Source organism: Brienomyrus brachyistius, chromosome 23 (genome assembly GCF_023856365.1).
Source record: "Brienomyrus brachyistius isolate T26 chromosome 23, BBRACH_0.4, whole genome shotgun sequence".
In the NCBI taxonomy this organism is placed as follows: domain Eukaryota; kingdom Metazoa; phylum Chordata; class Actinopteri; order Osteoglossiformes; family Mormyridae; genus Brienomyrus; species Brienomyrus brachyistius.
This window is the reverse complement of record NC_064555.1, coordinates 6281723-6353811: the sequence shown is the minus strand read 5'-3', so window position 1 is coordinate 6353811 and position 72089 is coordinate 6281723. Positions and strand designations below refer to the sequence as shown.

The 72089-nt window shown below is 45.5% G+C and overlaps 2 protein-coding genes across 6 annotated transcripts in view; both read left to right on the top strand.

Annotated features, from left to right (window-relative positions):
* The window catches only part of LOC125719567 (zinc finger protein ZFPM2-like), a 4801-nt gene extending 78 nt beyond the window's left edge, over window positions 1-4723 (top strand). Inside the window, exons 1-3 of the mRNA XM_048994474.1 lie at window positions 1-1178; window positions 1885-2118; window positions 2302-4723. The exon at window positions 1-1178 is cut by the window's left edge and continues 78 nt beyond it. Of these exons, the coding sequence (XP_048850431.1) occupies window positions 962-1178; window positions 1885-2118; window positions 2302-4715 (2865 nt within the window). The 5' untranslated portion in view covers window positions 1-961 and the 3' untranslated portion in view covers window positions 4716-4723. The remainder of the gene's footprint in view (window positions 1179-1884; window positions 2119-2301) is intronic.
* A 15013-nt stretch (window positions 4724-19736) lies between these two features.
* Window positions 19737-70578, top strand: oxr1b (oxidation resistance 1b). Of its 5 annotated transcripts, XM_048994149.1 has the most exons (17): window positions 19737-19874; window positions 23856-23934; window positions 41809-42017; window positions 51720-51787; window positions 56706-56813; window positions 57317-57433; window positions 58596-58748; window positions 58820-59004; window positions 59383-59924; window positions 60561-60729; window positions 61527-61689; window positions 65906-65986; window positions 67444-67569; window positions 68350-68502; window positions 68592-68687; window positions 68833-68906; window positions 69509-70578. In XM_048994149.1, the coding sequence occupies exons 2-17, from the start codon at window positions 23918-23920 to the stop codon at window positions 69642-69644; spliced, it is 2397 nt and encodes a 798-aa protein (XP_048850106.1). In that variant the 5' UTR covers window positions 19737-19874; window positions 23856-23917; the 3' UTR covers window positions 69645-70578. The 5 variants fall into 5 exon arrangements, with proteins under 5 accessions (XP_048850106.1, XP_048850107.1, XP_048850108.1 ...); XM_048994150.1 differs by lacking the exon at window positions 65906-65986; XM_048994151.1 differs by lacking the exons at window positions 19737-19874; window positions 23856-23934; window positions 41809-42017; ... (2 more) ...; window positions 57317-57433; window positions 58596-58748 and having other exon boundaries at window positions 58961-59042.
* The last annotated feature ends 1511 nt before the right edge of the window (window positions 70579-72089 follow it).

Genomic DNA, 72089 nt, shown 5'->3' with positions numbered 1-72089 from the left:
GCATTTTTACGGTGGTTTCTTAAATTTCTGTACAAGTGCGTTTTAAATAAGCATTCATCACCAATGCCAAAGGACGTAAGCTCCACTGAGGCTGTGTGATGAATTTTTTATTGTGGTAACGCAGGGAGAAGCAGCGGTGTTTAATTACCAGGGCCGTGCGCGAGGTGCCCGGGCTGATGGCTTCCTGCAAGTGCCCGGGTCCAAGCCTCCTCTTATTATTCTCCTTAATTCCTCCTTTGTTTCAGGAGCACGCCGCCATCCTCACCGCGTTTATCAGGTGCTCCACAGCTCCGTCCGCACAATGGCAGCGCCGTCCCCAAATCGCTGGCTAGCGCACAAAGGAAGCTCGGTGTGAATCCGACGCGAACAGCCGGGTGGCCGCGGCGCACGTGTGAATGCGCGGCGGCCTCGGAAATCAGGAAAGCCAAGCTCTGAAACGATAAAGAGCAACAGCGAGTGTGAACCAGGGAGTGTCCTAAAATACACCTAGAAATGGGGAAGCAGTCGCGAAATCTAGCAGCCTTTCCTTACACCCAGATGACGAGGGCGTCAAATTGAACATCCAACACTGCAGAATATTATTATTTTTATTATTATCATTATTATATTTATTACATGTCTGTGTATATATGATCACTGCTTGGCACTCTGGATAATAAACGTTTGTTTAAAGTGGGTGACCCTGCCCTTGCAATCTGCCTGGTTTTGTTTAAAATATGATAATTCGAGTCAACAATTAAAGCTTGAAACCACGGAAAACACCTCACAGTACGACACACTCAGGACGGGGTTTCAGTCTTAAGTGTGTCTCTGGAATTTTCCGTCGTCGTCGCTGATTCCGTGCGGCATTATCTCGGGCTCTTATTGACTGTTTACATGTTTATCCCTTGATAGTTTTTCCTCTGAAAGCTGCAAACAGACAGCAGAGAAAAAGGTTGTTTTTCTTTTTTCCTCCGCCCTCATGTTGCCAGGTGGACAGCTTTGGTGCACTACCACCAAGCCCGTGGTTCCGGGCGACGACATGGTGGCTTTCGCCGTGGATCTGGACTCCCAGGTCCGAGCGGTGAGCCAGGTGCCCCCAGCGGAGGGGATGTACCCGGCGCGCTTGCTGGACTCCATACAGCTCCTGCCACAGCAGGCCGCCATGGCGTCAATCCTGCCCACCGCCGTCGTCAACAGTGAGCACATTTTCTTAACCCTTTCCTCGCATCTCCGGGTCTCTCGGGACCGCATCTCGGTGCAGTGGAAAAGGCCAGAAGCTGAGGTCACCCCACTCCGGTCCCTTTTGGAACTTAAAGGACTTTCGTTACCTAGAAACAGAGCTGGATGTATGACACACGTGTCACTCAGGTGACCTGGCGTATTGCACGCGTGTCTCCAGTCCCCGCACTGCTGTACACCAGCTCCTTTTGGTCCATTTGGAAAGTATTAAAAGCAGCGCAGTGCTCCCACAGCTCCCACTACAGGCTCTACATGGTGCCACATCACAGACTGGACCTGCCTGTTAAGATACTGCCTTATTAGGATCGTCACCCAACCGTAAACTCCTCACTCTGCCAGGTCGAGTAATCTCAGAATGTAACGGCGGCCTGTTTACACGTCACCTGGGAGCTCAGTAGATGTGGAATTTGGTAAATTACTTAATAACAGCGACTCCAGGCTTTTGGTGGGGATGTGTGTGTGTGTGTGTGTGTGTGGGGGGGGGGGGGTTATGCTCAAACTGCTGGATCCTTGTAGGTTTAGGATTCACTTAATCGCAGAGAATTCTTAACCGGGCTCCAGCTTAGAAACACCTTTACGGGTCTGGCTACGTCTCTTCCTGCTTGCTAATCTGACACCGTGGCTGCGCCGTGACACTGTGCCCTTTGACCCCTGACCCCACAGAGGACATCTTCCCTTGCAAGGCGTGCGGCATCTGGTATCGGAGCGAGCGGAACCTGCAGGCTCACCTGATGTACTACTGCAGTGGCCGGCAGAGGGAGGGGGCCGGGGCAGCCGGGGAGGGAGAGGGCAGCCCGCTCCATGTGGCTAGCATGGCTAACATCTGCCCCTTCCCACAATGCAACAAGAGGTGCTCAGGGACTCAGGCCCTGGAGATGCACCTGTCCACGCACAGCGGTGAGAGACAGTCTGAAGGACGACCCTCAGACCATATAAAGCTGATTTTAGTCCTTTATATACCCTGTGTTTTTTTCCCATTTATACAGTAGTATGCGGACTATTCCATCATAAATGAAGAGCTCTTTTCTCGTATATATAATCTTGAACTGAAAAATAAACCCATCTTTCATTTGTTCACAGGTGTCAAACTGGATGAGCCTGCCCCGCTTGGCGCCACCCTAAGATGCACAATCTGTAGATACACGGCGGACTCTGCCGTCGCTCTCCAGCACCACATCCTCTCTCACCTGTCGCAGGCGGCCTTCCGCTGCTCCCACTGCCATATCAGCTTCCAGAACCACGGGGAGTTCCTGCAGCATCAGGACGCGCACCGGCTCGGCGCAGCCAAGCTTCACGGGGGGAGCGAGGGCCAGCACTCCCCCGGCTCCCGCGAGGAGAGCCAGAAGCAGGCGGGCGCCGAGCCGGCGGGCAAACACGACGCCCTCCAGAGTCCCAGGAGCGTACAGAATGAGGACGCGGGGGCCGGCGCCGAGCTGGAGAGGGCCGAGAAGAAGGCCGCGATCTCTGCCTCCAAGGGGGATGCAGGCACAGGCAGCAAGGCCAGCTTTTCCTACACCCGCATCAAGTCAGAGCCCTCAAGCCCTCGGCTGGCCTCCTCGCCGGTCCAGCCCAACATGGGGCCCACGTTCCCCATGGGGCCTTTCCTCTCCCAGTTTGCGTTTTCGCAAGATCTTTCCATGGCACCACAGGCCTCGGAGATCTTGGCAAAGATGTCGGAGCTGGTGCACCGGAGGTTACGGCATGGGAGGAACAGCTACCCGCCGATGGTCTACAGCCCCCTGATGCCTAAAGGAGCCACGTGCTTCGAGTGCAATATCACTTTCAACAATCTGGACAATTACCTGGTCCACAAAAAACATTACTGCAACAGTCGTTGGCAGCAGTTAGCAAAGTCACATGACCATTCCAGTGTCCCAGACAAGGTGGTGGAGACACTGAGCCCAAAGCTGGGCTCTGGCCACCAATCCGAATCTGACGGCCACCTGATGCAATCAGCCTGTCTGAACGCCTCCGTGTTGGACCTGATCAGTGCCGGCAGCAAAGTGCCTGAAAAGGAATTCTCAGGGCAACTGAAAAAGGCCTCCACACCCCCCGGGGCTGAAGACAGTCCGAACAGCCAGCAGACAGACTTGAGGAGTCCGAACCCCTCCCTGGTGGAGAACGAAAATGACCCTTCGAGGACGACGTGCGAGGCCTGTAAGATCACCTTCAGCCGTCATGAAACCTACATGGTCCACAAGCAGTACTACTGTGCCACTCGACACGAGCCGCCCATGAAGCGGGCTTGCGCAAGCAAGGTGCCACCCGTGCCGAGGACCATGAGGTCGCGCAAGCGGAGGAAGATGACTGAGCTCAGCCCCCCCGATCAAGACTCCAAGCATCCTGGGGCTCACACGGGTCTGTTGGGACTGCCTGCTTTGGGAAACCCCTGCACCTCCCAAGAGGTGATAGACAATCTCGGCGAGCGGTTTTACCCACGATGCAACATGTTCCCAGGAATGGTCCCAAAGCATCTGGAAGCCTCTCTCACAAAACTGGTTCTTGCATCCAAGTGCAACACAGTCAACCAACAAGAAACAGACACTCCCATAGATCTCAGCAAAAAGTGTCTGGATAAAGCAGGCAACTCCCCCAAGAGACTCTTAGACTATCACGAATGCACAGTGTGTAAGATTAGTTTTAACAAAGTAGAGAGCTACCTTGCTCACAAGCAGAATTTCTGCCCCGTCACATCTGTACAGCCTAATGACATTAGTGGGTTGGATAAGGCGATGTTTCCAGATGTGAAAAATGGAAGCAGTAGTTTTGACAATATCTTCAGCAAGAGCCCTGCGAAGTGTGATAAAAGCACAAGTGGGCGACTGCTCTCCCAAAACGGCAGCTTCTTTCACTCCAATTTAGGGACCCTGTCGGGGCTCCAGACCCCTGCTGATCTCCAGCTACTTCCCACTAAAGACGACGGCAAAAACCTATTCCTGCCCCATTGCTTCTATCCCCGAGAAACCAAGAAAGCCAACACACCGGAGAGAATCTCCCCATTTTATGGCGTTAAACCCACTGACTACATGAACGGGACTCTGGTCGGGGCGGGTGAGCCGAAAGAGCAGAAGCAGAGTCCCAACGAAGGGAGTGAGGGAGGGAAGGAGCAGCTGGCACCCAACGGCTTCGCCCACCCCGGAGAGGAGCCGCTGTCCCTGCAACCCAAGAGTCGAGACACAGCCGCAAGCGTCAACGGCAGCACGAAGCTGGAGGATGCCGCCTCACCAAATGAGGTCCAGCCCGACGACTCCCAAGCCGCGGAGAGCCGCTGCTCTCCCACTTGGACGTCCGAGACCCCCACGGACACGGAGAGCTCGCCGCCGAAGACGCGGACGGAGAAGACGTCCCCGAAAGCTCCGAACAGCACGGCGTCGGCTGGCGGTGGAGGAGGGAAGTACTGTCACCTCTGTAACATTCAGTTCAACAGCCTGTCAAACTTCATCACGCATAAGAAGTTCTACTGCTCATCACGGCCAGCAGAACACGTGAAGTAAATCATGCCCCCCCCCCCCCTCCCTTGCTCTCTCTCACACCCCCCCCCCCCCCCCCCCCAACGGGCTGCACCTCTGTCCCGTTTGCTGCTGATGGACAATCAACAGAAACCTGTCTTAAGACTTAATGCACGGCACTGGGAAAATCCTGTAACATAGATGGCACTTCTGCATTTATTTATTTAAAGGAAAACGAGTACCAATCGATGTAGTGATCCTAATTTAAAGCAGGATGGAGTTTGTATCATAACCGTTTGTAGTGTTCTTGTGCAGTTAACATTGTTTACATTGTAATATAGGTTCGATTAGGCACAGAGAATGACATGCATTTAGATGAAATTAGCACTTGTACAGACCAGTTTCCTGTTTCCCATTCCTCTTCTGATTTTTATATATGCTGAAGTAATATTTGAATTGAATTCCTATAATTTCCCCAGGCCTCTATTGATGGACAAAATCAAACACTGACCCATCTGTTACCTGTCAGCTGGCCTGTATGTATGTATGTCTGTATGTTCTGTGAATGTTTGTTTATGTCCCTGTTCATGAACTCAGAGGGGTCTGTTTTTATGCAAACAGCTACACACTTGTACAGTATGTGAATTCCTGTTAGCTACATTTTTTAGAGCCGTGCTTCAATCAAACAATAGAGACAGTATTACCTAAGCACTCGGCGGGGGCAGGAGTTGGGGGAACATTAATTTTATTCAAATTTTCACGATGCAGTGCTACGTTATGGTTCAGGGCTTGGGAGGGACTGAACGACACTGAGTCATTCCAATTCCCCAAATATGAAGGAAAATCTTTGTTGAAATATCATTGCTATGCATGTAAATGGAAGGAATAATACTTCAGAAATTGTTGGACATTTTAATTTGGTTGTGATGTCATGATTAAACTTCGGTCCTCAGGTCGACGGTGTGCTGTGTTTTCATTTTCCGGAGTCGTATATATATGTATATGTTAACACTGGGTCAACTTTACAATGAAATGTATTGGACTGTAACTTTGATGTTACGGAATGCTGTGGAGTTGTGGGTTTACGCGGTCAAAATGTTCACAGAACATCTGCAGAGGATTGAAAAGGATAAGAAGGTGTGGGGTCTCTGCGATCATCACGCCCAAGAATCCCAAATTTCAAAGTTCATATTTAGAATCAGGAATATCGAGTGAAGAAATTCGTCGTCACTAATAAAATGAACTTCAGGAAACGCTCTCTTGGTCGTCAAAAGCTGAAATGAACCTAAGGGGCGACCGCAGGGAAACTGTGTCCTTGGCAATGACATCACTGCCCCGGTTTCGGCCTAGGAGAGGGGATTATGGGATGTCATCCATGACACTGGGAATTTACAGTAGCAGGTAGAGGGAGGATGGGGAGCAGTAGGATGAATTAGCAGATAAAGGTGGCAGTGAGTCACCGTGTCCACAAGAGCGTCCACCCCATTTCAAAACCAAATTTTATTTCAGTGAAGTGAAAAGGCTCAAATTAGGGAAGTGATTAAATGAATTTAGGCTGCAGGCCTTTCTACACTCTGACTTTCCGGCTGGATTAGTTAAAGCCGACTGGCTTCTCCGTTAATTTGCTCCCAATTCTCTGAGTTGGCGGAGAGAACTTTCTCCCTGTTAACTCAAGTCACTGTCACACATTTTAGTTAATTTTATTATAACTCCAGAGTCTTAAGACCATCAAGGTCACTGATACTAACACCAGAACACACCAAAACTTATATAAGGGAATTTTTATCTCTTTCTAAGAGATGCTCTTTAAAGCTGCTTTAATCAGTTATATTTTTATTAAATTTCTGCCCTGAACATAAAAGGTTTTGGTTTTTTTGCAACAAATATGCTTATTATATTGAATACAATGTTACATCAAATATATACACATGTAAAAAAAAAAAAAATATATATATATATATATATATATAAAATAAATATTTTATTTGCTTATGCTGAGAGCTTTCGAGATCTGTGCCCGAATACATTGTATGTAGGTATTTAAAATGACTGTATGTGCTACCTATGACCACTAGGTGTCAGCCGAAGACTGTTCCCGTTTACGTATAGTAAACGATGAACACAGATTTTTAAAATCCTTCATTAAAGAAAGCAGAAATTGATAAAGGTGTTTCTGAGAAGGTGCATTATTCACATCACATTCTCTGACTGGACAGTTAATTCATGAATGACAGAGGGTTGTGTCGCGTTCCTATCAAACCCTGCTCGTATATTTAGTGCTGTCGTCAGCCGCTGCTGTGGGCGTGGCCACTACAGACGGAGATCCAGGGTTCGTCAGCGCTGCGCGGGAGCTCATTGGCCAAAGCTCTACAAACCAAGCACACTTATAGTCTTCGTGTTTTTTTCACTTACATTCAGAGTAAAGGCCTTACCAAAAACATTTGCCTTAGTCTCCGTGTTAGCGGTCCTCATTCAAAACACCGCTGTGTCGTTCTGGACAATGCTTTGAGAGACACGATTATTAAATTAATGAACCATTTTAAGCAATAAAGGTCTGGTCAAACAGATATCTTTGGTTTTGCACCGTTGATCGTCTTGCATAGTGTATCGCAGGTCTCAAAATCAAATTTAGTCACGTGTGCTTATCACACAACACAAAACTTAACAAAATTCAAAGTTTGAACCCTAGCAATGCGAGGTAGCAGTAGAACCCACTGGGCTTTTTTATTGCCCTAATACAAACTCACAGCCCCCCAAAAAGTTGCTTGAGAACGCCGGATTCGCTGATCACCAACGAGTGCTTTCATCCTCTGTCTATTGTATTAAATCTGTCTATTGTGATGTTTGCCGTGGAGAGTCATGTGACGCCGGTACATCATGCTTGAAGGTTTTGAGGTCCTTTTCTTTTGACCTGTAATTGTACTGAAGACTCACCGGCAGTGCAGCTGGGATGCCCCTTTCCTGTCACCTTCCCTCCACCTGTCAGCCGCGAGGTTCATCTGTCACACAGCGACAGCGATGAAGAAAACTGCCAAAGCCAGGTAACGAGGCCCTGTGAGGCGTTCAGCCTCCATCATCTCTCTCCACGCTCAGTGCTGAGCGCAAATCCTGTCATGCGTGTGCTTCCCAGAAGATAAACCTGCCATTAGAATTCCTTCAGAGGGCCTGGAGGGGGGATCAAAGGACTGAATGAAGAGGGGAACAGGAGCTAGAGTGAGGTGAAGAAGCACTGCAGGCCACCTACACTGGGGGAACTGGGCTACACTGGGGGAACTGGGCTACACTGGGGGAGCTGGGCTACACTGGGGGAGCTGGGCTACACGAGGAGCTCAAGGTTCAAATTCAAGCTTAATTTGTCACATATATGGTCATGCATCCATGCAGTGAAATGCGTTAAACTTCCTGGAGTGTGAGATTTGGAACAATGATCTTCTGATCATAAGCACAGCTTCCTAACCTGCTGAGCCCCACACACACACACACACACACACACACACACACACCCCAATGTGTTTTCATCTAGAACTGGATTACACATAGAGTTTCACACGTAAAAGTGAGAGTTTTATTTACACAAAAATATTGTGAGGGCAGAATTAAAAAGGATTTGTTTTAGAGAGATAGGCAACTAGAGGATATGGGACCAACCAATCAGATGTCTTGGTTCCACCTCCTCTAGTTGATTGGACCCACCTCCTCTACAATCTGACTCGTTATCACTTTGAACCAGCCATTTTTGGGTTACACATAGGTTACATGTAGATTTGGGTTATGCATAGACCTGAATTACATGTAGAGTTTTTTTTTTTTTTTTCGTTTAAAATTTGTCAGTATAACGTTAATGCCTTGAGCTTGAAAAATATAGAATATTTCTGATTGAATATTCACTGCTGGACTTGGTCTGCAAAGGTGGTAAGGATGCGTGTCTACACACCCAATGTAGTTCATGCCATTTCTAGGGAGTGCGCATTATCTGCACGCATGCTTTACTGCGGCCGAATAAGGAAACGGGAACGCCGGCAGTTTGTGCTCCTGCAGGTAAATCGTTCCTCTTCACTTTTAAGTCCCCATAAAATTCTCCCCAGAGACATGAGAAACTGATTTTGGAGGATGTAACAATTAATTTGTGGCTGAGCCAAAGCTTAATGAGATGTTCTTTGAAGTGTAAATCCCTTCAACATGAAGAGATACGCCCAGCAAGACGAGCTACCTTCAGATAAAGCTGCATCCCACGGCTGTTCCCCCCCCCAGCGTCTGCAGAAGGTACGAATCATTCTGTGTTGCTCTACATTCTGTGACACACAGCTATTGTTAAACATTGAAAATGAAACTCAATGGGTAGCATTTGTTTTTCAGTACAAAAAGACAATATTAATAAACAGCTTTAACAAGCACAAGTCATTTCTTAGAATTTTATAGTACAAATATTCTTTGCATTATGGAATGAAATTCAGAAGAAGCATTCCCCCCCCATTAGGGATTTTTAATGGCAGAACTTAAAATGTGGCTCCTTCATAAATATTACATAGGACACCACACAGCACTTAGTGAGACAGACAGTCTGCTTTACACATTCTGACTTAATAAAATTATAATTATGAATGTATTATCATTTACAGGCCTCTGAAAAATAATCTGTCAAAATAAAGCCCATCTTCCCTCTTAAAAAGCATTTTTAAAATGATTTAATGAGTGCGTATCTGAAGCTAATCTGTTTGCCATTAAAGTGTAATCACTGCGAATGTGAATTTGCTATGCTAATGGATGCGCGGCTGCGATTTGGATGTCGCCGTGTCGCACTCCACATGGTGCGGTCAGCTGTCGCTCCGCCCTGTCCTGCCCGCGCACCAGACATCGGCGCTGGGTCTGCTTCTTAGTTGCTTGTGAAGACCTAAATAACCAATAGTATCTATTACCTGCAATAGAAGGTGTGTCGGTGTACCAGTGGGGGACACTGCAGTGTAGGAATCTAATGCCTGTGCGCAGATGGGTCTCCATACTCTAGAAGAAACCAGAATAAACCGAACCGCAAGAATAGACCAGAATAAACCAAGATCCCAGCTTTCGTTGGTCAGCGGAAGACTGCATGGCACTGAAATGTAGAATGGTGGTGTTAATATTGTAATACTGTGATCGAGTCACGAATTCATCCGACAACGGGAAAAAGTAATTATGACTTCTACAACTGGCAGGGTGAGCTGTTCCCTGAGAGTCTGTGATAGCACACTTAATTATGGGGACTCTCAACCACACATGGCAGTAAATTGCCATTGCAGCCAAAGCTTCCAAGGAAAAATGGACCAGTGACCGGCCTCATAAAATGCCACCGGTCTATGAGAAGGGTTAGGATCTCCATAACGCTGCGTGTTTCAGAACACTGTTACAAATCGCACGGGTCCTGCTCTCTAACTGAGTCCTTACAGGATTCATCACAATGTGCTGGAAACATTTCAATGCGGCATGCAGCTTAAATTGTTACATCCTTCATTGTTTTTGGGACGGGCCAGTGTGCGGCTCAGTGAATGTGCATGTAATGCCTGTACATGGAAGGTTGTTGGTTCAAACCCCTGGATCAGGGGTGATTTCATCGCTGAGCCCTTAATCCCCCAATAGCTCCAGAGACTGACTAGTCCTGCTTTCTAAAAAAAAGGCATGTTGCTTTAAATAAAGCCGCCTGTTAAATAGATGTAAACATTCTTTTATACTGGCAGGGAGAATTTTAAATCGGGTGTGTATGGATTAAGTGATCATCTCCATTGTTCATTCAGTTAATAAATAATGTTTCATTTCAAATATAGAGGTCAGGGAGGTGATGTCATATTGCATCTGATCCTTTCCACACCAACTGGCAACTAATCTTTCTGGCAGAAATTCGTTATAGGACACAGATTACACTGAGACGAGGCGAAATACCACTTACGTGGTGGCATGAATTGGACAGAAATGCAGAAGTGGGTGCCTAACCCTAATTGGACCTCAGGCTGCCAGAAACATCCCCCCAGATCTGCGACAGATGTAGTTGCGCTTTTATTAATTGAGGCATTGAGATCTGTTCATAAATAATGCAATTCTTCATCTGTGAAGAATCCCATTTACACGGACCAGCCAATGGTAATGAGTGTGATTGGTATTACGTCGGATTAAGTATTTAGTAAATGTCTGTGCATGTGTTTGCGAAGGTCCTTTCATTTAATTATTCCTGCAGTCGCGGCTGTAGCCACACGGTATATTAGCGGAACCACGGCTTCCGGGTGTCTAACTCGAGATTTCTGCACTTCGTATGTTGCACGAGTGTAAGGAAACGTCTTTGCTGTCGCCTCTGCTCAGTCTTTTGTTCTCACCTGTTTCTCCACACACCTAGAACCGCATAATTAGTGTGATGTTCACCGCGAACTGGAACACCTCCCCGAGTGTTTATGGAGTCGTTTGTGGGTCTGGGTCATGTGCGTGTTTGCCGGGGTGTTGGGGCCCAGCGGTCTCTGTCATGTGACTGTAACCGTGTGTTCCACTGGGGCCAGTGATCCAGTTTTGTTCTGGATATGAACTTGTGCTTTTCGTTCCCAGTCTGACCATGAAAAAATAAATAAGGAAACATAAGTGTAGTCTGACAAAAAAAAATCCCCTGTGACACAGGTGCGGTTCCCCATGTTTCCCAGGCTTTCCTACTGACCTGCCTCCAGATGACAGCAATTATCCACAATTCTCTAGAGAAATAAGCGGTACGTCTGAACCTGACGGCGCAGCAGAACATACTCGTCTATAAGCCTCAAAGCCCACACTGATATATATATATATATATACATAACTAATAACAGGACCATTAGCGCGCGTGTGTGCAGTTCATATTATATTACAGTTTTTGTTGCCGCAACTTTGGTGTTGCAATCTTCTAACTGCTGCCATCTAGCGGTGAACAAAAAACCCTTAAAAAGGACCTAGGCCTATCATACACTTAATCCGTTTAAGCTTGCTTTTTTTCCTTGTAAATTATTTTTGAAACATTTGAAATATGGATGGATGTTTCTGAAGGGCAAAACATAATCTCAAATACAACGATTCTGGGAAACGCTTATGTATATTTCGTATTCAGGTAAACAGCTCTGATCTTAACCGCATTACATCTGCTTGAGTAAAACAGAATTTTTTTTCCACATTTTAAAAGAGATTAAATGACTACTTTATTACGCAGTTCAGTTTTTCTTGACATTGTCTAGGCAGGTCAACACTGATTTTGACATTTTCTGAGAAGGACAATTTTCTGAAAAGTTTCAAAACTAACTGCCAATCTACAGTATAGCATTTTAAACGGTAAGACGTGAGACTAGTTTGTTTTTCGTTATAAAGTTACCATTGCCCTGTGAATATTGCAGATTGACGCATCATTAGCAATGATTTATCACCATTGAGAATTTAAAATTCTTTTTTCAATGCTTCCTCCTCCCTTGTTGCAAAAACACCATTCATTATAAATATTTATGAATCTTCTGATCGCAATATAGATTTAATACAATATCCTTGTAAGCACTAAGCGGATGACACTCATGTTACCGATGCTTCTCAGTAATAAATTGTCCGTTATGCCTTTTTGACAAAAAAAAAAAAAAAAACGTATTCTGCAATTTAACTTGCTTAACAGCGATGGCGTCTCTTCTTATAATATATCACTGCAGAACGCCATCGTACCCTGAGAGAAAGACGAGCTGTTGTTGACGTCATCCATTTGGTACGTCTCGTTTATTTCCGGCAACGCTGAGGACCTTGTTCATCATCATTCCCCCAATCTTTGAACATTACTTCTTTATTCTAACTGATTCCCCATGTCTAACTTCTTAGTAATAAAATCCACCAAGCAGATAGTGTAACATCTCCAGGGAAGTGTTATAGAATCGTATTACTCCCAGTCTTTTACTAAGGAATGAAACAATCCCAACAGGAAGACAGCTGTCCCACCCCCTTGTTAGAGAAGGCAAAGAGGGTTACCTGTCACTTACTGGCAGTGCTGCTGGTTCAGCATTGAGCAGCAAAGACTAACAAGGTGGTAGGTTACCGCCCCCATTGACCACCCGCCCCCACTCAGAAACAGGGGCATTTTAATGGGACATGGCATTCAGGACATGGAATTTGGGACATATCACCTGCTTTAGTGTGTTTTACTGAAAATAAATAGAGTGATTGTATTTTTGACATGACGAAACAACGCTTTCCCATATGTAAGCAGTCAATATTGTCAATTCAAGTAAAATGCAAGAAATCTTAATGTTATAAAAAAAGATGTAACTGACAAGAAAGTAATATATCTTAATGATCTGAGTATCAGCTCATGGACAAACTTGGAGTGGAACAATATCTCAATATTTCAGTTTAGTTTCAATGCAATTGCACCAATGCTTATGAGAAACACTCTGCGATAAGAGTCGAAAGCCTCCCCTTCTCCATGCCGTCATTCTGCCGTGATCGGGAATGTGCCCCGAGCATCCCATCAGCGTCCGGAGCATGGAGTCTCCAGCGAACCTGCAGACCAGCGCCTATGCTAATCCACTACTGACATGTTGCTGCCTTTTTCATTGTCCAGTTGCAGGGTTTTCAGTAGAAACAGATTCAACGCTAACACAGTAAATGTAAAGCAGGAGAGGTTTTTGATGTGGTGGGGGGCAAACAGTTAGCAAAAGGTCTCATCTTATCCAGCCATGCGTGATTTGGGCTTATGGTTTCATACACTAAACATTTTGATTGTCACTGGTCGACATGTATACAATATTACTTTGTCTGGAGTTGCCAATCGCCCACAAATGGCCTATTGGACAATAGCAAAAACAAAAGATAGCCGTCTGTACAATGTGTTGCATGTTAGGATTTACTGAATATTGTAATGTGAGGACACATTCATAGATGCATTGCTTTATTCTAATAGACATAATTTCATATTAGGTCAAACTTTAAGTCATTATCTTTGTTGCAGTAACATAAATTAGTCTTTCAGAGATATGGGGAAATTGATATTGACGGTTGCATCTAACATAGCCTTGGTATAGAATAGAATTTATGTCTAGGAATGCAAACAAAATGCGCAAAGTCACAATTGGGACAAGTATAGACGTTTATGAATAAAATGTGATGAATACCACATGTAGGCTAATAGGAAAGTGTCCACCTACAAATGGAGATAAAGTGGGAAGGCGCTTGTGGACTCCTGCCTGCAGCAACCACATGCTGTGAGTAGTTTGTGATGGCTGACAGTTGAATGAGATCAAACATATAGGTAACCAAGCCTATTTAGGCAAGGTATTGATCAAAGTTTTGTGTTTTTTTCCCTGAAAAGTGGGGATGAGGGGGGTCAGGGTCCCTATATAACTAGGGGGGATACCCCCCCCCATCCCCCCTGCCATCTGCATCACTGGATCCAACAGCTTATTTTGATTTCAGTTATTACCACTGAATCATAAGGATGGTGCTTTAGGCCATAAAATGCATTTTGAAGGCTTTGTTTCTTTACCTTTTTGTAGGGCATGATGGGATTTATGGAGGAAGTTAAGCTTCGCTGCCTGCCATCATTGAAAGCCCTGTTAGTAATTTGCGTATTCATGCTTAAACGTTAAAGGAGTCACGCATCACCTTAGATTCACTGTTGAAGGCCCTCAGGAAAACCCACCGTACCTCTCTGAGGTTCTGGCCCGCAAATTCGCCCCACATTTTGAGATTTCCGCATTTTTGTAAGTACTTTATATGGGTCCAGTTTTCGTGCAGCTCTGTTAAGGAAGACTAATGACTGTAAAAAAGAGTGTGTCATAAAATCGATAAGGGCCAGTGTGCGCAGGAATCAAAATCAGAGTGCACTTTATTGGCCAGATACACCTACATGTACTAGAAATTTGTCTTGGCAGTGCGGGTGCATCCATTCAAAGACAACATAGAACATAAATTGCAAAAATAATAAAAGTAATAACTGGGTGTTGTCGGAATGACAGCATTCAACTTACATCTAATCCTGACTCCTCCCACATCCCCAACCTCTGTCTCTAGCCCACAAATACATTCTCCTCAGCAGTTGCTCTTTGAGACAAAATTTAAACTTAGTGACAACAAAGCACCAAGTTTCAGTTTTGGTGCAATTTGTCTCAAAATGAAATGAGGTGTAGATCCTCATCCAGTGATTTTGTGACATGATAAGAAGATCCATCAAATACTTTTGGTGTTATCACATTCACAATGTTGAATATCTTCTGCCATCATCCTTCCCTTTGATGCCACGAAGCAGCAGAGGTAGACTGGTCGCAAACCCATATGTATTCCTGGTCTAGAAAATACAATAACTAACCATTTCAGTTTTTGAGTTGGATATTTGAGGATTTCTACATCAAACACTTAGTACTCAGTAGACCAAATAAAAACACCTGTATGCAGCATCTGCATATGTATATCTTCAATTATCTGACAGATCAGTATTATTTAAGGTGACTGGTGAAATATGGTTCAATCTGTTCCATCATTAACCAATCTGCTGGCTTGTGCTCGAGGCATCAGCGAATCACATTGCAGCAGTTTGTCAGAAAATAGATTGCGAGAGTCACATAAACCACTTTCAGACACGCACTCCCACCCTGAACCTTTTTAGACATTTCCGAATCAGTTGTACCGGACATTAAATGGACTTTACCCTGCTAGTTCCCTAGTACAAACTCCAATTGACCCCCATGTGTAAATGGAGCAAGAAATTATGCAGAGAATTCACTGTGAGTGAGTCATGTGACAAAAAAGGGAACAGCCAGAAAATTCTGTCAGTTAATGCTGACACCAAAATCGTCTGACAGACTCAAGGAACGGCAAGAGAGTCAATTGTGTATGAACAAATTAAAAATTTGTTACATGATGACGGTGTAATCTGAACTAAGCTGCAGGTAAACGGCAAACATCCCCAATGTGCTGTAAACAAGACACTGTGACTCTTCTACAATGTACCTTTTGCATTGTGTCCTGCCTACTACTCAAACTCCACCCCTCATCTAAACCAACCAGAGTATTTCTAGCAGGTGTGAACACGAGACAGACAATCTCCTATTGTGTGCCACACACATGGTGATACAGTGTCATCTCCATAGACCAGAGGGTGGTGGTGGGGGGGGGGGGGGGGCGCTAAGTATTGGCTCATCAGAAACCACTCTTGGGGGGAGTGGAGTCCTCTGTCCCTAAAACACATAGATATAACATGGTGAATAACTCACAAATTCTTCGATATAGCTGCTTACATATGGGAAACAAATCTTCAAAACCCTTCTGCTTTTATGTCCTGCATTCTATATTGCTCCACTTTTGGTGTGATCTCTCTCAACATTTGACCAGTTCGAAATCTTCATCCGTACATCTGCAAAATGTGAAAAACATACGGCATGTCAAGTACTTTTCAAATTATTGCGCTAATGAGTAAGCGTCTCCGGCAGACCCAAAACCATAAATCTTCCCTTTTTGGGGAATACGGTGATTAACATGATTTAAAAATATAGATTAAAAATACAAACATACTGCAAACCAGTACAGCAGGGCTGTTCAAATCAGTGCACAAGGTCCGAGCCCTGCTGATTTTCCAACCTTCCTTTAGCTGTGAGCTGGGTGTGAAGCTTCTGTATCCAATCAGAATCAGTAATTATTAAACTGACTACCTGGAGGAACTGAAAACATGGCCTGGATTTGGAATCGAGGTCCAGATTTGAAAGGGACCTGCAGTGCAGGATGCAGTCAGTAAATCAGAATTTAAGTGCGACGCCACTCAGCAAAGTTCCAGTTCGCACATTATCAGCACGTCCAGACAAGGTCCAAGAGTGAATCCGCATGTAAAACACTGGAGGCTTCAGCCAGCAGAGACACGGCAGCTACTTCCTGTGCACTGGCTGTGAGGGAGTCGCCCTGGGGGCTCTCAGTTACATGGTGCTGAATCAGCGCATCCATGCAGCTACTCAGTGGGGCAGCTGTAATCCCTGAAAAATGTGTGCCCTTGTGGGACCATGTGAGAGGGATACTGCCCTCTGCAGCAGATCTGCTGCCTCCCTCGTTCCTCGCTCCTGTCTGCACAGTCCCTGTGTGTCTTCTGGGTGTTGGGGATGGTATGGAAAGTGCAAATGAGCCAGAAGACCCAGCAAGCACAATATATATATATATATATAACCTGACCTGGGGCGAAAATTGAACATTAAAAAACTGACCTGCACCCAGCCCAACACCCAATACTTTGTTGGGGCCCGTTGGGCTCAGGTGGGGTTGCAGTCCTCTATTCACCCCCCCACAAACTGGCCACATTGGCGTCTCACAGCCTCTTCTCATACGTTTATTGTCCCTCATAGGCAGGTGAAAAGGAGAGTGATGGTCATTTGGAAACTCATACCATTTGGATACCTCACCTCAAGATCGTTTCAGCGCCGTGGGAGCAAGGCCAAGTCGGCTGAGCAGATAGACAGATGGCAGTGAGCCCCAGGTGGAGGAATATCGAGTAAGGAACTTACCCTGAATTACTCCAGTTAAACATCCATCCATAAAAAGGTTAAGGAGCACAATGTGATGTAATCCGTCACAGTAAGTGACAGAGTTGGCCTCCGAGCCGATCATCAACATGGAGGACTTCCACGTCAACCTCAGGCTGTGCTTTATCAGCCGTACTGCTCTTTGCGTCACGTTTAGGCCGCACAGTTCTGTCCCTGGAGCTCATAATGAAGCCGCTGCAGGTGATCGATTGACGACAGCATCTGTTCATCATTCATCGCCCCGTCCTTGGAGTGTCGATCGGCAGCCCTCCCTCTCCGGGGTGGTCGAGCGTCCGGTGGCAGCTGGGATCTGCTAGCTTAGAACTTCAGGACCTGATGGGCACAAGGTGATTATGTGAAATGTAACGTGGGATTTGGTGACAGGCATGAACCCTGATGATTCAAGGTAAGGTAAGATGAGATGAGATGAGATGAGATGAGATGAGATGAGATAAGATAATGTGGGTTTTGTTGATCCCAGGAGGAAATTATTGGTTTATTTATTTATTTATTTTCAAATCTACTATGGTAATGTTCTGCAGTAATTAACCTGGAGGACAGTATTCAGAGGAACTCAGTTTAGGATAGTGGTGTTCATGTTGAAGACCCTTACAGCCCCCTCAGTGGAGCCTGTGGGTGGGCGTTCCTCCTTGCTCTGTATATATGTGTAAGGAGACAACCAACACGGAAGATCAACACTCCTTAAGAGCTTATTTTAGAAAATGAGTTTCAAAGTCCCTAAACGCCTGTTGCTTTTAACTATGTATAATATTCTTGTTAGTAAGCAGTATTACGCATTGCTAATATCATAGCAGAACAGTGGCCCACATGGGGAAGGTGACATTAAACGTGCTATTTCTGTCACAGGAGTCATTTAGGAGAATGGACCATGTATGAGAGCTTTCTGTGCATTACAGTGTGTATCAGGCTAAATGAGAATACCACGGTATGTGTGTGCGCCGGACATCATTTAAGTAAAACAGGGTATAACTCAGGGTGAAGCATGGTAGTGGCTTGTAGTTTTGAAAGATGTGTACTGTGTTTTTCTGCCCCCTAGGGTGACACTGCTCACCCTGACATTTGACACGGGTGTTCGCGGCCCCAGCCGGAATCATTCATGTGCTACACGCTGTCCCAGTAAAAGGGTCGGCCTCCACTAGCTGTCAGCGACATCTGATTTAATATCAAGGAAATTTCATTTGCTAAAGGAAGGTCATTTATTTCCATAAATTAATCTGCTCTTTGGCTAATTGCTGAACCTGATCCCTGCAGGGGCTTATAGCTGATTGGTCCTTGTTGTGGGGGGGGGGGGGGGGGGACGCTCAGTATGCGTCTAAGGTCTGAAGTCGTGTGTTTCCATGTGCCAGCGTGTACCGCGCGTGCATTTTCTCTTAATCAACTGCTCACAGTTAGAGGTGCCTGACAAATCTCAGATCTACACCCTGTGACGCTGCATCACGGTCTCGTAGCATTAAGGCTACAGGAAAGCTGCCCCCGCCAAAGATTCCGAGTGACAATGGCCCAGCAGAGACACGCGATCACAGGTGGGGGGATCTGCCGTGACGATGACGACAGAAAACAAGCCGCGGCATTTGTCTGGTGAGTGACCAGCTGCTCCAGCAGAGTGTCAGAGACCCCATGCCGGGGGGGGGGCTTTGGGAAGGGCACCGTCGGCCCTAATGCTTCCATAATCCCTCAACCTCTCCTGGCCACTCCAGGATGGATTGTCCCATCATGTCTGATAAAGCTGAAAGCAAACTTAACTTCTTGCTGCCCTTCATGCTACGAGACACTTTAGGAACAGCCCTGGGATTATTATTAAACCCTCTACATGTTGTTTTAAACTCCTGGCCCTCTCATGTTGTAGTTATCTCACCTGTTTCTGATTTTTTTCAGAACTCTGAACAATACTCACTTTAGAATGAGTTCAGTTCTTCTTCTTCGTCTTATTATTATTATTACGACAACAACAATAATCATGACATCAATCCTTTTTTTTTTTTTTTTACCAAAATAACACACGATTTTGTTTAGATAAGCATGACTTTAGAAGATCTGTAAACGCTACAGATATACTGTACATATGTAAGTTTTGTGAAATGCTATAAATAATTTAAACAATACAAAAAAAAATCACGATGCTGCATATCGTCCCGTATTTGTCCTCCTGAACTTGAGCGGTAACTCCCAGCCTGACGCCTAATCTGTATGTGGGCTAATCCGATTACCCTTGAGACGTTTTTTTTCCAAGGGAGAAAATGATAATGAGTCATATTTATCAGTGATACAGAAAAAAAAATCTTAGGAAAATTTAATAAATCTATAAAAACTAAGTCAGAATATTGATTGCGATATCGATTTGGAGAATGGATAAAAAGCTCACGGAAGTGCCGGTTCAAAAATGAATGAGCTGCATTTGCAGTAATTTATGATAGTAATAAAAGGCGCTTCATTGCCACGCCGTCACGCAGGGGGCGGCCGCAGCCCGCGACGTCTCGGCGTGGTTTGATCCGTTCCTCCCCTGCTCCCAGCCCCGCTGATGGTAGTTTCTGCTGTACCAGGAGAAGGTCAAGTGGCTCTGGCTGTCAGTCCGGGACCGAAATGATCCCGGCGGTGGCTCCGGTGCTTACCGGCGCACTTCTGTTAAGTAGGTGAGCAACCTGGGACGCGCCTTATTATGCCGTCTGATTATAAAGTAAGTAACGCTGGACGTTTATTATTATTATCATTATTGTTATTATTGTTATCATTATTATTATTATTTCTACCTTCATCGTAGGTGCTTATTTGACCGTTTTGAAGATCCCGTTTTTTCGTTCTGAAATGCTGCCATGCTTTTGCCAAACGGGATTAGACACCCCGTCATAAACGTCAGGCAGGTGAGATTGTGGCCAGGACGGTACACTTCACCCCGATATCTGTCTGTGTGACACCCCATTACTGTGTCATCTGAGGATCTGATCTATGGGATCCCTGTTTAACACACAGTTAAAGTGCGATCGCGGGTCCGCGGTCTGTGCAGATGCTACCGGATAGTAACAGCGTGTCCCGTCACCGTTTCCTCTTTTAATTAAATGTCCCATCACGTCCCGAGTGTCTTGTTTGTCTAAAACCTGCATACGATTAAGCAGCTTTGCACATCACCCTGGCAGAACGTGCAGAAATGTTTATAAGGGTCCGTTGTAAAGAGGCACCTCGGAGATCAGCTGTTCAGGCAGGGTAAATGCCATTCAGGAATAACGTGAATGAAGCCGCGATTTAATAATAAAAGCCGGCGTGTCCATGTCCGTGTAAACAGAATTAAAAGGATGGCCTCATTGTCAGCTGGCGTCCGGTATTGGGTTACCTGTCTAATCCGCTATTAATGAGATGCGGTGGCACTGAGCAAAGGGATTCCATCCATCCATGTTGTCAGGCTGGGGCCGGGATTTGCTTAAAAGGCGAGTACGGGTGACGGGACCGTGCTGACAGCTTTCTTTTTAAAATGCAAGGTAGTCTGTAATTAAGTAGAGCTTGACTTAAAGTAGACTTAAAGGATCCTGTTTCGGATAAAATGATTTTTTTCCCTCTTTGTTAAAAAATGAGAACTTTTGCAATAAGTCTCAGCTTGTATATTTCCAGTAGCTCCGTATATATGTAAGAACATATATATATGTTCATTTTTAACACAGAGGAAAAAAAAGATTTTATCTTTCTTTCCATCATGCGTGGGTAAGTCTTTGCCGACTTGCTCGTATAAGCACCGATTTAGGTGTGGTTAATTTACTTGTAGTTATCTTTAAGATTATTTTAAGAATTTTTCGTGCATAATAAAAAAGAGAAAATCTTAAACATCCGGAAAGACCTAAGCCTGCATAATTACCTAAATGAGAGTTTCAAAATTGCAGCGCAATGAGTTAAATCTTTTCTAATTTTGTTCATAAAAATGCTGCTCACAGCGCAGCCGGATGACTGGAGTACGTTTGCGTCCATATTAGGGCGCGGCGACGCGCGACCGTCACACGTGGACGGCGGCGTGTCTGTACACATTTATACAAGCATTAGTTTGCTTCTTTCTAAGAAGCAGCATCCCGCGTTCAGTGATATGAAGGTCCTGTGAAATTCCTTATAAAAGCTTATAATTCCACACATCCGAACATCGTTATGGCGTATGCCTGCGAATCATTCCGAAGTCAAATTTTACGATATCCCCGCTGAATAATGCATAATCAATAATAACTGTCAAAAATGTTTTATGGTTGAATTAAAAGAACTACTTTGTCATAAAGCTTTTAAATGTTTGTTTGAATGATTGTCCCTGCTTATCCTAGTATAGTACAAAAATAGGACCCCGGTAAGAACCCACAGTAATGAATTAAACGCGTGTTTGAAGAGATGGCTGTGTTTAGAGACTGATGCACCAACTGAATGATTTTGTTGTCAAAGATCCTAATTTATGACTGGCTCCCACAGAAGCATCGTATCAGCGACCCTGTGAACCTTTCATCCAGCCCAGGAACCTCAGTATAAACGGTGACCGCGTTTGCAAGACGGGAATGACTCCTGTTTAAAAATCATCTCACGCAGCGTGGGAGGGGGGCCCTGGTCTCCCGGAGTTTCACAACAGCCCTGCTGAGTGATGAACTGGGCCGTCCCTGAAATATAAAGAGGTCTGAAATCAGAAAACACTACGTTTCCCAGAAGACCCAGCAGAGCATTTAATAATTAAAAGCAAAGGCTCTTACAAAACTCCACATGACATCCGGTGATTGATTCACAACTTTCCGTCTGCACAGAAGGCCTCATTAAAGGTTATGGCCATCATATCACTGTTTGGTGAATGTGACATGAACCAGAGCAGTAATCAGATCAGATGTTGTGTAGACATCTTTAGCTTTTGGCTATGGGTTCGCCATGCTTCAGATCTATGTCAGGGCGTCTCCTACTTCCCGCACCCTTGGCTCTGTGGAGCAGCATCAGTTTGTCTGGCAATTAGACTCACTGGCGCTGGACACTTACTAAACAGGGCGGACCAGGTTACCTGCAGATCTGCTCCGTTAAACCGTCAAAACTCAGACTGTGTCTGCCGCCGTTTTCCCGGTGGACGCCTCCCTCTGTCTTCTACAAAATGAGATTGGCTTCAGGTAACCTTCTGTTGTCTCGTAACACACCTCGGTGTGCTAAGCACAAGGGAGACTGCGTGATGAATATTAATAGATCTTCAAAACATTTTTTCTGGGTGTCTCCACAAGCACTGTAATGAAGCAATGTAATTCAACACTTAACTCTTTTAATGTGCTGTTGGTAATCGGTGGCACAGTAAGTGATTTGAAAGAAAGACTGGTGTCAGTAATGCGCTTTTTTCCAGTCAGTCAGAAACAGCCTGCAAGTCTGCGTTTAGGCTTAGGCTTAGCGTTAAGCTTAGGCTTAGGCTTAGGCTTGTGCTTAGGGTTAGGTTCAAGCCCATAGGTTTAGATTCAACATTGATAGGGCTAGGGCTGGGCAATTAATCAAACTATAATTTCAGATTTTGGCTTCCAACGATTACCGAAACAAATCAACTGAGGTAAAATGATAATTGAGCCGCATTTCATTTTGCAATGATGGTAACAGTTTGTCTTCTGTCATAAATCTATTGCACCCCTTTGCAGCTCCTTTTACTTACGTTTCAGTTGAATTAGAGTTCAAGGAAATGCACTGTTAATACCACACTGCTTAATCGAGAAGTTCAGCAAATGCATGATATTTCCAAAGTCAATGACTATTCTTGTTAAATAAATGTGATCTCAAGATCCAATATAATAATCATTTTTTTGCCATAACTGAACAGTCTAAGGTAGGGACCAAACCAGGGGTTAGTGTTCAACTTAGTGGTCGTCTGGATCCTGCTCAAGCTTTCAGTCCTGTGCAGGGCTTCGTTCCCCTTATTAGTTTGTCAAAATATGCTCCCTTCCCATTTTTCCTGCTGGTGCAGCCTTCCCCAAAGCACCATACTGGGCGTGGGCTGCAGCTTAAATGCTTTTTATTGTGGCAGATTTTAAATGAAGACTGGTCAGACATCGTGGAAGCTGACTCAACTCATTTTGTGGTGCTGAGTGGGAAAATTATGTTATCTATCACTGTCTGACTGTACTCAGAGAAAACAGCTTTGCATGTTTCAGGAACGAATTTAATCTTCAGGGTTCAAAACTCGTCTGGGCTGTTGAATTAGTTTTTGTTTGTTATTTTCTGATTGGCTTACGCTGTTGTCCCGCTGAGAGTGTTAGGTTGTGTAGGTTGTTCTGAAGGTTCAGCTGAGTTGATGTAGGACAAAACAAAGGGCCTGTTGTCCCTTTTTTCTCATTATGGGTGAGTTTGTGAGCTGAGACTTCTGACATCGATCATTTATTCCTTTCCTGGGCAGAAATATTGTATTTACAGGTCAGTTTTCCAAACTACTTTTGATCATTCGTAACTCACTTGCATGGTATCTAAATGTGTAAGTTTCGGATGAATTTGTAATCGGAATTGTATGAGGTAAATTCTAACATAATAATCATTTACACTGTTGGATTGTTTTGTACTATAACTAAAATAATACGTGACGTTTGCTAGCTTCTTCTGACAGCCTGACGTTGCTACAAGGCAGCTCATCGTTGACCTCACTATTGACTATCATTCCATCAGCATTGTTACAGTGCGTCACCTGTGTCCTCAGGTCCTGGCTTGAACGCACCCTCAGCATCTTTGAGAATCACGCGAGGAATCACGGCGCCGAAGATGTTCAGCACCAAAAGGTCAGTGTGTGATCCTGCTTTTAAGGGGAGGGGGGTCAGCTTCAGCCACATATCACAGCAGAACAACTCAGCGTCTTACTCCTTACTCGTCAAGTCGTGTGTCATCCCTTTTATGAGTAAAGAAGTTCCAGAGACCTTTAAAACCACGTCTTCGAGCGCCCTTCCTGATTGGAGGTGGCGCCCTTCCTGATTGGAAGTGGCGCCCTTCCTGATTGGAAGTGGCTTCCTTCTTGATTGGAGGTGGCGCCCTTCCTGATTGGAGGTGGCGCCCTTCCTGATTGGAGGTGGCGCCCTTCCTGATTGGAGGTGGCGTCCTTCTTGATTGGAGGTGGCGCTCTTCCTGATTGGAGGTAGCGCCCTTCCTGAATGGAGGTGGCGTCCTTCCTGATTGGAGGTGGTGCCCTTCCTGCAAGGGTCTGTGATATTATGGACCCCTACATTTACCGCCCTGTGTGCAAGCAGCTGTCTTTCCCAGGTTACGTCAAGGGTGTAGATTTGAGTATGGACAGTGGGGACACGTCTCGCTGTGTGTGCTGATGGGGGTGGGGGGATCGGGGCTGATTCCTACCAGTGTGGAACCCAAACCTACACCATTGTATAAGACACACCACATGACTTGTTCTCCATATAAAACTCTTACAGTGCTAAAAAACCTTGGTTTACAGGAAAGTGTAAAGTGGATCTGTGACTTACCAAACCGTCAACATTACACCGATACAGAGAAAAGAAAAAAAATCAAACATACTGGATAGTGTCTTCACCCTTTCCTGGGAATCGCTTGTATTCTGTAAACAGAATCAGGATCAGAATCTTTGTGATTGTCAAGTACAAAAAGGACAAGGAATTTCTTTTGGTGCAGCTGCTGGCATCATGTAAACAATTAAATGCAATAAAACATGAAGACAAAAGGACAAAAAGCAATAAATAGAGTAAATATGAAACGGAGGTAGAAAAATATGAAAATTACAAAATGTGGATTTATGAATAAAAGGACACAATCTATAGGGTGCAGTCAGCTTGGAAGGTGCAAGTAACCTTATTGAGTCAGAAACTGTGGCAGTAGTTGATTAGATATGAAGCAGTGTGCTGGTCACAAGTCCATGCCGAGAAGGGCAATAGAAAGACGTTGTTTAGGTGGCTGATAGTCCTCGTGCTCTGAGCTCTTAGTAGTTACTATAAAACCACAAATAATTACATTAAAAGTAAAGTGACAGAATGAATTGTGCTAGGGAAGTTTATGCCACTTGTATTCTGGCGGAATGTGGATTGGAGGTCTTTTGCACGGCTTAGATACCATGTTGCAGGTTTAAAACACAAACAGACATGAGAAAAACACTTTTTATGTTTACAAAACTCAGTGAAGAACATTACTGCAACTTCGGCGTGACGGGGAGTCATGCTCCCTGAGCTCCCTCGACCTGCCTGGGTGACCCTAACAAGGACAGCCAATCAGAGTCAGCCGGGTCCCGTTACCCAGGGTGCTCGTCCAGTCATCAGCTTCACCTGCCCTTTGAAGTTCTTCTGCTTCACTGCGGCTCACTGCACCAAACGCGGCGGGGTGACATTTTACTCAGGGCTGTCTTTGTTTTCGTCCGAGTTGGTGTTCCGGGCTGAGCTAGTGACTTTTAGGGTCTTTCGTATTAGCATCAGGGTCACCGCGGCCCAGTCGCCTCTTTCACTTTCTCAGAAGAAGCCAGCATTGTGTCCAGTGTGCGACCTCCTGCCAATCTAGTGAACCGATGGCATTGTGCCACTTTCAGGCATGTTGCTGTCGCCGCTGACGCTGTCGGCATGAAAGGTGACACCTTCCGCTGCGGGGGGGTAGAGGTGTGCTGCGTGGGGGTGGAAATGTATCCCGTTGGTTCGTTCATATGTAACAGCGGGTATAGCAGCCTCAGTTTGGCTTTTAAGCACAGATGAAGCTTCTGCTCCAGATTTTGCCATGTCATGGTCACTGCGACTGTGAGGAGTTCAGGATCCATGCCAAGCACATCCTGTATCACTTGCGGCACCTTTAGGACAAATCTGGCACATGCAGGAACATCTACGAAGGTTTTCCGCGGTCAGGAGGTTCTTCCTGATAACGACCCCTGCGGAATGGCGGTGGGTAAAGGAGAGCCTCTCCCATTCCAGATCAGCAGAGCCGCTTCCGTTAGGCCCTGACAAACCGGCCGCCGGACGTATCGTTTTACGGCAGCGGAAGCGGCGAGGGCAATGGAGCATGTCAGGAAGCACGTTCTAGGGAGGGTGGGGAGAGCGACGAGGGTGGAAGGCGAGCTTTATTCCTACACGGATTTTGTGTACACTTCTGCTTTAATTATTCATTTAATTTGTCTTTATATAGCTCCCCAAGTAATCATTGTTTAAAAAGTTTGCTATATAAGTTTAGTTATACATATTTATGGTGCCAAGCAAGGGTGTAGCTGGGGATTCTGGGCCGGCTGACAAATTGTTCCCAAAAGGCCCCCTGCCCATTACATAATTTTATAATTTTACATATTCAAGGCCCCCTATAGAGTGCTGGGTCTCCTAGGAATCTGTGCCCCTACAGGTCACACTATCAAGTCACACTTTTTTGAAACCATAGTGATCTCTGCTTTAAACAGGTTTCACTGTCTATAAACAGGGAGTGGATGTTAGTCTTATGGAATAATTAGTAGTAATCAATTCTGCACATGTGGTTCAATTCAATGTATTTGCATATAGCGCCTTTCACAAGGCGAGGAGAGGAACTAAAAACTCCCAAGTAGGGAGAAAAAAACTTTTGGGGGTCCAGGGTCAACTGGCTACCCCCCCCCCCCCCCATCTATTAAAATGGGGTAAATTAGAGACAGGTCTGTAATCGCTGAGCTCCTGTGGATCCAAACCTGGTTTCTTCATTAGTGATTTGATTACTGCTACTTTAAAATCTGTCAGGTGCATAAACAAATGAGCTGTTGTCTTAAAAATGTAGGAAGGGTTACTTCTATTGCGGTCAATAAGGTTAGAGTAATAGGCTGAGCGTGCCGTATGTAGAGATTGCTTGTATGGCAACCTGAGCACCTCTGACCTCATAGATTTACATTTATGCTCTAATCTTCGGCACTCCGGTTTGTAAGCCACACAGTCTCTGCACAAACCTAAACCCATCAGCTGAGGCTTCGACAAAAGCCACAGTGTCTGTGGGTCTGAGCCAGGAGTCCGGTAATAAGCACAGGTCTGCACCAGCATCAAGCACTACGTCGTTAACAAGAACTGATTTGTTTCCTAAACAGCGGAAGTTCAGTAATGAGCATTTTATGGTGGATTTATGCTGTGGCTCATTTAATCTTATCCGTGAAAATGATATTAAGTTATCAGCACAGTGGAATATTTAGATTTAAGTTCGTCTCTAATAATGGATACTATTACTAATTAGGCTCATTCAAACATTTCAGTTGTTAGATTTAGGGTGTGCCATAGGGTCAGAGTCAGACATGAGCTAAAGGTTGGAAAATACGCCTGGGTGATGCTCTCAGTCAGGCAGGCAGACAATTTACCATGTTATGAGGTAGTATAAATGATTCCCTCCAATTAGGATGGAGAGATTCCATTTACGAAGGCCAGGCCATTCCCAAAAAAGGTCCCAATTATTAATAAAAGCTGAGTTTTGAGACACACACCAAGTCTCTAAGTGGTTCAAATGGTTCCCCCCATCCATCGTGAAGGACGTTGCGTCACGGTCTGGGCCTGCGCCCCTGGTGCTCCCCGCCATCACTCGTTCCTTCAACGCCGTTCCTTCAGCTTTACGGCTGACTGGGCAGCCCTTCACACTTCAGAGAGATAATGAGCCAACAAAACCCAACGAAGAAGGAAAGCGAAGGAAGGAAGAAGAACTCGAGCTAATGACCTCGGCCTCCAGACCAGTGCAGCAAAGCCCCGAGCCCCCGACTTCTCTGGGAGCTGCTGCAGAAGATCTAGAAGGCCATGTCAGGTGATCTCCTGCAGAAGCTTGATCAGCAAATGCCTCGTGTTTCTGAAGGTGGCATGAAGTCTGTTTAAGGGAATCTGAGATTCTCAGATGTCTTCTTCAGTGCTTTCATACACTCCTTATGTTTCGTTTTGGTTATTGTAGTGTTTTTTTTTTCTCTTTTACTAGTATTTGCAGAAAAATGTAAAACATTATGGAAACACTGAATTTCCAGCAGGTGTGCTGTAAGTGGACCAGGGACCTGAGTTGGACTTGGCGTCTTACTTGCAGTATAGCAGAAAACCAACATATTTTAATCTTTGGAGAGGAGACAAAATGATTACCGATGCCCCAAGTGAATTAGCAGTCTTAATCACTCCACGGTGAGTGTGCAGCTCCCCAGGGTGGCGGATTTGCAGTTGGATGGAATCCTCCATGGATCGCCCCGCGGGTGGGAGCTGGCAAGGGGCTGTGTGCTAACTGGGCTCCCTGGTTCCCTCTGGTGTCCCACTGGTCCCAGTTCTCAGGGGAGGAAAGCAGCCAAAGACAGGTCAGGTGCCTGGGGTGGTTTGTGACTTCACGGCTAAATTAACACCGAAAGTGTTTTCTTAAAGACCTGTCCCTCTCTTGGTGTTAAAAACAATCCCAGCGATAATTGAAGTGCGCACTTTCAGTGTGAAATCAGAGAAACTCTTCTTACTGTTAAGGAATAAAAAGCGTTGTTAAACTAACCAGTTTGTTGCTGCTGGATTACCAGAGATTACTGTGAACCAGAATGGTGCTGACTCTCCTTCCAGAATTCACCTCCTGAAATACATTGCACTTTGAATAAAATGTGAATATATTTGCCTTGTCAATAAGCTCCACCTTATACTGACTTTCAGTGTACACTGTGTGAACATTAAGGGCTGATCAGTTGAAGCTCCCCAGTGAAAGGTTTGATCTGGCCAGTGACCAGCACACCCCAGTACTGTGCCTTGTACACACCAGTACTGTTGCAAGTACACCCCAGTACTGTGCCTTGTACACACCAATACTGTTACAAGTACACACCAGTACTCTTCTTAGTATACGCTAGTACTGCTGCAAGAACACACTGGTACTATTCCTAGTACACACATTTACGAGTATACAACAGTGTTGTTCCCGGTACATACCCATTCAGAGTGTTAAAGTGCACTCTGGTACTGTTTTCAGTACTCACCGATACTATTATGAGTACACTCTGGTGCTCTTCCCAATACACACAATACTGTTACGAGTATACACTGGCATTGTTCCCAGTACTCATAACAGTATCAGTGTCTATTGGGAACAGTGTACTCACAACAGTATCACTCACAAAAGTTCTGGAATCTGGTTAGAAGTTCCTGGACTGTCTCATCTGGGGACTTTTGAGGCTCCTGGTCACTTTTGCGTGTCGCTTTTGCGACCGGTACCTTTATGCTAAATAAGTGTGGGAGACACAAAAACTTATTTCACGCTTAATTCGAAACTATACCGCCACCCCAAAATAATGGAGAATGAACAAGTTGTTTTAGCTCATTTGTTAGTAATTTGGGGGGGGGGGGGGGTGATTGCGATTAAAATAGGACACAGCCTTTCATTTATATTTTATTCATACAACCTGTAACATGTAATTAGCCCCTGACATACAGATTCAATTGACACATGGAAAGTCCAAGTCCTGTTCATCAGACCTCCAATGTACGTTCTTTCCATTTGTAGCATATGAGTGTTGTGATTGGACAGTTTATTATTGACAACATGTCATGATTCCAGTTCTTAAACCTCAGGCAATTGAATTAAGCTTTATAAATTTGGGGTAACAAATGCATGAAAATAATGACTATTTCTAACTGTTGCTTCTGAATACCAATGAAAAGTCTGCTTCCTTTCCAAACTTGTTTTTGCTTCGCCAAAAAATTAGTTCAACATCAGGCAAAAAGAATATGAATTATGAATTTAGCTAATTTGTCTCTTGATGTTTTCATTCATTCTTAGAGGGATTGTGTGACACATCATTATGTCACAATGTTACTAAGTGCTTCGAAATGCATGCTGGGAACCCAAGGAAGGTACTACATCATCATTTTGTTTACATTTTTGTCCTCATTGTTATTAGCGTCTGTGGGAGCTCAGCTCACTGGAGCAGACAGGCAGCCAGTGTAGGATCAGCTGACCCCACTGGCTTGCCGTAATCTGTGTTGGAGCAGGAAGAAAACTGTCTCCTTCTGCCTCGAAACGTTCGATCTTTCTGTAGACATTGCTGTTTTCACTTGCAGAGCTGTATTTGTTTATTTGAATTAATCTCGGCGTCATTCCTTTGTAGTTCCGTGAACTCATTTGTGATTGATGTAAAATTGCCCAAATTATCGAAGCAGTTAAATCTTGCATTTTGGAATGGATAGGGGATGGCATGATGGCGCAGTGCTTAGCACTGTCGCATCACACCTCGTGGTTCGGGTCTCCCCCTAGGACCCATGTGCGTGGAGTTTGCATGTTCTCCCCATGTCATTGTGAGGTTTCTTCTGAGTACTGTCTGAAAACATGCCGAGGTTAATTGTAGTTACCGAATTGTCCATAGGTGTGCATGTGTAAGTGGCTGGTGTGTGAGTGTGCCCTGCCATGGGTTGGTACCCCGTCCTGGGTGGTTTCCTGCCTTGTGCCTGTTGCCTCTGGGATAGACTCCAGACCCCCCGCAACCCTGAATAGGACAAGCAGTTATGGAAAATGGGTGGATGGATGGATGGAATGAACAGTCATTAGAAGAACCTTAAAATGTTAAGCAGATTTGCCCCTGCTCAGATCAGATTTTCTTTTTTGAGAAGACTGTCTATCTGATGGATATCTGATGCATATCTGATGGATGTCTGATGGATATCTGATGGATATCTCAATGCACGTGTGATCTCAGTGGTAGGAAAGGAGAGAAAGCTAGGAAGACAGAGCCTCGGGGTGCTTGCCAAGGTGACGGGATGTTTGATAGGAGGATGGGTCTTGTGCCACTGGACACACAAAGCTAAGCTAAACTAAAAGCGGCTCTTTGTTCTCCATGGGAAATGGGAGAGATGCCGTCTTGCTGGATACAGTGGTGGGCTTGTTCTTTCGTTGCCAAGCAGGGAGGGATGTTCATCATCAAGATGCATGCTGGGACACGGGGAAGCACGTTGTCACATGATGTCACGGCGGTCATCGTCGTCTCTATGTTTCCATCGCCAAATGTACCTCTCTGTGAACGGCAGCTGGTGGGTGCGTAAGAGCATTAGAGGCAGCTGAAAGAGAGAAAAAACATTGGATTTTGACACTGAAGTCGAAAGTTTTAAAAAAAAAGTCAAAAGTGAAATATAAGAAACCTGTCAGTGACTGTGAGCTGTCTGTAGGAGGCTCATCATCTTACACGACGACACCATACAGATGCCTCACATTTAGCTGCTTTCTGGGTTCATTCTGCATAAAATGAAAGCTCACATCTGCTCGAAAATTCAAATTTTAAAACTTTCTACTTCAGTTTCAAGATTGTCAACTTTTTTTTTCCTCAAAAGTTTATTTTGACTTTAATCTCAAAACTTTTCACTTTAATCTCAAAATGTTTTTTTTTTTTTTCATTTAAGTGGCCCTAATGCTCTTCCATACATGGTCCTGTTATGTTAATAAATAAAATGAGATTTGAAATGTGATGTCCTCTTCCATAACTGTTTGTCCAATACATGGTAATGAGAATGGGGTTCTATCCCAGGCAGCACAGTGCGTGAGGCAGGGCACAACTGCAGACACTTGGTTAGAGTTAGGGCTACAGAGCAGAGCACAGAGCATGTTTATGTGCTATTTCTTCCTGTGTTCTCAGTTAGACACGGAAAGTTCAGCTTCAACTAACCAGTTGAGGACTCTGTGAATGTGACTCTTTACACTCAGCTGGTTGGTTGATAGAAAATCTTGTTCTGGACTTGTACTTTCTGAACCTGAACTTTCCACCTCTGGTTCTCCAAACACTGAGGAAATGCTGCATGTTATTAAAAGAAAAAAGAATCTAGCCCAAAACGGAAAGATCAGCAAGCCTGGGCTTTGGCGCTAATTAAAAGCCTGCGAGCAAAGCACTGTGTGAGTGTAAATCCAGAATCAAGCTGGGACCTTCCCAGGGAAATAGCAGGGAAAACAATGTCGATCCATTACATGGATTTTTATTTTGCTTTCTCCTGTCTGCTTGACTTGTAATCAAGGCCCAATGGTCATCTCATAATCTCATATCTCAGTCTTTCTTTCTGTGGGTTGAAGTGATATTTGATCGTTTATGTTTCGTTTTTCCCATCAGCTTCTTTCTGGCAAGGTTTCCCGGACAGAGTCTGCCTCTCAGCGTGTTTAAGTTCAGGATGGGTTTACATTCCCATGAAGCACCTCCCCCCCCCCCCCCCCCCCCCCCCCACCCGTAGTGTAGATATTACAGAATAGTGAATGTGATGAAGCGCAGTGAGGTATAATCCCACCTGAATCCCTCGTCTGATAACTGACACCTAAATTAATTTATATCCTATTTATACGGAAAGAGCAACGTGTTTGCTGTTGATTCTTGAAGGATCAGTGATGTCAATAAAGCACATTCAACAGATGAAGTTTATGAATTGCGGGCAGCAGGCAGAGGTGCCCTCATCATGGCACACTTGCTTCTTCTGCTGTAGATAGGCTCTCCTTCCAGCTAACTGTCTTCAGAGGTGGCCTTGCGACCACACCCATCCATCCATTCTCTTGTAACCGCTGGAGCCTAGGGGCTCAAAGCAGGGAACAACCCAAGATGGGGCGCCGACCCAACGCAAGGCACACTTACACACCATTCACATCTATGGGCGATTTAGTAACTCCAATTAACCTCAGCAAGTTTTTGGACTGTGGAGGGAAACTGGAGAACCTGGAGGAAACCCCACGATGACATGGAGAGAGCATGCAAACTCAACACACTTGGAGCCATCATGGAAATTTAAACCCTGGTGCTAGAGGTGTGAGGCAACAGTGCTAACCACTGCCTAGCATGCAGTCCTGCTACCACAGCCATTTCTTCAAAATTATTTTCATATGTTGGTTCCTCTAGGCTTGTAATGTAGGGAATGAACCTGCAAAGAGGTGATTGCAGGTCGACGCACTTGATCACTCCCAGATACAGGTTTCTTCCTACAGGAACGTCTGGATTTCATCGTGTCACTTTGAAGCCGGACGGTGATCGCATTGTTGCCGAGTGAAACACCGTATCGCTTTCTGTCGCGTCCGTGAAAGTGCTTGCCAAGTCAGATTTCTTGAAAACAGATCTGATTCCCTCCCAGATACAAAATCAATATTAAGGGAAGCTAATGAATTTGAATTTCCTGCAGGGAGATGGCTGTGAGAAGAATTCTTGTTTTATTTCCTGCAGTGGTGCATCGAAGGGCTGAGCTCCATTCACAGTGGAGGATGAAATGGCCGCCTTCGGCTCCGGGTGAAACGCAAACTTCACTGAGAAATGTAACACCCATGGTATTTTGGCTGTGGCCTTCACCTCGAAACTTCCTGAACGATAAGCTTTATTTAGTCTTGAGGTCTGGGCTGTTGGTGATCCTCTTGATACGTCATTGATTCCGGTGTGTTTGCGCTTCGTCAGGGACACGGTGAAGCTGTTCATCTGATGTCCTCTGGAAGTCTCTGATTTACGAGCTTCTAAACAGGGCCTCCGTTGGGGTGACTCAACAGAAATGGCAGGGGTCTGTGCAGTAGTACGACTATAGTGAGGCTCACGTGTTTGTAACACTGTGACTTATCACAGGCTCTTGTGATTACCTACAATTATATAGTCTTGGACGGCTATGTGAGAATCATATTTATAAAAACAGAATATTCACATGTAAATGTTATAATTATAAAAACAGAGATTTTAAAAGCTACATTTTCAGAGTAACGGGGAGCTGTAATACATACAGACAGCATAAAATCACGAGCTGAGTGACAACATGTTGGAACTGTTACCAGCTAAAATAATCTTCACAAAAACTCTTCCCGAACAGTGACTATAATTTGGGTTTCCTGTGGTTGCTTGTCACCTGGAGACAGGTCCAGAGTTTATCAACGTGACGTATTCTGCTAAGGATATTTTGCTTTGTCCATCAGTTAAACCGGTATAAAAGATCAACAATGTCTCTCATTCACCATGACGGAATCTCCCCTCTCAAAGTCAAGCACTCTCTCGGCAACTGGACCACGCCTTGAACGATTTGACGAGAGTGTGGCCTTCTTACAACCTTACAACACATGTGTCCTTGATGGCTTAGTGTGACTTCCTCATTTAAAAGAGGAACTTTTGCATTCCATGAATAGAGTCCCACAGAAAGCAGTAAAAACAAAAGGTTCTGTGGGAAGAACTTCCACGACGGAGTCTTTCTAATCGGATTTGGCGGGAAACTTGCCAAGTTTCCTATCGACTGACAGCTTCTGCTTTCATCACCACACGCACTAGACTCGGTGAGAGGTACATTTTGGTGCTTCTCAGAGAATTGTGGGTGGGTGTTCAGACTGAAAGGTGAGGGAACGGCGAGCCTAGCAGCACACACTGAAAAAGGCAAAGCACAGTTTGCCAGAGTTAATGTTTTATGCTTTTATACAAGATCAGTGTTACTTCATCTGTTCATTGCTGTCATTATTAGTTGTTGTTACACACACGTCTGCGCTTATCTGCTTATTAACTTGCAATAGATTATTGCAGATTTGCTAGAAATATACAGAAATAATATATGTCATATAATATTGCTGCAGTTACTTGCTAGAAATTTCCATAAAAAACAATGAGGACGGGTCATAGATTAATGCAGGACAGTACAACCTGATATTTAGGCTTAATTTCAGAGGATATTAAGTTATCTTAAACCACCTGCTGATGGTGGCCAGAGTTTTAGGTACAAATCAAAAGGAAATTTAAATATTTAAAATGTGTTCAACTTGTTTTATGCATAATCTATGGAGCATACAGTGCCATATTGTTGTCCGTTGATATTCTGAGCATGTTTTATAGTTGACCCTTCCACGTTGTGAGGGTTAGACTCTCCGCGATCTGGAAAAAAACACGTGCATTTTTTGATCCCCTTGGCAAGCAGAGTGAAGCAAAGAGAAGGCATATGAGAAATGCAAGATACACCATACGGACAAAAGTATTGGGACGCACCTCTCAATCATCAAAATTTAGGGGCTTCATTCAGACCCATTGCCCCTGGAGTATAAAATCAAGCATCTAGCCATGCAGTCTACAAAAATTTGTAAAAAAAAAATGGGTCATTCTGAAGAGCTCAGTGAATTCAGTGTGGTGCTGTCATAGGCTGGTACCCTTGCAATAAGTCAGTTCCTGAAATTTCTTCCCTTCTAAAAAGACCACGGCTAACTGTAAGTGGTGTTATTGCGAACTGGAAGCGTTTAAGACAAACAGAAACTCAGCCATGCAGTGGCAGACCTTGTAAAGTGACAGGGAGGGGTTGCTGAGTGCTGAGGCCACTGCTCTGTAACTGCAGATTTCCAACCTTCCTCTGGCATGGAAACAGCATAAAATCTGTGCACTGGGAGCTCCATGGAATGGGCTTCCAAGGCCGAGCAGCTGCATGCAAGCCTCACATCACCCAGTGCAATGCTAAGCGTAGTATGCAGTGGTGTAAAGCACACCGCCACTGGACTCAGGAGCCGTAGAAACGTGTGCTGTGGAATGACGAATCACGCTTCTCTGTCTGGCAGTCTGATGGACGAGTCTGGCTTTGACGGATGCCAGGAGAACATTCCTTGCCTGACTGCATTGTGCCAACTGTAAAGTTTGGTGGAGGACGGATAATGGTATGGGTTTGTTTTTCCGGGGTTGGGCTTGGCTCCTTAGTTCCAGTGAAGGGAAGTCTTAATGCCTCAGCACACCAAGACATTTTGGACAATTCTATGCTTCCAACTTGGTGGGAACAGTTTGGGGAAGGAAGGACCTTTTCTGTCCCAAAACTTTTGCCACGGAGCGATCACAGCAAAATATCAAGTGAGAAGGTGCCATGAACGTGTGTGGTGTCCTCTACACCAAGAAGCTCACCGAAACACTCCCAAAAATGCCCATTTACTTTACATTAACTTGATGCTGATTGCTGGTGTCCTGCTCAATTAGTTTTAGGGTATTTCCTTAAGGTACGGAAAATAGTGTATCGACAAGTTCCTCAGACAGAGCTGATCTGACTGAGGCACTTTGGAACAAAGTCGTCGACCTAATTTCCATGCAACAATATTCATTAAAGGAATTCTCTTCATTTAACTTCATCTGTGTTGTAATTGGGCCTGGAGGTTTAACCACATTTTCAATTAAAGCCCTGTGTCAGCGGAGAGAGGACAGACCTGGCTGAGGGCAGGAATGGTAGTATTAGATATGTATGAGATAACGGCCCCCTGGGCCTCGCACAGAAATGTTGAAACTAAAAATAATCTGGGGAGAGGATCCGCAAATCATTTTATAGCCGTGGAATCGTGACTTTTCCTCAAGCCTTTTCATTCGCTGAGTGTGCGTGTTTAATCGGCATGATCCATGCTCAGCCTCCAATCCCAAAGATGCGTCGTAAGCCGGTGTCAGTTTTACACCATGCTGAGGTGCTCCGGCAAGTTCCTGAGGCGGAAAATGAGAGGATTCATTTCACACACGTTGTTTACGGTGCATGTCCTGCAATCCTCCTTTATGTACATAAACATGCATCACCCTTAATCGACCTGAATACTATCACACTCTTGCCGATTTGAAATAAACTGTGAAATTGCGACAACATGTAGAGAGACTCATATGAAGACAGCAGAAGCTTTGCTGCTGTCTGCATGCCCTCGTTCCAGTGGATTTGTTGACAGAGATCTGGTTTCGCTTCCATCGTGTTTCAAGAACATGCGGATTATCTGCAGATGTTCAGCTAGTTAACCAGCCGGTTAACCCGCAGGTGTGCTGGTCAGCCTTGCTGATGACTTTGCCCACAGACTGATGCTCTGATGCATGTGAATGAACTCCCTCCTCCTGAACTTTGTAGATCAGCCTTTCCCGACCCGGTCCTCAGGGGCCCTCAGTCCAGTCCACGTTTTTGCTCCCTCCCAGCTCCCTACAAGTATATGAGCTGTCTAAAGGAGGGAGCAAAAATGTAGAGTGTCTGGGCCGGTTGGGAAACACTGTTGAAGATGATCTCATCGCCACAGGTGGCCCCTGCTGTTCCTGGATCAGCTCTGCAGATCTCACCTGCATTTAGGTCCGCCATAACAAGGGTCGGTTTAATGTAATTCGGAGTCAATGGGTGGAAACGAGGCAGGCCAGCTCCTCATGGTTATGGTCCATATGGTGCCACCAGATGGGGACAGTAGGAGGTGTCATTTGGACAGTCCCACCAGTAGGGGGAGCAGGGTGATAAATAGGAGCACTTTATATATGCTGTGTTCATTAGAGTTTCATGCTTACAGTCCCGTTGAACATCAATTCTGCTGAAGTTGACACTCTGACACGAGATCTCTGCCATGGTGGAGTCATTAGCTGCTATTTGTTGTTTATTGTTATTTATCGTTTATCCTCTGTCCTTGTCATACTTATTGTCTTGTTTGTTTGGCAGGAAGTGGTCAACGGGAAGTATGGATGTCATTAAACCACGCGCACATGAGTGCAAACAGCCTCAGTCTGCATTCTTCATGCCGCTCGTGGCAAATCAGTGCTGATATTTGGGATTTTCCGGCACCAGCTGCACATTCACCTGCTAAAGGCACAGTGGGATTCCCAACATTCCAGTCTGGGGGGTGGGACGTTCCCATGTTATATAGCAGTGATAATATGACAAAGCTTGAGTGGTTTGTTGTTTGTTTAGGTTTTGGTCACATGATGTTTACATGTACAGTGTGTTAGCGTGGGGATGGGATCCATCGACTAGATTCAGGGAGTTTAATTTCTTCTTAATCATTGCAGACTGTCCAGTTTCACTGGCCAGCAAAAGGCAGCACACAGGAAACAGCAAACCTCCAGATGGTTGAGTTTTACATGCTGCTTATTGTGTAAAGGGGCAGCGTGTGACTCAGTGGGTTTGGACATGTTGCCTGTGATCAGACGGTTGCCAGATCAAATCCCCCGATTGGTAGAGTGATTTATCCCCCAGTTGCTCCAGAGACTGGCTAACTCTGCTTTCTCAAAAAGTCTATGTCGCCTTGGATAAAAGTGTCTGCTAGATGCATAAAATTGCTGGTTCAAGCAGTTAATGTTCGTTATCAGCGGGTCTGGCGAAGTTGAACCTTTGTTTGCTTTCTGTCATGCATTTAGGGTTGGCTAAAAGACGATAACGGTATTCGGATGTCTGTGGAAGTGTGGGAATGCTGATGTGGACCGTCCATCAAGGGAGACACGTGGCTCATTTAAAGCATGTTTGAGTGGGAACGTGAGGATAAAAATGTCATTAATTGATCAGCTACCTTGACAGAGGGCATGATGGTGTCGATGCTTTTTCATCGTGCATTAAATGTGAGAAGTCAAGCTGTGTTCCTACTCAGGTCTCTTCATGATTGGCCAACAAAGGGCTTAGTGAGGCTTGTTGTTCTTCTTTTAGTCATTGCTGGTTCTGGACACAGACTCCCTAGGTTTGTTCGTTCATCTGACCTTAAGTAGTTTTTGGATGAAACTTTGGTAGAAAATCTGCTGCCGGTGGCCACATGACAGGAAGCTAGGCGCTGGGACCCCAACCGGGGGTGTGAAAGCGCAGTGTGTGGGATGGCAGGTTGATCAGGTCGGCCTACAGGGGGATGTGGCCACGCGGGGAGGGTGGAGTGGTGGGGAGGGGGTGCAGGAAAGCCTAACTGGTTGTTTGTTTTATAGGCATGGAGGCCTGGCATCATTATGTAATTGCTAATTAATCGTGTTTATTAATGTCTGCGTGTGTTTATCTCTATGTGTGATTAAACTGTCCTGAATAAGATGCAATAGCAGTTGGAAGGGACTCTGCTGCACCTCACTTCCTGTCTCCTCCGTTGCTGGGCGTCTCCCCCAGTAACCCGCACTCCAGTTTCAATTCCCCCCAAACCGCCCAGTTTATCCTCCCAACCGAAACCCCAACGTTATCCTCATTTTTTCCTTTGCGCCATAATGGCCGCCTCAGTTTTGGTTCCCCTTGATGTCCCCACCCTTCCTCCATCATTCCCCGAAAAGGGGATTACATAAAACCCAATTCACAGTCACCCATTACGTCATCTGCTTCTGCCCACAGTGACAATAACATCCCAGGGCTTCCACATGAAACAGCACAATAAAAAGCTTATTAAAAATGAATGTCTATTCAGGATGTTTCGATGAAAGCATATGCTAAGGGACTAAAGAATGTAATCCGATAACCTCACATTAAAGGTGTCTAATATGATTGCTCCCACTGCCCTGTAAGGTGTAGGTCTTAACTACTGCTTTCCAGCTTCCCACCATACATGGAGTCTTCTTACTGAGACTGATTGTCAGTCCTGCTCAGTCTGATGGATGGACTTCTTTCTGCTCATTCTGGAGGGCTGATGTCTTCCTGCTCAGTCTTGAAGTTCTGACATCTTCCTATTCATTCTGAAGATCTGACGTCTTCCTGCTCTTCTGGAAGGTCTAACGATTTCCTGTTCAGACTGAAGGTTTGACGTCTTCCTGCTCAGTTTGATGGTCTGACGTCTTCTTGGTCATTCTGGAGGTCTGACATCCACGTGCTGAGTCTGAAGTTCTGACATCTTCCTGCTCACACTGTACATCTGGTGTCTTCCTGCTCAGTCTGAAGGTGTGACGTCTTCCTGCTCAGCCTGAAGTTTGACATTTTCCTGTAGATCTGAAGTCTTCCAGCTCCTTTTGGAGGTGTGGCATCTTCCTGCTCAGTCTGAATGTCTGACGTCTTTCTGCTCATGCTGAAGGTCTGATATTTCCCTGCTCATTCTGAAGGTCTGACGTCTTCCCGCTCAGTCCGAAGATCTGGCGTCTTCCTGCTTAAAACCTAAAGACAGAAGGATTGCGAAGCTCCACTTTCATGGTCTGTATTCACACCGAAGGTTCAGAACAAGGCAGCTCTTACCCTCCTAGTGGTAAGTTCTCCAGATTGTTCTAACCATTTCTCTGGCATTGGTCATCACATTTACAGCGGCGCTCAAGTGACCCGTTAGGAAAGATCAGAACATCTGTCTGGAGGCCATGAAATTAGGTGCCTTCCCCCCCATCAGCAAGGTGCAGCTGACTATGACAGGGCATAGAGCTCACACATGGGTTCCAGAGAGGAACATTTCTCCACACAGGCCGCCAATCCAGACAGCACTGCACTGCCAGTCCCTTGGCGAGATCACATCTGCATCTCACTGGACGCTCATCAGTGTGCTGCATTCAGGTGGACAGTCTGCTAAAGGTGCTTCATCATTCACAGGTCCATCTCCAGGACTCCTTGCAGGTGCCCAGTGGGACTGTATCCATTTAATGATCATGATGCAGATTTGAATGCTCAGTCACGGGGTCTGACCTGCCTCTTATTAACAGCTGCTATGACTGTCATTTCAGTTCCTTATGAAGAGAAGCCAGACCTTCAAAAGACATACTTTTCTAAAACAGTTTTAATCTTTATACCCTGCGGAGTTACATGCTTCTCTCATAAGCATCACACTGGCATCAGTCTTTCACCCTTTATTTCTGCACGACTGTAGTATTTAATGGGACATGATCCCGATCAGCTAAACAAAAACGGCAGCTTCGAGGTGGAAGCCATGTCTGCTGAAGGAGATTGGCACGGTGTAGAACTGACCCTTGTAAATTGTACTGTGATGGGGGGGGGGGGCACCACTCCCTGTAAGTGGCAGTGGTTCGGGGTTGGTGTTCGCACGCCGTCTGCGGTGAGGATCAACACACGTGTGTAGGCCAACGAGGAGGAGAAGTGACCATTAGCACGGCTAAATCGATCCTGAGCCGTGGATCTGGGCCGTGTGTTAAGGGCAACCACACAACCCAGGGGAAAGGGCCATGCCTGTGTCTTCATCTTATAACCATTTATCCAGCGCATGGTGGCGGGGATAACTTTGTTTTTAAGTAGATTCAAAGATCTTCATTATATATTGAAAGAATAAGCCTTTCATACTTTTACCCCATATAGGGTGTCTGTGCGCGTTCAGCTCCCAGTAACTATGTGCTACTCAATTGTGAAAGATGGGTGGGAAGGTCTTTCATACTAAGAAATGATGAAATATTAAATTTCTAATACAACGGTCAATAATCTTGGTGTCACCTCCCAGGTACGGTAAAGGTCATCTGCTCAATATTTGGTGACAGTTTTTCACAGGTAGGTGAACCTTGGGGCCGCTCTCCTCTGTCACTATGGAATTCCGTGCAGTAATTTCCTTGACATTCTTTTCCCCGTTACTGTTTATTGCTGTCCATTATTTATTGTTACTGTCTATTAATGGGGATCTATTAATTAATGGGGATGCATTTGCTGTTTATTGTGTTACTATGTAAACTTGGATATTCCTTTGGAAATAATAAAATACTGATCTATCAATCTATCTGTCTGTCTGTCTGTCTGTCTGATCTAATCTTTACCACTCTGTTTCTTGTGGAGCGGGGGGGACAGAACATTGTAAATGGCGTTACAACTTTAACATAGAAAAAAAAAGGCCTTTAACTCTATTTGCTCCAGGGCCTTTGCCACTTTGGATAAATCCCTCTGTTAAATAAAATGTAAAACATTTAAATAAAGAGCACAACCGAAGGCCATGCAGTTCACCGTTCCAGTGTCACATTGCCGTTCAGCTTTCCGTGTTGTCACACATGGAGAGGGTCAGAGGGTCAGGGATCACCTTCACCACATGTCCGGCCAAACACACCCAGCTATTGACATTTGACAGTCTGCCGGTGATCTAACCTGTTTGCCAGGTAGTGTTTCAATGCTGTGCTTCCTCTGTTTTATTTGGTCCTTCAGATTAAAGAAGAAGTCCCAGTCTGTGGATATAACCAGCCAGGGATACTCCGGTACCCTGGTTAAGGATAACCAGCATTCCCCGATAAACCGGCTTGTGCCATCTGCCGCCAAGACAACCGTATCAGGGGAGGAGGAGGGCCGAAATGCAACCAACTCCCAGAGAGCACGCAGCCCGCGACATAGTGACTTGAAGCGGTTCTACACCATGGGTAACTCCACGAGTCCTGGACGTGTGAAGGGCTGTGTGTGGTCAGAGCTGTGGCTGTGTAAACCAGCATCTTCTGGGGTCAGTTCCAGAAGGGGCTTCGCTACTGTGCCCTCGAACGGGGGCCTTAACATGAAGTGTGGCGGTAAAATTGCAGGGTATAGAGTCAGGCAACTCACACAAGCTGACATCTTAGCATCAGTGTGGAGTGAGGCTGCAAGAGACCCTCGCTTGTCGGTGCAGTCAGCATCCATTCCTAGCGGTTTTCTCTGCAGAACAAGATGCTCCCCCATTGTGGCGGGATTTTAGTGAAACTCCCCCCTCAGGGAGACTGAGAGAACTGGGATGAAACAGGAAGTGTTTCAGCCCAGGGGTATTTTAATTATACTGAACTAGGCAGAGATGGACAGACTGTTCAGAGGGCAGGTGCTCAGAGAAAGATGTGTACTGAGAGCACAGGCTCACCCTCCAATAGCTGCATTCCGTAGTGATCACATGACCTTGTTCAGCTGCGTCTCCATCATGGCGTTGGCCTCCATCTCTAGGGTGGGGGTGTGGCACCATCTCTGAGGATGACAGATCCACATTGAGCTGATCCCCAAACCTCCATAGGTCTACAGCACTCCCCCCCCCCCCCCACCAGGAGAGTAAAGAAAGGAACCTGAACCACAGGATCTTTGCAGGGAGGTGTCCCTCTGGGGTCCTGAGTGTCCAAGCCCAGGAGGTTTGCTCAGGGGGGCCGAACAGTAAATCCATGCGAATTAATGAAAAGTGAGCAGATCCTCAGAGTTTGGAACCTTTGCTGTCGCCTGCGGTGAGCAGTGCTGTCGACTTCTGTGATGAACACTGACAATTCTTCAGTAAATTGGAATGTGATGGAGAAAAATGAAGGAGGCATCTGTACCCTAATGGGTATAGATGTGTGTTTGGCTTTATAAAGGAAATTGAGTCATTTACACATTTCGCCGGTGGTTATTGCTTATCGTAATCCATTAGGACCGGGGGGAACAAATTTCTAACAAGACTGCCTATGTGTAGTACACAGGGAGTCAGCCAATGGCACGTTTCTGATAGAAGAGTCACGCACGTCTGATGGTGGGGTCATGGTAGCTGAGCCCTCATCAGAACTCTGACGATCCATTTCAATACTACATGCTGATACTAATGGAAAATGTTAGATACAATTCAGTTTAATCCCTGCTGGGACCCCTGGTTAGTGCCTTTCTGCCATGTACGACAGAAACAAAAGTCTGCGATATTTTCACTGTGAAGAAAGTAATCAGACCCTGGAGCAACCAAAACGGTTCTCGGAGGAGTCTGCGTGGAGAACTCGGGCACAGTCCGACCACAAGCAGCCTGAGGCTTTAGCACAGGGGCGGCCAATCTTATCCAGAAATGGCCGCTGTGTTTGCGGGCTTTTTGGGGTAACCTTTAGGCCAGCTGTCCAAACAAATGTGCGCGGACTCTTCAGACAATCAGTCCTCTAATTAGTAATCTAATTAATGAGTTGCTACGAAAACCCGCACACACAGCGACTGTTTCTGGATAAGATTGCCCACCCCTGTTTTAGCAGGACCAAGATTAGAAACAGGGCCCAGACAGTTACCCACCCCAAAAGTCACCAGAAGACAAAAGAGTCATCAGGCTTCACTGTGTGTCATACTCTCCTACACGCCTGCAGACGGTTCATCTTGACCCGCTGAGAGACGGAGTTAATACCTCATTTGGCTCTCGTGAGCTATGACTCACAGACCAGTTTAGGGTTATAACAATAACCCGTCTGATTCATCCATTTGTCTGTCTAGGAAGATCTGCACTACCAGGTTAGGTTTGAAGGGTGTCTGTCCTGCTCAAGGTCAAAGTAGGATGTTGGATTCTTGGCTCAGTGAGAGCAAAAGTTGATGGATAGGCTCCATTTGGGTTCAGCACATCTGGTTTATTCCCGCATTTAACTAGCAGTGTTAATTTAGTCATGGAATATGATACTGCAAGCGTTGCCTTTATTACATGTATAATGCAGAAGCGCTTATCAGCCAGTGATTAGGGGAGTGACCCCTGCCGTTTTCAGTTTTTCAGTGTCCTCACTATCGATGCGAGGTCTCTTTAACTCTGCGAGACGTCGCGAGGCAGCCAGATAAGCATGCACTTAATAACCAGGAATTTCGAGTACAAATGAGCTCTTCTGCCTCTTTGGAACTGCAGTACCTCTGGTAGTCGAGACGGAACCGCAGCAGAACATTTGGCGATTCCCCGAAGTTTTAGGGACATGCAAACCAGACGCCAGGAGTTACTTGACAGATTCGGCAGGGGACCTGATACAGGACTGCATTTCTGCGACGTGTTAGCAGCCTGTGATCCCATCAGGACATCAGTCACCATCCAGAGGATGACTGACAAGGAGCCGCTCCCACGCCGTCCGGCTTGCAGTGAGGAAACGCTCATTATTTTTACTTTTTGGGTTTTTCTTAAGAATAACTGCTTTGCTTGTTAATTCCTTTTGACTGCAGAGGTTAAACCAATTATCCTTTTTTCAATTTAAACGAAAGGAGTTTAAGTTTTAAACGTTAGAAATTGTTTAAAATGATTTGCCGCGATTATAGTATTCGGTTTAAATATGTTCCATGCTGTAGACCATCGTATTGTTTGTACATAATGTCATTTCAGCTGACCGCTAAGCACTGGACTGAATTAATTAATTTCCTGGTTGAACTTTTAGGTTTCACTTTTAGCAGATATCATACGTCTGTAAAATCACATGCTGGTTATATTAATTCGCAGTAGTCTAATGAATCAAGCGACCTAAAATGAATCATTTTATGTTTTAATTATGCAGATAATATTTCTGCGAATAACGTGTCGGCTGGGCCATAACTTATTGTTTTATTTCTTTTTGACAAAGCGTGGCTGCTATATATAGTCCAAGGAAGTAGGAACTGGGGGGTGGATTTGTCCTCTTAAAAATTTTTATTTGACTTCATTCATCCCCCAATAAGCAGTGGTGCCCCCTCCTCCAATATTAAAATTTGTCCTACGCCGTTGATAATGACACACCTGTGTGACAAACTATATACTTGAAAAAATTCATGGTTTGATTCCTCTTATCAGTCCAGAGTACCCAGACAGGAAGAATCAGAGGTAATAGAAAGCAGAAATGAGTGAAATGGATTAATACTCGATATTAGAGATAGACAGATCGATACCTCCATGTTCATTTTCTGATAGTAGAACGTTATTTACGAATTTAGTATTGGTATTAGTATCGATTAGAGGTGGAAATTTCAGGTCCAGAAAGTAAAATTCCAAGACCAGGATTTTGTTTCAACCAGTCAGTTGAGCATAAAGAGTCAGAGTCACAGAGTACTCAACTGGCTGGTTGAAACAAAATCCTGGTCTTGGAATTTTACTTTCTGGACCTGAAATTTCCACTTATTCAGTCACGGCTAGAGGTCTGAAGCGGCTCACTGACAGCTTACCTAGTTAAGGTTACAAAACACCTGATAATTATGACAACTAGCGGCTGGAGAGCCGTATAGAGTGCAGAAAAGTAGGCGTCTGCTTAAAAGGTCGTTTCCAAAATCGCTAAGGGATCTGAAAATCGCCAAGTGAATATTTTCGAAACCTAGCAAAACGTATCAGGTCTTTTTAATTTCAGCAAAAAGCGAGACACGCAGCCTTGTTATCATTGGCTCTGGTAGTCAAGCTATTCGTCGTGTCAGCTGGGAAACCACGTGGTCCGGCAGATGACCCGAAATACCGTTTGCTCAGGAGTCACGAACATTTGAACCATGGCGCAAATCGGTTTTCCCAATGGAGTTTAAAATCGACGTCATCCTGCGTCTATACCATCTGTGCATTTTCATTGATATCCATCATCCAATTTAATCAGTGCAGGGTTGTTGAGTTTGCTCAATATGCATTTCAAATATACAATTATACGTAGTATATTGTATTTTAAATTTGTTTTCATTTTGGATAACTGATTATGTTGGATAACTTTTCAATACCGGAATTTATCCATCCAGAAAATAGTAACTCAGGATTGATGGCATCATTTCTGTTCTATTTGACAAGGACATCAGCAGTTTAGACCACTTACATTCTCTGAAATCCTATTCCGAATCAGCAGTGAGATCAGTAGTGTAGTGTGCATTAGTAAACATTTCCAGCAGTGAGGTTACATATAGCTTTGGTTGAAGTGTATATTTCTGTTGAGGACTGGATTACTGTAAACAAACTGTTCACAGGATTCTTGCACAGGGTTACAAAGTCAAGTAAAAACCATCAACTCCATGCTGTGTGCAGAGATTAACGAATCTGTGGGAGAGGACACCCCTGACCAAACACTTTCAGGGTCCCACTGAGTGAGCCCTGGGCCTCATTGGCCGAAAAAGCCAATGAGGTCAATGTGTATGTGTGTGTGTGTGTGGAACAGAGAGACTGCTGTGTTGTTATATCTTTTATGCAGATACTGTGAAGCTGCACCTTCATGTTACTCTTGGAAATTGCATTCCCATTCTGCAGTAATTTAATAGGGTTTATTTAGTACAAGACATTGTAGCACAAGTGAATGGCCTCAGTCCTGTGAAGCAGGGGTGTCACCATATGCAAGACATGACTTTAGCAGTGAAAAGTCGGACATATGTTAGCTAAGTGACAGATCTGCCCTGATATTGCATGAAACAGGCAATCCTGTTCCTGCAGGGCCTCTTCCCGGTCAGGCTCAGGTAGTATTTAACAGGCTAATAATGTGGCAGGTTGAAAGCAGTGGAGGTTGTAAAGAAGACTAGAGATGCACCGATCCGATATTCGGACCGGTATCGGTGCCGATCCAGACGTATTTGACGGTTTCGGCGTTCTGTCGAGTTGAGCTACTTTGTCGAGTTAGGCTACCGTAGTGCTAGTCGATAGCCCTAACCCTAACCTTTACCCTAACCCTAACCTTTACCCTAACGCTAACCCCAACTCGGTATATGTGAGCATAGTGACTCCCGCCTGCCGTGACGTCATGCACATACCCCTTACAGTAGGTGGAGCGTAAGAACAACAGATAAGAAGGTGACGATTTGGAATTACTTCGCACTTCTAACAGCTACTAGTAGCACAACGATTTGCAATCTATGTAAAAGCAAAGTTTTGAGAGATGGGAGTGGCATGTAGTGTTCTGTGTACAATGCGCGCAATATGAAAAAAGCAATGGATGATTTGGGAGTCAGTAGTTTGAGCTGTTTTGCACACTCGTTGCAGCGTTTGATGCACGAGGGGCTGGTATCGAAATAAAGTGTAAGTCATGCTGTTGGCCCGCAGTGTTTCTCCCATTGGCATTATAAGCATTCACCACTAGTGTATAGTCACTTGGAAAATATGAAAAATGCCTCAAAGATATACAAACGAGGTGGAAAAGTTCGTTATGTGTGTTTCTAGTAGCCTAATTACAGCTTTTTGGCGAACATTTTTTCATCGGTATTTACAAGTTTAATGATAATAAAATACAAAGTACAAATATATATTACGTGTATTAGTTATATTAAAATATGAAAATAATATATCGGAATCGAATCGGAACTAAACAATTTGGATGAAAATATTCTGGCAGGGGGTCCCCAGGAACAGGACTGAAAACCACTGACATAAAAACCTCAAACTGCCCATCCATTTGTACCCATCCAATGTGAGCTCATAATGAACCTGGAGCAGGTACCTCAAATCCCCCTAGATGTGATGCTGGTCCATACACAGGACACACAGGGGAAGGCAGCAGAGCACCCAGAGGAAGCACACGTGAATTCAGGGAGAAGATGCCAGCTCCACACGCACAGGGAGGGCCTGCATGGTGGTCACATACACTGTCTTGGAGGTGGGAGGCCATACCGCTTCCCACTGATGCGTGACACCTCACAAAATCCAAAAATGAATCGCTCCCAGAGCCTGTGCTGTTGTATGTTGATTGTGAATGTCACCAACTTGTTGTATGTTGCATGATGTATTCTCTAACTGGTAAATACCTTCAGACCCACAACATTGTGTATGTTGGCTGGGTCTGTGCAACAATCCCTTCACAGTAACAAATTCTCACTATTGGGCTGGTCTGCACACACAGCACATGTGTCCCGCCTGGATATAATTCCGGTTTGGTTCTGATTAATGTTCTGATTAAGGCGGATATATATTCTTTTGATGGGCCTTCAGACTTACTGCGGTTGTTAGCTTTTCTGCCGTCCGCTGGTCAGTCAGGTAGACATCTTGTGTCCCTGTTCCCTGAGGGCAGGGAGCTTTGCTCCACATCCGTCAAGAGAGGGAAAGTGCAGGAGTCAGCGTAATGCGCTCGAGTCCACAAGGCTCCATCGCATCCAGTCAGCAGGCAGGAGGTTCTGCTCCTGCTGCTCTTCGGACATTAGGTCTGTGTCGATCTCCCCAGGTTGCGAAAATGTAGACAGGCCGATACTAATCCTCTGATAAGCTTAGCGTTGTTGTTCTAAGCTCTGCAGATGGTGAAATTTGTGTCTTTGTTGATTTGCAGTGCCGCATTTTGGATGCTTATTTTGAAAGCTTCAGTTTCCAGCCTTGAGTCCTGTACGGTTGCATTCTTTCAGCACATCAAACTCAAGATACTGAGACTGGGGTAATACTGGTCATGATATTTGTGTCATGGCTATAACTCTTGGCTTAGCTCTCACAACTCTGAGAGGAATACTTTGTGTGTATGTCAGGCACAGAGACAATAACCGAAAGATATATTGTTATCTAAAAATATTTTAAAGTCCATTTTGAGATGTCTGGACTGTAACAAAAGAGGTCTGAGATCCTAGTGCAAAGTCAGCGGGTTTAAATGAATCGTAATCTGAGCTAACAGGCGGAATCGAAATCCAAGAATTGTAGGTCGAAACACAGGCAAAAGGTCAGAAACAGGGTCCACATCACAATCAGCAAGCAGAGTCAGAAGATAGGCAGGGTTCCAGAGTGCAGAAGGGGTCTCACAGACGGGGAAAGAGTCAGCCAGGCTAGCAAAGAGCAACCACCATACCTCACAAGGGTACTCTTTTAGAGAGATCCTTACTGCATATCACTCTAGTGTATTGACCTGACGTGCTACAAGCATATCTAGTAATGAGTTGAAGCAGCATGTGGCCTGGTGTCATTATCAAGAGGTAAAAATGACCTGGTGAATAGCTTATCGACCCGTCAGCCATCTTAACATGCGTGAGACTTGACTTCAGGATATTGTAAATGATTTTTAGATACTTTGATATATCTCAGTTTGTCCCGGTTCAGAAGTTTCTCACCCAGACAGACTTGCAGAGATAAGAAGCTCGTGAAATGAGCTCATGAAAAATACAGACACATCATACTAGGGAGGATACCTGTGTCCTAAAAGGGGGACTGAGGCTTAAAAAGAAGGACAGTCCTTAAAAGTTGTTGGGGGGCGTTAGGGGTTCTATCACACACATATTACGGAAGCCAAGAATTGTCTTGGCATGAAAAAAAATCTGGGAAGTCATTATTCACACTCACACACATACCTCTTAATGCTAATTCAGCTCTGTGGATTTACGTTGTGTCTAAGCATATCTCTAAATGATTTGTCATTAAACAAGGGTCATTTACAGGCATTGTTAAATTGTTCTTAATTGCAGTTTCTCCCATCCTGTGAAGATATATCTTAGTTCAGACATATTTCTGCATATCTGAAGATGTGCAACTCCATTCTCACTGACTTCAAAGAACTTTAAAATACCCCGAAGGTATTTTGAAGGTACTTCAAAGTCCCTTACGGATGCTCTTTAAAATGCCGCGACGAGGACAGGCAGCTGTAATTGGTGCCTTCTGGTTCTCCCGGCCGCATCCTCGGTACGTGTAGGAGCCTGTTACAGCTACAAGGTGCAACTTCGCTTTTTTAGAGCTGGAGAGAATACGAGAGTGTGAGGATATCAAGAGGGGGGCTGGCTGTCTTTCTGAACATGTAGACTTACTGTATTTTTCTCTTTTTTTACATGAAGGCATATTCTCTCGCCTCCAGACTCTGAGCGTGACGCTTATGCCTAGTACACGCAGGATGTCAACAGATACACAAAAGCCCTCAGAGATACAGTCAAGGAGGTGCATATCCGTATGAGTCTGTAGGGAGCATCTGCTTCCTTTGCCATGAGAGGAACGCCATCCTCACCATCTGGAGCTGCGACTGTTAAATTCCAACTTTAAAGGAGTAAACGGCTAAACGCGTTTCGGAAAACCGTTTTCCCTGCCCCCCCGCCAAGGATGTATCATTAATATCCCAGGGATTCTCCATCTCTCATCACTGATTTTTAATTACTCTTCTACCGGTGGATACCCAGTGCCATTTGTCGTTTAGTTTGTACCGCTTTACCGTCATGATGATGGAGCATAGGGTGCTGTTCTGGCTTGTGATGTAGCCTCACTCCTCCCAGGGGTACAGGGCTAAATCAAGTGTCCAACCTGGTATCCTACCAGATGCAATTTTTCTTAACATAGCAACAGATTAGAGCAGTGTTTCCCAAACCGGCCCTTTGGACCCACAGACAGTCCATGTTTTTACTCCCTCCCAGCTTCCTACTGGCAGGGAGCTTGGAGAAGCAAAATCATGGCCCGACTGTGTATCCTTGAGGACCAGATTGGGAAGCACTGGACTGGCCCTGAACCTGACACCTGGACCTGGGTCCTCTGCCCCCCACCATCCATGATTCCTTTATCCTCATCTGTAGTCAGTCTCCTTTTTTCAGTTGCCCTCTACCAGCCCATAAAATCCCCCCTCAGCTTTTATCCTTCTACCACGTGGTTTTCTGGCCTAACGAAAGGAGCGTGCCCTATCAGGGGTAAAAGAAGCCAATCAGCTGTGCGTTGTTTGCCAAACAGCACATTTGTGAATGTCTCCCCTGTGCTACCCTGCCTGCTAATCAAGACCCACGTAGCCCCACAGTCGGCGGTTAGAGACAATAAACCCCAGCGGTGCCCTGTGGGGGTGATGTTTCGATGTTTTTCTGAAGGGGCTGTTGTCTCCACCTCGTCCTTTTACATCCAGCCTAACCGTATTCAGAAACACGTCTGTTGGCCGTGGACGTCGATAGCCTGCTCCCCTGGGCTTCCCCGCTGAGCTAACACGAGTATTGATCCTCTCGCTGTAGCCCCAGCAGATCACATGACTCTGCCATGGCCATTTGAAGGGGCCTCGGGACTTTCTGCTGGAGGTAAAACCCCACTGCTGTGTTGATCAGTCAGCCTCTTATTTCTCCTGTGGAGGATTTTGTAACATGCTTTGAAAGAGGATAAACAGCTCATACAAACCAAGCAGCCCCAGAGACCAGTAAGTTCAGCCTTCTGGGTCAGTCTGTGTTTTCTTGCGAGGATGACTGTTAACATCGTAAGCTATTTCTATTTTGTCTTATATCCAGTTAAACCTGGGTCTAAGATTGTTGGTCTGGTAAGTTTACCAGTGTTAGATGGTGTACAACTTTTTAAGTGGAGTGTTAAGTGTTACACAGTGTCTGTTGTTACCGGGGGCACTTTGGGAACTCAGGGCTGTGCGAATCATAAACACCCCCCACCCCCCATCTGTAAAGGGGAAGCCCTGTTCTGCCTTGGTGGTGCCATCTCCTCTCAGCTCTGGGCAGGCTGACACAAGAGAGCGAGCAGCGGGAGGGGAGCTGGGGGGAGACAAAGGGAGGTGACAAGCTCCTCACTGCTCTGCTTTCAGACTCCGGGCAGAAGAAGGAGACGAGACGTGCGGCGTTCCAGAAACCCAAAGGCACCACGGAGTACTGCGTGAGTATATGCCGAGTCGCCCAGATCAGAGTATCCCTCGTGAGTATATGCCGAGTCGCCCAGATCAGAGTATCCCTCGTGAATATATGCCGAGTCGCCCAGATCAGAGTATCCCTCGTGAATATATGCCGAGTCGCCCAGATCAGAGTATCCCTCGTGAGTATATGCCGAGTCGCCCAGATCAGAGTATCCCTCGTGAGTATATGCCGAGTCGCCCAGATCAGAGTATCCCTCGTGAGTATATGCCGAGTCGCCCAGATCAGAGTATCCCTCGTGAGTACTCGCTGAGCTGCCGATTTCAGAGTATACCTCGTGAATCCATACCTAGTTGCCCAGATCAGAGTATCCCTCATGAGTACATGCCGAGCTGCCTAGATCAGAGTATACTGCATGAGTATGCACCAAGCCACCCATCTCATAGTAAACTGTGTGAGTATGCATGAACTGCCTGGCCCAGAGTATACCTTCTGAGTATGTGCCAAGCCGCCCAGCTCATAGTAAATCGCATGAGTACACACAAACTGCCTGGCCCAGAATGTACCACGTGAGCATGCACAGAGTCACCTGGCTCAGAGTATGCAGTGCGAGTACAGGGATTCCAGGGATTCTGGCAGTTTAACTCACTTGTTTATACACAGTTATGTTTAAAAGATGATGCGTAAACTGCAGAAGATTCCCTCTTCCTCTCTCAGCGAACTGCGCCTCGAGGGTGACGCTCAGTCAGCAAGAACTTGGGGTTCACGGACGGAGCAGTCTGATGCTCCTCTTCATCTCTCCATCTTTGTGGCCGTTTCTACACACATCGCTTTGTCATTCTTATACGATTGACCTTCCAGCTGCGTTGTCCTTTCTGCTGATCTGATGCACTGGCAGCGGATGGGGGTAGGGCTGCCCAGTAGATACTGATTCCCCCCATGGGTCTTCTGGACCGGGTTACAGCTGTGAAAAACGAAGGGATGCAAACTTGGGTTCACCTGAGCCTTAATCTTAATCTTAATCTTAATACCACAGTGCTACCATATTGACTGTGAAGGGCTGTTTGTGATGAATGGGATTTTCCAGCATCAGGAACTATCATTACCATTTTTGCAGAGGGGGCTGAAGTCAAACTCCCGACCTTTGGGTGACTGCGCATCCCAGAAGACAAACTCCCAACCTTTGGGTGACTGCGCATTCCAGAAGACAAACTCCCAACCTTTGGGTGACTGCGCATCCCAGAAGACAAACTCCCAACCTTTGGGTGACTGCGCATCCCAGAAGACAAACTCCCGACCTTTGGGTGACTGCGCATCCCAGAAGACAAACTCCCGACCTTTGGGTGACTGCGCATCCCAGAAGACAAACTCCCGACCTTTGGGTGACTGCGCATCCCAGAAGACAAACTCCCGACCTTTGGGTGACTGCGCACCTCAGAAGTCAAACTCCCAACCTTTGGGTGACTGCGCATCCCAGAAGACAAACTCCCAACCTTTGGGTGACTGCGCATCCCAGAAGACAAACTCCCAACCTTTGGGTGACTGCGCACCTCAGAAGTAAAATTCCCAACCTTTGGGTGACTGCGCATCCCAGAAGACAAACTCCCAACCTTTGGGTGACTGCGCATCCCAGAAGACAAACTCCCAACCTTTGGGTGACTGCGCACCCCAGAAAAAAGGAAAATTGTGCACAAGCCACAAAGCACATCATTCTGCCATTTCTGCCCTCCCTCGCTCCACTTGATGCGGCAATCAGACGTGACCGCGGTAATTTCAGGTCTTCGGGCAGGAAGCGCGGTGTTCTGTCAGAGCGGGCTCATTTAGGGCTTTGTGAAATACTGCCAGTTAGGAGATAACGAAGTGATGTCACCCAGGCTAGCAGCAGGGAAAGTTGCTATGGAAACCGTCGACTTTAAACCCTTGACTCTGAATGCTGCAGCTTTCTTCTCTTTTCTGCTCAGATCCAGCGCAGTGAGCAGCTCGGCATCATGGGAGATCTAGTAGTTAGTGTAGTGCAGTGTGAGAGATCGAGGGCACTCCTTTAATAATACTTCAGAGTAACCTCTCAGATCTGCAGGAACAGCCTTGAGGGTGCTAAAAATGGCTGATTACCGTAGTGAGCGCCTTGATTATATCTCATGCGGAATGGTATCAATCAGTTACCTTCAGTGTTTCTGTGGCATCTTCCTCAGGGCTGCTCAAAGCCCATGTGGCACCCTAGGCAAACTACAGCAACGAATTGGCACCTTCCCGCTCCCCAGCAACTACCCCAACCCCACCCACGAAGTAAAATTAGGTGGTGAAACTTGAAGGGGCCCCCTGAGAAGATGGTGCCCTCGACAGCCACCCATGTCGCCTGTAGGATTGACCAGCCCTGATATTCCTGTAGAAGATAGTTTATCTGAGAGGGTTCTGGAGTTTATCCAGAAGCAGGACTTCAGTTACATTACAACTCAGTCACATCTTCAGAGCAAAAAACTGGGAAAATTGTTTCCACCTTTAATTGGAAAGCTGTGAAGGAGATGCAGGAGCCCGATTACCAGGGGTAAAGCAGCCAGTGGTGACAGGTCATTCCCTGGCTCTGTCACCCTTGAGTCGGTTACCAGTCACCCCAGGAAATGAAGGGTGACTTTCCTGGAAGCTTCACTAATGAGACGGTGGAAAAAAGGAGAGACCGTTACACCGTTAGGAGTCGCTCATGCCGGCTGCGTCTGACGCTGTCATCCAGTTTTAATCACGTCCGTGTGTCACGCCCACATAAACCCTTTATCAGGACGTCCATACAACCCCCCCTGCCACGCAAACAGAAAGTATTCGTCTGAATTCATTATTGCATTTTTGTGGTAATGGTGCTGCAGTTAGTGCAGCACCGTTGTGCAGTGATGTTTCCCTGGTAGCCAGTGTGAGCTTGAGAGTCTCTCCTCACTCACCTCCATCCATCGGTGGAGCTCAGCACGCTTCCGCCCATCTAGCAGCCATTCTGGGTCAGCTGTCAGCTGGGTCAGGAAGGCCGTCTGCAGCCACAAAAGGATATACAGACAATCGCTTATGGTTTTGCCAAAGCAGCATACGTAGATTTTTTTAAAACAACCGCAGCCTTGCTCGGTCAGCTGAAATCATTCTGTTAAGCATGAGATTTGAACCAGCAACCTTTTGATCATGGGTACAGCACCCTAACGCACGGACCCACCCAGCAGCAGGTGATTTTTCTTTTGAGGGAGGCTCTACCCAATGTCTCTCTGTTCATCTCCAGTTGAATCAGCGTGACTGGACTCGTGTGCTGTAATCCAACTCTCTCTAGGACCTGGTGTAGCTATCTGCAGGCTGACCTGCTGAAGCCACGCTGAACTGAACCTACCAGCCTTTACGCTTATGCCTAGTACATTTAAATTGGTACTGCCCCGTTGGATTGCTACAGTAAGCCCCCCCCCCCCACAGGCTAAATCACCACACACTTTACTTCACTCTGTTTCTGGAACTTTTCCGGACTGCTGAAATGCTGAAAGTCGCATATAGGGACACCAATATGAACTTCCTCCTCTCCGGTAGGATAATCATGTGACAAGTCTCCCCCCCCCCCCCCACTTCTACCGTTTCCCCACATGGGACAGCAGCAGCAGCTACATCACTGACACGCCGAGGACCCCTAGTGAGGCCGCCTAGTATTGCTATTATTAACACAAATAATCCCCCACACAGCATTTCTGTCTCCAGGTGAGAACACTGGTCTCCACAGCACCAATGTCCGTGTCTAAAATGAATTCGGATTGCATAACTCAAGCCTGTAGATACACATCACTTGCTTAGATTTATATTTGTATACTTTAGTCATTAGGCTGGCAAACTTAAATGTGTTTGGCTCCAACAAATCTGATTTGTCATCACAATTCGATGAAACTGGGGTTTCTAGTGTCAGCATGCAGGGCGGAACTCAGAAGATGAGGGAGTTTAGGAGACACTAGTGTTGCGATGTATAAACTTATTTATTTATTGGGAATAGCACTGTGAGGCATGTACTGAACTCTCGGCCAGCTGTAAGGATCTGGAGATTCATACCTGACTCGCCACTAGGGGTCGCCGATCCCATGACCCCTCCTGATCCATTGCCACTATTTTAGGATTAGTATTTGCCAGTCAAAGAATCTCACCTGCAGAGCATGTGACTGTATATACATTTACATGCCTGGGGCTTTAACCTGACAAACAAATTCCAGCATTGTCACTCCAGCTGAGCCCGGCTACAAACTTCTGCTACATTCGGAGGTTATGTAGACGTCCTGCCAGGGCGACTGGCACTGTAGGCAGTCAGGCAGGCAGAATGTGGCTTAATGGGGATGGAATCTGTGCCGGTGATCAGAAGGTTGCAGGTTTAAATCCTTGAGTTGGCAGAGAGATTTCACTGTTGGGCGCCGGAACGGGACCTTTATCACTCAGTTGCGCTAAGGGCTCTGTGCACTGGTTGAGAAATTGATGTTGGTTAAGAAAAGTGTGTGATAGATAAATAAAATCCCTCAACATGGGGATGGAAGCACATAACCAGAAGCAAACATAAGACCAGTGACGGTGAAGACTATGGCCAGTAAGTGAGAGGCCACTTGTTCACTAATGTAAACACTGAGAGATGTGCTGAATGAAACTATCCACCTAAGGATGTGGATCTCCATCACTGAGGCTAATGCGACACACATCATGATGCATTGCCAGTGATCATATACATTAAAGATACAATGAGAAATGATTCACCCCTATTGCGATGCAGTGCGATTCCACTGCGATGGAAAAGAATATTTGTATCTGTTTTTTAATCAGGGCAATCTCATCTTGAACTTCTATGCCGGTGCGCCGATGTAAATCAGCGAATCTTACTATGCTTATAACCCGCCCATGGAAGTTGAAAATGTCATACTTCCTGTTTGACTACACTGGTTGTTTCCTTGGCTCAGGTGGAATCGCGGGACACGCTGAACAGCATCGCCCTGAAGTTCGACACCACCCCAAACGCGCTCGTCCAGCTGAACAAACTCTTCTCCAGAGCCGTCGTTCCCGGACAGGTTTGGCTCACTTCAAAAATCTCAATTTCTATCCGCCAATGAGGACGGTTTTCTTTAATGCCCATGTGATGGTCGCAGAATCTCCCCAAAGGCTTCCTACAGTTTTTCCCAAAGAACTCAGTCGAACGGCCGAGATCCTCCAAGCAGATCTTATTTTCAGGGCTGCATAATTAAGAGGTTGAGTTGCATCTCCTAGATGTGCCACATCCACAGAACTCTCTGAGGTCCTCCAGCGTGCTGAAGGGGGCGCTGAGATGGTGAGAGGGTGGCCACTTGCTGCTCCACGTCTTGGTGGGCTCAAACGGGTCAAGAACCCTTGCATAAATCTCAGCACTTCATCCAACCTACCCCAAGCAGACTTCAGGAGTCATTGAACCCCCCCCTTGGAGGTCCCCCTGAAGTATCTGCACCTCCCCCCTTTGTGTTAATAATAACAAAACTAGTATGTCTGTGTGTCGCTGTGCCCCCCCCACATAAAGACAGCCCTCTCAATACATTTACAGATTCTGTACGTCCCCGATCCTGACTACGTATCCAGCGCTGAGAGCTCCCCCTCCCTGAGCCCCGTCAGCCCCCTTTCTCCCACCTCTTCCGAGGCCGACCTTGAGAAGCTCACCACGGTACGTTTGGCTACAGTGCAATACACTTTTATCTCATAAAAAAACAAATGGCTTTGTCGTTCCTTATAAAACCACAGCGGAGCAGTTCTACTGTTATTCTGATATAGATTTCATTACGAGTAGATTGTTGATTTCTGTGATGCTGGCATATTTGTTACCTGGCTCTCAGGAATTACCTCCAGAGTCCAGTATTTTATCGCAACTCCCCAAGGAGGATGAGAGTTAACTAGAGAACCACATACATCCTGGAGGAAATGTGATTCTGACAAAGAGATCAATGTGGGCCAGTTTCTCCGCTGTCGAGTGTTGGACGACATGGCTGTAGGCTGCTTATGGGAGTTAGTGGCTGCAACCAGGAAGCATCTGAAAATGAATGCAAGTCAAAGGGAGGGAGGAGGGATGGAAAAAATGGCAAAAAGACCAAGGAAACTGATTGCTTTAGAGCAAGTAAATCTTGATACGGGTGGCACTTGCTGGGAAGTTTAACTTAAGTGGTGAGGACTTTAATAAATTGCATTGCCCAGCTCTCTTAATGCACTCTGTGGATGATGCCTGGGAAATACAGGAACTTTAAACACATTCATATAGTTTGCTGAACTAGAAAGAATACAAAGCATATCAGAGTGGCCTTGTTTACTGGGACATTTCTCTTTAGAGTTATTTTTTTGAATATACCTTTCAGCCCTGGATATGCACTTTCTCTGATGTCTGAGAATTCCTCTTACGATGGTTGCTTCCCGTTGCCCGTAAGAGCGCATATAGATGTGACCAGAAAATGGTCACAACAGCAAATAGCAGGAGAACACAAGAACATAACCCAAGGCTAAAAAAACTCGAGTCGGCTTTGGCTGCCTGGGAAGGAGTACACGGGGTACATGGGAGGGATGTGGGCAGGCTTGGGGGGGGGGGTAAATTGACTCAACATTGTACTCTTGGACAGCAGATATCTCCCCCCCCCATCTCACACTCTCATAAATCACACAGTGAGAGCCAATGGCCTGTGGAGAACCTGTATCTCAACAGCAGGTAATGAAGTACCAGTGAGTCAGAGAGGTGCGATGGCCGCCTGAAGACGTTCCTGTCAGAGCCTGCTGGGTGACGGACACACACTGGGGTTACTTTATCAGGCGTCTGCCCTCTGTGATCTCCTGCCGCTCTCCAGGATTCAGATGGAGCTCCTCAGAAGGACATTCCAGTTCCCCAGGTCCACATCCCTCCCCGCAGCACCCGGGTGGTGTCATCCACCTCAGAGGAGGAGGAGGCGCTGACGGAGAAGTTCCTCAAAATCAACTGCAAGTACATCACGGACGGCAAGGTGAGCACCGTTGCCACTTGGGTAACCCCCACCCCTCCCCCTCCACTCACCGCTCTACGCCATCTCAACAGGGCATCATCAGCGGGGTGCTCCTGGTCACGCCCAACAACATCATGTTCGACCCTCACCGGGCAGACCCCCTGGTGCTGGAGCGTGGCTGCGAGGAGTACGGAATCATGTGCCCTCTGGAGGAGATCATGTCCGCCACTGCATACAGGGAGATAAGCGACGTCAAGATCCGGGAGTCCATCTCCGCGTAAGAGGCGTGGGCCGAGCGGGAGAGCGTCAGTGACCGTGAGATACCTGTGCCTTCGCAATCACAGAGCATCTAGGCAGGAGGCATTGATTCCTAAACCACCCAGTGCTGACCCATTTTACCCCCACAGACTGTGCTACCATTCCTTAAGCACCTCCATTTTAAAGTCTTTACTTTAAAAGGTCTCGTTTAAATAGGACCAGCATAATCATCCAGCAATTTAGGATTTCTGACACCAGTCTATATAATTCTACTAATTTTTTTTCCCCATTTGTGCATCTCATTTTCAAAACTACTTATTTATCGTTTTTATGAGGATATTTTGGTGGCAGAGTAGCATGCTTAACTCATGCACCAAATGTTCTTGCTTCTCTGCAGAGACCTAGAAGCTCTCTTGTCAGGGTCTAACCCAGGTCCCCTGAAGAGACCCACGCGTACCGACATTATGGGGCCGTGCCCTCAGGACACGGGCAATGACAGCGGCAGCACGGCCCCACGCAGCACCGAGGGCTCTGTCTCCGAGGAGGTCTTCACTGAGTCGGAGCTCTCCCCTATCCGAGAGGAGCTGCCCTCTTCTGACGAGCTGCACCTCAACAAGTCGTCCGGCGCCTCCTCGGAGTCAGTGCAGACCATCAACCAGGTTAAAGCCCCAGAGGCAAAGGAACCTGAGGCAGAGAGCAGTCCTCTGGAAAATGCTCAGAGTGCGCCCCCTGCTGGTGAGGCAGACGGGGTCGAGTCCTGCATCTCCAAGTCACAAGAGGGACTTGGGACAGGGGAAACTCAGAAAGTTGGGACAGATGAGGGGCCACAAGTCAGAACAGAAGAGGAGCCACAGGCCAGTGAGCTGAAGAAGGAACTGGACCAGAACCAGGATGCAGCCGGTCCCTCAGAGGTGCCCGAGAGCCAGGGAACGGCTGAAGGTAGGAAGACAGCTGGCCTGAGGTGGACCTGTTTGTTTTGTGGTCCTAATGATGCACATTAGAAACTAATCCTTTTAATCGTACTGAAAATAACGTGGAATATACTTATTTTATGTATTTACTTTAAATACAGAGAAGCAAGGGCTCACCCTAAGAACATCCAGAACGGTTTGTGGTTAATGCCCATATTAATAAACCAGACAGTGTGTAGTAAACTGAAATTCTTCTGATGATCTGGGCTGTTAATGTGGAAGTTTGGGTTAGATTGGTATTCCCAGAAAAGCAATTAGCTTCAAATGTACTTCATTCATATAGAATCAGGCATGTTTCCTGAAGCCCTACAGATACTACAGGAATTCCTAGCATTGAGCAGGAATAACTTTACATGATTGGGAAAAATAGGACCTGAAGCACATGGGGGACTGTGGCTGAATGAGGTTGGATTTAGGGTTAATTCTCCAGCTTTGGTCAAAGGAAGTTCCACTTTAAAAACTCTGTTCTATATGCTAGTTCATTTACCAGCTGCAGACCGACATCGTAAGAGATGAGGTCATTGAGGCTATTTTGCTGTTCCATGGTCAGGTGGCATTTTTCTTGAACCCCCCCCCCACCACCTCCCTCCTTCCCTTGTCACAGGAATGGAGGCATGCGGGGAGAAACAGAGGCAGCAAACACACAGGTTCCTGTGCTTGCGGGTCGGCAGGCCCATGAAGAAGACCTTTGTGTCGCAAGCCAGTGCCTCCATGCAGCAGTATGCCCAGAGGGGCAGGAAGCATGAGTACTGGTTCACTGTCCCACAGGAGAGGTGAAGATGCTGCTACTGATGATGATGATGATGATGATGATGATGAAGATAGTGATGATGTGGATGGTCGTGAAGATTACGTCAGTCACTTTTCAGTAAACCTGGACCCTGGAATCTCAACAAGCATGGGGGGGGCACCCTTGGAGAGTTTCCAGGCACATGCATACACACTAAGGACAATGTAGAGACACTAATCTGCAAACTGCACGTCTTTGGACAGCTGAAAGCTGGAGCACATAGAGGAAACCGATGTGAACATGAGGAGAACATCCAACATTTACACATAGAGACTGAGAAGTGTGAGACCACCGTGAAAACAATTTTCAGTAATGAATTTGTCCAAATTATCTAAGTGTTTCATAAAGTACCTCAATAATTATGCATAAATGAAAAGGTGGTTTTATCATCAGTGGTGCATAAACAGTACCATCGTACCCAGTTTCATTTTAATAGAGGGAAACTGAAAGAAAATAAAATTCACTATGAATAAATGTGTAATCTACAGAATGGTTATTGTTCTACATATATATATATATATATATATAAATATAGCATTATTCCATGCAAGTTCAATGGGAAGTATTTAAACGAAGAGTCATTAAATACGTTACAGCAGATTATTCTCCCACAAAATCTCATTATAGCCGTATGGGTTTCATTTTAACAAGGACAGCTGTCAGAGGTGTCTGGCACTGTGAAGAAGTGGCTGAGGTGACCCAGGCTGACACCACTGCTGGCAGGAAAACTGTCCGCGATGTTATAGCCACAGTAACGGTCGGCTAATACTTCTGTTTCAGGTCAGACCACCTATACCTGTTCTTTGTCCAGTGGAGCCCAGAGACTTACGGGGATCGGGGTGTTATACAAGCTCAAGAACCGGGCTTTAAGGTGGTCAAAAGGAATGAGCATATAGGAGTCAGTGAGGAGGAGAAGACAGACATCTCGACGAAAGAGTGGGAGGTGAGCTTGTCGGAAATGCATCGCACCCGAATACGCGCCTCGTAAAGGTGTCGTCTACGTGCAAAGGGAAGATCCGCGTATCTTTGTGATTTGCCGACGTTGCAAAAAAAAAAACAAAAAAACCCGCAGAGTAAATGTGTGTATTTTTATGTGTCATCTTAGTCCTTGAAAGGTCTCCATTTCCATTTCTCTGGTTTTATGTCTGTTGTGAAACACTTTGATTCTGTTTAATCGTTCCCCTCAGCATGGGCATTTGGTCTGCAGCACCATCTGCACCACTGTTTATGGGTAACGCTGCCGATTTATTTTATTTTATAATATATAGCTGCACGGAAATGTTATCTAATTATACAATAATATTTGTTAGTTTTATTTGACTTGTTTTAATTTTATTTTTGACTTTGAAGGACTTTAATTATTGAAATAATATACTTACTTCAACAGTAACAGTGCAGACATCTGTTAAATTAACATATACATGGGCTGTCTTCATCTAGAAGTTATTCTTTCAAACCCAGATTTGGCATTAGGACCCAAATTTTAAATCACTTATAGAAAGCATCACTTGAAGCAATTAGGAGACCGGTCTGTGACCAAAAAAAGGTAATTATACCACATTCTATCTCTGAATGTGACTGTGGTTCATCATCCGTCACTGTGAAAGTCCTTTTACAAGAAATTAGCTGAATGGTCACAATGCTGAAGGCCTCCTTTAACATATTAGATTATGCCTCTAAAATGAGCCCTAAGCGATGAACACCCTTGCAGCACCACTGACTTAAGGGCACACTTTTGTGCAGACCTTCAGATGTCACAATGGAGCTTTCATTTCGCTGTAGCATGGGCAAAAGGGCGTGGTTCTGCATTATCTCACAGATCCAGTACCGTAAAACTGACGCCAGATATAAGGACTCCGATAAGCCCCGCCAGTGATTTTTGTTCTGAATGCAAGTGCGGATTTCTAATATGGCAAACAAACTGGTTTGAGCTAACAAAAACACTGTGCTGTTTTCAGTGAAGTATTTTCGATTGTTTTATGCGCGTATCTTTGACAGCACATCGTTTGCGTGGCTGCATTAGATTTTCTTAGATAAGACTGTCATCTTCAGAATATGAAAACAGACTGGCCTTCCATGTAGCTTTAACTCAGACCGTTACCGAGTGTAAACACACGTGGACAATCTGAGGAAGTCCCGCCCTCAGGGCTTCAGCGACGTATTGAAGTTGACGTTTGTAGACCTCTTACCTTCCGATTGGCTGTCTGGTAAGTCAAACGTCTCGATACGGGGGACCTAAAAGGTCGCCGCTTTTTCTACTATTTTGGTTAGTTGGGCGCCAGTGATGCTGGTAGTTTTCTGACCATGTGAATCGTTAAAATAATCGGGAAATGTAAATATCGCCTGAAACATGTTTTCCTGGAGAAGGTTGAAGGAAGGAAAGAAATTTTACCCGAAGTACAGCTATGCATTGGTAATTTTCGCTTTGTCGTTGCTCCAGAGGTCTGTGGTGAGATTCGTGGAGAGTGTCCGTCCGACCACCCCCTGGTGTTGGCGGCCCCCTCGGGCTACATTGTTTTATTTACGGGAGTCATTGTTTTGGGGGATGGGGTCTTTAGTCTTGAACTTTTATGACTAAACGTCCATTAAATACACGTTATGATGTTTCATGCAATATTATGTTTGTGTGTTCAGGGTTTTGCATTTACTGATGTTCTTGCTGGGTGTAGGAAAGTTGGTGAGTGTTTGAGAGATGCCGTTATTTTCGCTGAAATGAAATGTTATGAAAACATACAAAGAATAAAAATTGAGGCTGTGTATTTGGCCAGTTGTCCGGATTAAATTGGATCCTTGTAACGCTTAGAACACAGGTAACTGGCACGCATTACTGTTTTTTCATGTACAAGTTGTGGTAATGTTTTACTTGACGGGGCACAAATACTTAGTAATAACTCTATTACTGCTGAAGTACAATTTTTCAACAAATCATGAACAAATATAGCTACTTGAGATAAAAAATCCGGCATGATTTATTAATGATGAGCAAGCATGACATCAATATTTCACTTGTGTTATTGAGTCGTTCAGTAGTTCACTAAGATTTACAATATTACAGCATTAACATACAGTAACAAATATAGTAACTGCTTGAAATAAAACATGCATCACGATTCGTTAATAATGAATTAACATGAGATCAGCATGTAACTAAGACTTTTGTGTTTGTGGTTAATTAATACATCTTTAATAGTATAATACTATATTATCTGTGCCCCATCAAATAAAGTGTTACCCAAGTTGTTCTTATGAGACTGTGTTTCAAAGACATGGTATATTGTCCTAAGACCCAACATGAAAACTAGTTATATTAGGACTGGGTGATATTGCTAAATATTTTATTGCAATGTTTTTTTTCCCCCCATATCGGTTGATATCAATATAATTCTAGTCGTTATTTCTTTACTTAATGGCTCTGCTTGTGCTTAAAATTCCCTTAGACCCAACTAATGATTTTTCATTCTAGGAACGTTAACTGGACGTTTCGATTAAGGTATGGAAATGATCAAAGTGTCCAGTCTTCCTGATGCTCTCAGAACTTTATCCCACAACTACAACTGCTGTTAAAGATAATATTAATGGTGTATGATCAAAGAACGGGCGTGGCAGAGCAAGAACTTTGCCCCTCTAAGTGACTGGGTGGCGCGTTTCCAGTATACACATAAAGCACCATTATACACTATATAAATCTGCAAAATATCTATAAAATATATGCATAAAATGATATGTTTCAACCTTAATTGCATTAAAAGAATATTCAGGTAATAATGTTATCATGCTAACAATGACAGAACATTCAAATGTAAAATGTGGAAATAATGTTCTATTAATGTGACAGTCAGTTCCTCTTCCAACTCTCAGAAGACCTTAACGTAACATTGGTCCTGTTAGCCCAGGAATTGCCCTTAAACAGATTCAGAATTGAAAAAAAGACAACATTGAATGGACTGTAAACTGAAGCCTATTTGAAATATATATATATATAATAAGGTTTGTTGCTTGAGTTTTTATCTGACGTTGCTGATAGAGTTGCCACCCATTCCGTAGCGAAAAATTAAGTCCTTCTGAATCAGTACCAGACAGTTTGTCCCATATTTATTCAGATGTAATGAAGGAAATCCTAGTTGCTGATGTCTGTGCTTGTAAACACTTTCATTCTATATGTTTTACTGGAGGGCAGAGCTTCGAAACTGGTGCTGTGCACCGCAACCGATCTGTTGCGTGTTGGACTTGAAATTCCCAATGTGCCACCACACCACCAATGTCTCGCTGCCTCTCCTTGAAGGATGTTGTGGCTGCTGAGGCGTTGCTTTATTCCCTGACGCTGTTTGCTCTGAGAGAGCACTTATCTCTCCCATGATTTTACCGAAACGGTAACGTGCTGTGCACTGCTATCTCAATCCACCTTGCAGTGCGTTTGTTGGGTGTAGGCTGTCTGTTTATAAAAGACTACCATATGATTGGTTGGAATTGCATTCATTTCTGTGATATGATAGGCTGATGTGTGCTATCAAACAATGTTCGTTGCCAACAGTTTAACAAAATGTCTCATTTTCTAATCGTTTAAATTTTATACGATGATAAGTTGATATGTAGCCCAGCGCCTAAGCTGGGGTGGGGAATTGTATTCATTTTTAAACAATAGTAATTAATTAGTTAATTTCAGGTGCTTCATTAGATAGCTTCTCAGAGGCTATTTAATCTATGCAGGACTACAAAATATCACCCAACTATGCCATAACTTATTAAAGAAAATTATGCTTTGAGAGAATGCTGTTATGCGACTTCAAGGTTCTGTGTGATTTGAGTCTGGTTGTGTATAAATGATGCCTTTGTCAGCTGGTCCGTACAGAGTTCCAGTTTGATATAAGCAGGTCTGAGAGTTCTGGTGCTTTAGGTGGCCTCACTACACAGCTCTGATGGGCAGGCCATACTGCATACGTCTCTTCCTGGAGATCATGGATCTGAGACTTTACACAGTTCTGTGTATAAGGCTTTTGAGGCGTGTATGAAGTTTGTTTGTATTTGTATTTTGGGGTGGGGGGTCAGGAGGCTGTGCTGAAGCCCATGTTGATGGAGCTTCTCCAGGCTTCCTATGTTCTCCCCACTTTGCTCTTCTCAGTCTGGAGGCACCATTGCTCATCTTCCTGTCTCCGCACCAGGTGGTCTCAGAGGATGAGTATGAACGTCGGGTCGATGCGCTAAACAGCGAGGACCTGCGCGCTCTCTGCAAGCGTCTACAGGTGCCCCACCCAGCCCATGGACCCCCAAACCTAGCTCCCCCCTCCCCCCCCCCACCCCTTAGCACTATATCCCAGCACGTTGACTAATCATCAGGAGAAACGCAGTGAAACTACTGTTTCCTCAGAAAATTCCATAGCGTGGGCGGCTGTGATTGGCACCCCCGTCCCCCCCCAGAACACCCCCTTTTCCTGTGGAATTTTCTACAACCCCTTTGCTGTTCCTCTTCTCCAGTTCTGTCCATCCACTGCTCCCCCCAGTGGTGGTGACAGCTATGGGTTGGGGTGGTTGGGTTGGCATTGTTTCACTGTGTAGCAGGCCTGTTTGCTGAAGAACGGGCATACAACAGTCCTCCGGCGAATTAAATTAAGATCAGAAAGAAACACTTATGACGGAGTGAGATGGAGCCCCTTCTTACCGCCTTGACCGGCCATCTTCAGCCAACACGAGTCGCCTGTGAAGCAGTTGGTCCGGCATGTGGTGCTTGTACCGCTGGGTCCTGATTCTCATCAGCATGGAAGGCACTCGAGCTGCTTTTCTCACGTTTCTCATGTCCATCCTGGGTCCTGTCCCTGTTTGATGTGCTGTCTGTCACTGCCTGCCCTCCCTCCCTCCTATCGCTGTCCCTCTGGTGGGGGGTTTGGGGAGTAAGCTTGCTGTGGTGTAGCCTAACAGCAGATCACCATGAATGTTTGTTCCCTGTTTTTCCTCATTCACCAGTTTGCCTTGTGTAGCAAATGTATTATTCATTTATTCGCATATTATTTATTTGTCAGGCTAAGCTGTTAAGGTTGTTGTCCCTCCAATCTAATGTAGAATACAGTGTATTTAAATTCCTGAATGTTTAATTTAGACTACTGTTTGTCAACCCAGTGCTCAAGGACCACATTTTCGCTCCCAACACACCCATACCAGTTATTCAATGTTCTTGATTGCTTCATTGTTTGGTTCAGGTGTGCTGGGAGCTGGGAGGGAGCAAAAATGTGGACTGTTTGGGGTCCTCGAGAAACACTGGTTTAGACCCAGTAAAAGGCTGAGACCATGGAACGACATTGGACAGAGGATCTGGACAGTTATAGCAGCAGCGATGTTGCTCTCGTATCCTCCTAATCTCCATCTGTCACTCTTCCGATTTGCTCTGAAACTGTAGGATCCAGGCGGCTACATTTAATTAAACAGATACACTTGCCAAAGTGGCCAGAGTCAGGGGTTCTCCACATTTGTGGTGATCCTGAGGTGTTTCTGTTAAGGTTTGTCATGATGACAACTGCGGCGTACGAGTGCTTTCCGCCAATGATCATGGACAGGTCAGGTGTGGATCCTCTGAGAGGGTTAGACGAAGGGTGTGTAATTCTGTAAATTCTTTAAATGACGTGGACGCTGGCCCACAATGCATCGGTCCCTCTGTTTGCTTGAGTGCTCTTCTTAGCCTCCTCTAATGGCATCACTGCCTCTTCAGATAACCACCAAGGAGGAGCTCACCACGAAACATGGCACCTCCAACATGGCCGAGCTGGAGCTGGAGGCGTTGAAACCCACCCTTAGCGAGCCCAGCTGCCTGCTGCAGGTGGAGCAGATTGAGAAGGTAGGACTGTTGGGGGGGATCCACCACCATCAGTGTTGGCGTAGTTCTTGCCGCACTCTCGGGAAGGTGTGTTTTCTGACGAGCTTGACTTTATCAGCTTATCAGTCCTCCTTTGCCCCGTGCTCTGCTTTCAAACGCTCCGCTGGGTCTACAGCTTTTTGATCTTATCCCGCATTTCAGTTTGTTCTGTCTGTTTCCCTCCCGCATGAATGCGTTTGACACTGATTCATAGTGCTGTTGGTGTGTCTGCTGCATTCCCTCACGCGTGCATTAAAGCGGGTTTCTTGGCATTTCCAGGATCACAACAAAGTGTGTTGAAGCAACGCTCAACCCCCTTTTTTTGTTTACTCAATCGATTCCTCCATAGTGGTCCAGCACTCTGCCTGCTATCGAACTAGAAGCGAAGCCTGTTCTTCTCTGCAAGACCACAACTGGACACAAGTTGCTTGGTCCTTAAGAGCTGGGGAGCAGTCGGATATAAAGGATGCTGAAATACTGAAGCTGATTCAGAGCAACTGATGAAATGCTTGTGATTTTCCTGTAATGGATTTGACTCCTCAAAATGTTCTTTGTAGTATTGTTTAAAACTAAGAAGTCCGTTATGGTATCAGGCTTTGGATCTATTATATTTAATATATAATCTTAAAATATAGTCTGCCTAAGGCCGTTGGGGTCCATGGGGAAGAAAGACACATCTCCTTATGTTTTGGTCCCTGATGTCTACAGCCATGACCATCATCAACATCACTCCCACTCCCCACCCCCAATCTCCTCTAACAGCTTGCAAAGACTCTGCCGCCCAGAACATTTGGGTACCCCTGGTCACTGGCGTTCAGCACGTCTAAGCACGGTATGAGCATCAAGACCCTGTACAGGAGCATGCAGGCTCAGGATTCGCCCGTGCTCATGATCATCAAGGACAGCGACGGCCAGGTGAGGATAGATGCTGCGATTCCTGTGAGCTTGTCGACCTGAACAGCTATGTGGACAAAGCTGTCATTGATGCTATTTTCCGTGTACAGCTGTTTGGGGCATTGGCATCAGAGCCATTTAAAATCAGCGAAGGATTCTACGGTACCGGAGAAACATTCCTCTTTACCTTCTGTCCAGAACTAGAGGTACGCATTATTCTTCAGTATAAAAAAAAAATTCTTTGACATGTGAAATGAATAAATTTGTATTTTGGAAAGAAGGGAGATGTTGACAGACGAGCGACTGGTAGTGATGCGATGATGACAGTGATGATGTCGATCCTCTTTTCAGGTGTTTAAATGGACGGGAGACAATATGTTTTTCATCAAGGGAGACATGGATTCCTTGGCGTTTGGAGGCGGGGGGTGAGTTTGTCTTTGAGTAAGAACACCGCGCAGGTCAGTGAGCATACTCGGGTGCCAAGGAGCACGGTGTGCAGAAGGACATGAGAGATTAGAGGCGGAAGAATGAGTGTAGGACATTCACCCAAAGCTCTGCTCCAGCCTAGAAGGTGCTTTGGCCATAATCCTCAAGCAGGTGTTCATGGTTCTTTCCAGTGCCACATCCCAACCTCACTCCTCCCCCATCGCTCTGTCTTCGTCATGCCAGACATAACATAAGAGCACCGACTGAACGCTGCTCCTGTTATTATCAGTTTTTGTGAAGTAATGACCGCACTTGTCTGCACAGAATCTGGTCTACATTCAAACAGCTGGGTGCTTTTCACTGGGAAAAACACTGAGTAGCTGCATTTCCATGCGGACTATATCCTGTTAGACTGGGCTCTTTGTCTGGACGTGTTAATCTGTCCAAAATGCGACCGCTTATGAGCAGGCGTGACCGTGTGCTGGATTCGCATGGATGTGGCAGTGTGAGGCTGTGATTTTCACGAGGACTCATTAATTCCTGATACAAAAGCTGTCTGCATTATTTCGGTATGAATACATTTTATCTTTCCATCTCCAAGGGGAGAATTTGGCCTCTGGCTGGATGGAGATCTGTATCACGGCCGAAGTCATTCCTGCAAAACCTTTGGCAACCCCTTACTGTCGAAAAAAGAGGACTTCTTTGTGCAAGACATTGAGATTTGGTCATTTGAATAGCAGCCCTGGAAAATCTACGGACCAAACTCGCCCCTCACTCCCCAGGGCTTGGTTGCCCATCCCTGCGGCGTCCGGGACGCCCCCCGGGTGGCACAATAGACGCTGCTTATGTGTATTTGCACTGTATCCACACTGCGTTTCTGTTCATGCAGTGGCTGTCTGTGAGTTTCATTAAAGCTGTGTGTGGCTTGAGTGTGACGTCATCGAGCAGTACACCAGCCGAACCGAGACATTGGACAGAGAGTCCGTGAGGGATACGAGCTGCAGCCCCCCCCTGTAGACAACCCAACGTCTTCTGGAACCCTGTACACTTCATCCCTGATAGGATAATGACCCTTAGAAGACAGTGAATATCTACTAACTGCAAGGGAGATGAGCCCTGTGTCCGATTTCGCAGTATCTTCACGACGGACTGTCCCATCTGACCGAGGCTGGCTTTCTGGTCTCTTTGGGGAGTAATTCTTCACGAAGTAAAGCGAGAGACCATGTGTTCCATTCCTGTCCTTCACTACCGTACCACCATCCTGAGTATGCACTGCACATGTACTATAGGTTTACCCACAATGGCCATAGTTGTGATGTTATTGGGTGTGTGTGCAGTGCTGAGCCACCTGGCAGCCTCTGCGAGGTGCGACACCGTGTGTATCTCTCCTGGGTGGTACCACGTCTCACTATACATCCGTGGATCCATATGCAAATTACTGTCATGTAACCCCCACTTCCTGCTGATGGGTGTTTTGTCAGCCTGTCGTTCCTTCAGAGAAAATAATTTTCTCTTAAGTATAAGCCTAAGTTGTGGGTTATTGTTTTACATGAACATATAGCGAGTATATATTTATATATGAGCATAATGGGCCTATTGTTTTTTGCTGTTTAGTGTGACTGCAGTCTTGTGCTGATACTTCAGCTATTGTTAATAAATGACATAATACTACCGGGTACATTGCAAAATTTTGATTTCTTCCCATAGTCGTGTAATGTACGAAGTGTGACTTGATCAGTCCTGACTGATGGCTCTCTCACTTGCTGTGCTCTCCTTACTGTAAGTCCAGGAGTCCGCTGGTCTCACTCTAACTTTGTCCTCGCTGATCCACATGTGGCTTTTCCAGTCAGTGACTCAGGTTAATAATTAGTTTTTTTTTTTTCTCCTTCCCATAATGATGTTCTGAGATGGCCAGCCTGCATGTTGCACGTGGAAGATGCTGGCTGCCACCCATGTTCACGGTGTCTATTCCATCGCTACCGTGAACGGAACGCAGACTAGTTCAGGGCCATTCCATCATACCAGTATTTCAGCACCTTACCTTATTTGGTCTTCCATAGCAATAGTATCATCCCTGTTGAGTCGGGGGAAACTTAAAAAAAAAAAGAAGTTAAATGTGCGTTTCCATCTGCCAGACTACAATGCAATATCGATGTTCAAATAACAATAAATGTCATTTGTCATCTGCTGTTTGTTATCAATTTGTCATCATGTGAGATGTCTGAACTCTGCCCTGCTGCTTTACGTAACTTAAGGTGCCCCGGGGTAATGCAGTGTCACCAATGACACGGAGGAACTTAGACTCTTCTCTGGGTCTGGAATCACCTTGACATCCTAGTTATGAGTGAGTTTCTGGAAGGAACAAATCGAAAGGAAGATCTTGACATTCATCACTTTTTTTTCCTCCCTAACTGGTTCTTCCTGAATCATAAACCATTGCTGGATATTTAAATAATGCTCTTTGCACAAAGGACGTCTGCCTGTGGTGGTCTGCATTTATGCTTTTGTTACTCTATCACTTTTGTTTTTGAATGTATCATTTGGCTGGCTGTCTGATCCACTGTTACTGCCGTCCTGCTTTGAAGCTTGTGACCTGCCAGCCATCTACACTGCTCAGCTTAGAGACTAACCATCCCTTTAATGGCTTTTTAAAAAAAAAAATAAAAAAGATAACTTTTCCGGAAAGAGCTAGTAACCACTTCAGTGTATGAATATATTTTTGAAAAACTTTAGACAATGTAAAGTAATAACAAATAATACTTAACATTATTATCACTGGGGCGGCATGGTGGTGCAGTGGTTAGCACTGTTACATCACACCTCTGGGACCCGGGTTCGAGTCTCCGCCTGGGTCACATGTGTGCAGAGTTTGCATGTTCTCCCCATGTCGTCGTGGGGTATCCTCCGGGTACTCCGGTTTCCCCCCAAAGTCCGAAAACATGCTGAGGCTAATTGGAGTTGCTTTTTTTATTATCACTATAAAGCACTACCAAGTGCTTTCTAAACCTTAAAAACTAATACATGGTATTAAAGTTTATGGTCACTAGGACAAGGCCCTATTCTGCACAGTGGCTTCAGCCACAATTCTGAGACACGGCTTTCCAAGTATAAAGCTTACACACGTAGACTGCTGATTGGGCGTCGCTACTGTGCACTGCGAGCTGGCTCACCTGCAGATGGAA

Coding starts and splice junctions, on each gene's coding strand:
- oxr1b (XM_048994149.1), top strand. Junction 57,434..58,595: donor ACCTTGAGAAGCTCACCACG/GTACGTTTGGCT, acceptor GCCGCTCTCCAG/GATTCAGATGGAGCTCCTCA. Junction 67,570..68,349: donor AGGTGGAGCAGATTGAGAAG/GTAGGACTGTTG, acceptor CTCCTCTAACAG/CTTGCAAAGACTCTGCCGCC.